We start from the raw sequence: 71648 nt of genomic DNA, 5'->3' as shown, positions 1-71648 counted from the left end.
TTGGAAAAACAATGCAGGAGCTGGGGCTGGGGTTCTGAAACCACTTTATTGATTGATTGATTGACTGATTTCCAGTATAATTAACATATGTGTTATACTAGTTTCGGGTGTACAATATAGTGATTCCACAATCCCATTCATTACTTATCATGATAAGTGTACTTCTAATTTCATTCATTACTTAAGTGCTCATCATGATCAGTGTACTCTTAATTCGCTCTTTACCTATTATATCCATTCCCCCACCAACGTTGCCGTGAGTAACCATCAGTTTGTTCTCTGTAGTTTGACTTTTGGTTTGTCTTTTTTTCCCCTTTGTTTGTTTTGTTTCTTAAATTCCACATATGAGTAAAATCATAGAGTATTTGTCTTTCTCTGACTCATTTTGCTTGGCTTAATGCTCTCTAGGTCCATCCACATTGTTGCAAATGGCAAGATTTCATTCTTTTTTATGACTGAATAGTATTCCATTATATGTATATAACACATCTTCTTTATCCATTCATCTATCCATGGACACTTTGGCTGCTTCCATAACTTGGCTATTGTGTTTATCATGCTGCAATAAAAATATGGGTCCAAATAAACATATGGGTCCATGTATCCCCTTGAGTTAGTGTTTTTGTATTCTTCAGGTAAATACCTAGCGGTGCGATTACTGGATCATAGGGTCATTCTATTTTTAACTTTTTGAGGAAAAAAGTTCTACAGTGGAAACACCATTTCCACAGTGGCTACACCAGTCTGCATTCCTATCAACAGTGCATGAGGGTTCTTCTCTCCACATCCTCACCAACACCTGTTGTTTCTTGTGTTTTTGATTTTAGCCATTCTGACAGGTATGAGGTGTTACCTCATTGTAGTCTTAATTTGTATTTCCCTGATGATGAGTGATGTTGAGCATCTTTTCATGTGTCTGTTGGCCATCTGGATGTATTCTTTGGAAAACGTTCATGTCGTCTGCCCATTTTTTATTGGATTATGTGTTTTGGGAGTGTTCATTTGTATAAATTCTTTATACTTTGGATACTAACCCTTTATTGTATATGTCATTTGCAAATATCTTCTCCCATTCAGCAGCTTGTCTTTTAATTTTGTTGGCTGTTTCCTTTGCTGTTCAGATGCTTTTTATTTTGATGTAGTCCCAATAGCTTATTTTTGCTTTTATTTCCATTGCCTTGGGAGACATACCTAGAAAAATGTTTCTATGGCTGATGTCAGAGAGATTTCTGCCTGTGCTCTTCTAGAATTTTTATGGTGTCAGATGTCACATTCAGATCTTCAATCCATTTTGAGTTTATTTTTGTGTATGTGTATGAAAGTGGTTCAGTTTCATTCTTCCGCATGTTGCTGTCCAGTTTTCCCAACACCGTTTGTTGAAGAGTCAGTCTTTTTCCCATTGTCCATTCTTGCCTCTTTTGCCGAAGATTAATTGACCACGTAATTGTGGGTTTCTGGGCTTTCTATCCTGTTCCATTGATCCATGTGTCTGTTTTTGTGCCAGTACCACCATATTGTTTTGAATACTACAGCTCTGTAATATAACTTGAAATCTGGGATTTTGATACCTCCAGCTTTGTTTTTCTTTTTCAACAAAATCGCTACGTGAAAATTATATCTGATTACATTCGTAAACTTATGCTTATGGAGTATTTTTCCCATAAATACTGTAGAGTGACTCCTGACATGAGCTTTCATAGTAAACGGCATTATCATAGTGACCACCACTACTGTCTCTCCAAGTCCTAACTAACAACCACGTAGGGAAAGGGGAGTCCAACACAGAAGCCACAGTGAAAGTCCAGAAGGACGGCTGTACAGCATCCTTAGCTCCCAGTCCAGATAACAGCAGGAGGATAGGAAGATCACAGGGAAGAAAATTTAATATGTTTGAACACATGGACTCTGTTGTTGATAGACAAAGATGTTGGGATTTGGAAAGAAGTAATGACAGGGTGCCTTAGGGGGTTAAGCATCCAACTCTTAATTTCAGCTCAGGCCGTGATCTCACAGTTGGTGAGATCGAGCCCCGAGTCAGGCTCTGCACTGACATTATGGAGCCTGCTTGGGACTCTCTCTCTTGCTCTCTCTCTGCCCCTCCCCTGCTCACGCTCTCTCTTTATATCTCTATCAAATAAATAAACTTAAAAAATAATAATGACAGATTGCTGGGAAACCAGGATAATGGGGGCAAAAGGCAATTATTCAACGTTTATTTATTTTTGGGACAGAGAGAGACAGAGCATGAACGGGGGAGGGGCAGAGAGAGAGGGAGACACAGAATCGCAAACAGGCTCCAGGCTCTGAGCCAATCAGCCCAGAGCCCCACGCAGGGCTCGAACTCACGGAGCGTGAGATCGTGACCTGGCTGAAGTCGGACGCTTAACCGACTGCGCCACCCAGGCGCCCCAAAAGGCAATTATTAACTCCACAAAAAACGAAGGGGGTTGTCGAAGAAAGGAACTGTGGTTCTCATGTACTTCCTAGTTCAGCAGTGAGCGATATTTGTGTTGTGCTAGCACTTTACACAGCGACTGCTGATTTAATCAAGAATTGTGGTACGGATAGTTTTGTTGAATAAAGGGAGAGAAGTGGGGGAGGGAGTATAGGAGAGCCAAGACCTTACTTATCAGGGCAAGGAGTGAAGAAATAATATGTGATACTGACAAATCAGCATATTAGCTATCATTTGGGATTACAAAGATAATAACAGAAGAAACAGAAGCGTTGAGAGTGTTTGCTTCTTAGAGCGGGTTTGGGGCTGGGAAGAAGTAGGGCAGGGACTGCTGTTCTTTTATGATTTTTCAAATCGTGTGTGCACATGAAATACTTCCTTTCAGTGAGGTAGCTAAGTAAGAGTTTGCTAGATGGAGTAGTTCATTTTACAAGTGGAAAACAGGTATATAGAGAGCTTTTTGCCTAATTTGGGAACCCTTGCTCTGCTCTTAGTAATTTTCTATGTTTCTCCTTTACCTGGTGTTTTCCATTAAAGCTTTGATTTCCTCAATTCACTAGCTCTTCAGTAAATACCAGCAAATTCAGTAGGAGACAGGGGTGCCTGGCTGGCTCAGTCGTTAGAGTTTGTGACTGTTGACTTGGGGTCATGAGTTCAAATCCCACATTGGGCCTAGAGCCATTTAAAAAAAAAATCAGGGCACTTGAGTGGCTCAGTCAGCTGGGCATCCAACTTCAGCTCAGGTCACGATCTCACACTCCATGAGTTCGAGCCCTGCATCGGGCTCTGTGCTGACAGTTCAGAGCCTGGAGCCTGCTTCTGATTCTGTGTCTGCTCATGCTCTGTCTCTCTCTGTCTCAAAAATAAATAAAAACATTAAAAAAAATCAATTTTATTAAGGTTAATCTATAGGTAATAATTCTCTTATTAGAAAATACCGTTTTTAGCTATACGGTGGTTTTTTTTAAGTTTATTTATTTTTTGAGAGAGAGAGAGAGAGACAGCACCAGCAGGGGAGGGGCAGAGGATCCTAAGCGGGCTGTGTGCTGAGAGCAGACAGCCCAATGCAGGGCTCGAACTCACGAGCCATGACATCATGACCTGAGCCAAAATTGGACTCTTAACCGACTGAGCTACTCAGGCACCCCTTGAACTGTACAGTTTGATAAATGTTGATAAATGTAATACCCATGTAACAATTGTCACAAGCAGGATACAGAGCATTCTCATCACTCCAAAGGGGTCCCTTGTACCATGTCCCAGTCAATTCCTATCTCCAGCCCCTGGCCTTGGGCAGCTACTGTCTGGCCTGTTATTGTAGATCTATGGTTTCATATAAATGAAATTATACTACAAGCATACAGTACTTGTGTCTGGCTTCTTTTGCTCAAGATGTTTTTGAGGTTAAAAAAAATTAATATTTATTCATTTTTGTGAGAGAGAGCGAGAGCATGCGAGTGGGAAAGAGACAGAGAGAGAGAGAGGGACAGGGGATCTGAAGTGGGCTCTGCGATGAGAGCAGAGAGTCCAATGTGGGGCTCAAACTCATGAACCGAGATCATGACTTGAGCTAAGGTTGGACACTTAACCAACTGAGCCACCCAGGAGCCCTGTTTTTTGAGATGTTAATGTATGTTATTACATGTACCCATAATTTGTTTCCTTTTTGTTTCTTCACTTACCTGTTTATGGGCATTTGAGTTGTTTCCACTTTGGGGCTATTAATAAAGCTGCTATGAATATTCATGTGCAAGTCTGTGTGGATATATTAACTTTTCCGGGGAATATCTTGGAGTGGAATTGCTGGAATATAAACTGAATGCATGACAAGGAGCCACCAAACTGTTTTCTAAAGTAGCTGCCCTGTTTAAGATTTTATTTTATTTTATTTTATTTTATTTTATTTTATTTTATTTTATTTTATTTTATTTTTATTTGAGAGAGGGAGCATGTGCCTGTGTGAGCAGAGGAGAGGGGCACAGGGAGAGAGAGAATCTCAAGCAGGCTCCATACTCAGCATGGAGCCTAACTCGGGGCTCGATCCCACAACACTGGGATCGTGACCTAAGCAGAAATCAAGGGTCAGATGCTCAACCGACTGAGCCCCTGAAGACTTTATTTTTAAGTAATCTCTCCACTCAACAGGGGGCTTAAACTCACAACCCCAAAATCAAGAGTTGCATACTCCTGTGACTGAGCCAGCCAGGCGCCCCAGTGGTTGTCCCTTTTATGTTCTCACCAGCAACATTTGAGAGTTCTGGTTGCCATACATCCACCAAAATGGCTCAAATGAGAAAGACTGGCAATCCTTGTTGGGGCAAAGATAGGGAACAATTGGTTCTGTTGATTTGTGATAAATAAGATGCCCTTAAGATGGTTCTCAGCACTCTGGGGCAGGATTGCCCATTTTTGTTTTGTTTTGTCTTGTTTTGAAGTAGACTTCATGCCCAGTGCAGGGCCCAGTGTGGGGCTTGAACTCATGACCCTGAGATCAAGACTGGAGCTAAGATCAAGAGTCAGATGGGCGGGGGCATCTGGGTAGCTAAGTTGGGTAAGCGGCTAACTCTTCATTTTGGCTCGGGTCACTATCTCATGATTGTCAGATCGAGCCCCTCGTTATGCTCTGTGCTGGATGTGAAGTCTGCTTAAGACTCTTTCTCCCTCTCTACTCTTCTCCTGCTCACTCTCTTGCTCTCAAAAAAAAAAAAAAAAAAAAAAAAAAGTCAGATGCTTAACCGACTGAGCCACGTAGGCTCCCCCGTAAACTTTTTATACTACTTGAGATGCATGAAATAGTTCTCAGTCATCTAAAAGAAAAAAAACAAAACAAAAACCTTACCTCCATTTTTATTGAAAACTGGATAAATTCTGATTTCCTTAAATGTTTGTTTGTTTGTTTATTTATTTATTTATTTATTTTGAGAGACAGAGCACGAGCATGATCAGGGGAAGGGCAGAGAGAGAGAGAGAGAGAGAGAGAGAGAGAGAGAGAGAATCCCAAGCAGGCCCCATGCCCAATGCAGGGCTTGATCTCACAACCATGAGATCATGACTGTGAGATCCCAACCTGAGTCCAAATTGAGAATCAGATGCTTAACTGACTGAACCACCCAGGCGCCCCAGATAAATCCTGATTTTGATCTGGCATGGAAGATCCAAAGGCAAAAATGTGTAATTGGTCATGGTTATTTTTTTTTTCATTCTTTAAAATGCTTATTTATTTTTGAGAGAGAGTGCGTGCACAAGCAGGGAAGGGGCAGAGAGAGGAAGACCATCTTTGAAGCAGGCTCCAAGCTGATAGCAGAGAGCCTGATGGTGGGGCTTGAACTTACGAATTGTGAGATCATGACCTGAGCTGAAGTTGGACGCTCAACGGACAGAGCCACCCAGGCGCCCTCACAGTTATTTTTTTTTTAAACCAAAATGATATTAGGTTAAAATAAATATGACAAGTACTTAAATACAGTAGTAATTATTGGATGTCCAATTAAAATCAAATGGGAATGTACCAGCTCTTTGCTCAAGAGCCAAAATACTACCTTCACTGAGTGGGGGTTCACTGAGACCAGAGCAAGGAGAATAAGAAACTAGGGAAGAAATGCTGTCCATCTGGAAACAAAATACTTGGCAGTATTAAATGGGTCTATTTAAGGAAAAAATTTTTTTAATGTTTATTTACTTTTGGAAGAGAGAGAGAGAGAGAGAGAACACAAGCTGGAGAGGGGCAGAGAGAGAGGGAGGCACAAAATCTGAAGCAGGCTCCAGGCTCTGAGCTGTCAGCACAGACCCCGACGCGGGGCTCGAACTCACGAACCACAAGATCATGACCTGAGCCAAAGTCTGATGCTTAACCGACTGAGCCACCCAGGTGCCCCTAGGGGAGAAAAAAATTAAATGGAAAGTTTTATAAGAGCTCTACAAATGTAAGATTGTTTTGCCATATGAAACTCTTGTGCTACAAATAACCTACAAACCACATCCAACAATATCCAGATTAATGACACTGACATTAACAATGAAGTATCAACTGCTGATCCAGACCCAAAAATCATGGCACGAGTCCTAAATCTTAGAGCAGAGTCTTCTGGGCACCAAGGGCAGCCACTGACCAGCCAATAGGTGAGTGTGGGGGTAATAGGATGGAAATGAGGGCCGCATTGAGGAGAGGAGAATTATACTCTATTTCCTTAAAAATTTTTTCAGGGTTAAAAAAAAATGTGCAATTACCACCTGCTCATTCTAGAAAGCCCAAAAAATAAAAAGGCCCAAAAATCAGAGTAAAAAAAAAAAAAATTATCTCTTAGGGGCACCTGGGTGGCTCATTCATTTGAGTACTCAACTCTTGATTTGGGCTCAGGTCATGATCTCAAGGTTTGTGAGATTGAGGAGTCCCAAGTCGGGCTCTGCACTGACAGCATAGAGTCTACTAAGGATTCTCTCTCTCTGCCCCACCCCCTGTATGTGCTCTCTCTCTCTCTCTAAAATAAATTTAAAAGAAAAAAGGAAAGAAAATGACCTTTAAAAAATAATTAAAAATTAAAAATTTCTCTTTGAATTCTACCCAGAGACAAATACAGGTGACACTTTGGTATGGATACTTTCTTTTCTTTTGTTTAAGTGTTTATTTATTTTTGAGGGAGAGAGGGCGTGAGCTGGGGAGGGGCAGAAAGAGAGGGAGACACAGAATTGGAAGCAGGCTCCAGGTTCTGAGCTGCCAGCACAGAGCCTGACTCAGGGCTCGAACCCATGAGCTGTGAGATCATGACCTGACCCGAAGTCGGACACTCAACCAACTCAGCCACCCAGGTGCCCCTGGTGTGGATACTTTCATAGATATTTCCTCTCTGTGCTTTTCCCCAAATGGGATTATATTATACATGCTGCCTTGTAACCTGCCTCTTTACTTCATAGTACCTGGTGAACACATTTTTTACCCTATGGATAAACAAAGGATGATTTTCAACAAGTTCAAAAATTGACTCATATAAATACATAGTAAGGATATGTCAGTTCCTTAATGAAGGAACCAGGAGAATGGCTAAGGTGGTTTAAAGGAGAAACAGAAATGTATATAGTCAGTGAGGAAACATATGCTTAACTAAGATTCCTAGGTTAGATACAAAATTGGTTATGTTCTCCAAGGCAATGGAATTGTATCCTTTGAAGTTATATTTTCTACTGGACAGAAATAATTTGTATCTCGAGTGGGCAAAGTTATTTGCAATTTATTAATCTAAAAATCAATATCAAATTTCAAAGAGTCTAGGCCCATAAATAGGCAGTCACTCAACAAAAGTACATTTCCCTAGCGCAATGATTGTCGACTGAGGGCAATTTTGCTTCCCAGGGGACATTTGGCAATGGGTAAAGCCGTGCTTGTTTGTCAGAACTAGGGGATACTACTGGCATCTAGTGGGTAGAAGTCAGAGTTGCTGCTCAACACCCTACAATGTACAGGACAGTCCCCACACTAGCCCAGATGGCAATAGCACCTACCTGTACCCATTAGATGCTAATAGCACCGCCATAGTGATGACCAAAATGCCTCCAAGACATTACCAAATGTCCTCTGAGGAGCAAAATCATCCCCAGTTCAGAACCACTGCTATAGAGTTGTGCTTCACAAAACAGTAGCCAATTAAAATGAGTTAAAATGGAAACTTCAGTTTCTCAGCTGCACTTACACTTGCATCCTTCAAGTGCTTATAACCATGTGTGGCTAGTGGCTCCTGTGCCAGACAGGACAGAGAACACTTTCATCATGGGAGAAAAGTCTACTGATACTGGGCTACTATGAAAAAATATTGAAAAACATTGAAAAAATACGTAGTCATTCACTTTCTTTCTTCCCAAGTTTTTGGATACGTTTTTTTTTAATTCATTAATTAACTTTTTATTAAAAACATGTTAAGTTTGGGGCGCCTGAGTGGCTTAGTTGGTTGAGCTTTCGACTTTGACTCAGGTCATGATCTCGTGGTTTGTGGGTTCGAGCCCTGTGTTGGGCTCTGCGCTGACAGCTCGGAGCATGGAGCCTGCTTTGGATTCTGTGTCTTCCTCTCTTTCTCTGCCCCTCCCCTGCTCACGCTCTGTCTCTATTTCAAAAATAAATAAACATTAAAAATTTTTACGCATGGTTGAGTGGGGGAGGGGTAGTGAGAGGGAGAGACAGAGGATCCCAAGTGGCCTCTGTACCAATGGCAGACATCCTGATTCAGGGCTCAAAATCATGAACCGTGAGATTATCACCTGAGCCGAGGTCAGATGCTCAAGGGACTGAGCCACCTAGGCTCCCTTCTACAGTAACTTTCTCAGAGGCAGCATAGAGCTCTAGTGTGGATGGAATGTAAACCCCACGACATCAGGGACAGATCTTAGTTATCACATTACCACTAGTACTGGTACAGTGCCTGACGGACAGTAAGGACCCAACAATAGATGTTTGTTGAGTGAGTGAATGAATGAATGAGTGAATGAAGTAGAATTTCTGACGGGCAGCAGATCCCTTTGCCGTGACTTTCTCAGGTTGGCTGTCAGCAGTTACACTCTGATAACACATAACTCAGGAAGATTTTGAGGACCAAATGAGAAATCAGCAGCCAGGGTGCCTCTCCCAGGATCTGACACCTGTTCATTCAGTTTTCCTTCCAGATCGCCTTTCCTGAACTAATCAATATGGTTCATAGCCCTCTGATATTTTGAAGACCCCTAAAGAGTCTTTGTAAATGGAGAAACTGAGGTCTAGGGAAGGGAAGCAAACTTCCCTTGATCATCTGGTCAGATAGAGGCAGATCTGGAGCTAGAGACCCATGTCTGGTTCTCTGCAGATGGTTTTACCAGCAGCCACATTCCTTGTCGATGACTACTGAGTCACTTTATGTAGGGCCAGCTGAGGCCGAGGGCAGTAACCACACACAGAGGGAGTGGACAGCTCAGGGACTTTAATTCAGCTGAGTGCCAGGCACAAGTAATGCAGAGACTGGCAGTGGCCCCTGCCCTCCAGGGAGGGGCACAGACTAGGGGCGGAAGCACACAGGCATACTTTTGATGGTATTTCATGGACAATCCTAAGAGAGAGATACAGGGCAATCAAAGAACACGTAGAGTGTGCTGGGGCGGGTGGGAGGATGAGGACAGTAGGCTAGGCCCCGCGGGACGGCCATCTTTTAGTGTACATCTCCTATCCCACCACGAGTTCCTAAAACTCAGAGGAACTATAAACAGATCTGAGACCATTTACCGGCAAAACTGAGGTGATTAATGCCAGGGCGTGCTATGGAAGCTTGCTAAGCTATACAGTCCCCCAGGCCCAGGTAAAGGAAAGTCCAAGGGAGTGTATGGGAATGACTGAGGAGGCTCCTGGGAAGACATGATGTGTCAGAAGCATGTGGCAGGGTGCTGTGGCCACATGGGATAGGTCATATAAAAGTCTGAACCTCATGCTACATAGTTCAGTTATGTATCCACCTGAGATTGTCAAAGATTTTAAAGGAATATAGATCAGAGTGTTTTCTTCAGGAAAATTATCTTACAAACATATGAATGGGGAGAAACAGGAAGAGCTAGCTCCTATTTAAAATGTGTGTGACCAGGGGCGCCTGGGTGGCTCAGTCAGTTAAGTATCTGACTCTTGACTTCAGCTCAGGTCATGATCTCACAGTTTGTGAGTTCAAGCCCCACATCGGGTTCTGTGCCAATGTGGAGCCTGCTTGGGATTCTCTCTCTCCCTCTCTCTCTGACCTTCCCCACCCCCCTCTCTCAAAAACAAACAAAAAACCAACCTTAAAATGTGTGTGACCAACAATTGATTACAAGCATTTTTATTGTCTCAAAGGAAGAAGCCTCTAAGCAGCCTAATTCAAAAATTCCTTCTTGACAACAATAACTTGTAGGAAGAAGAGACCTTAGATAATCGTGACTTGCCTGGATTTTTAAAAAGTGACTGGTTACGGATTATTAGACTAGTTAAAGGTCACCGGGCTCCTCCTAAAACTAATACCTTTGTGGTTCCCAGAAGGGATCTTAAGCTCATTAAATAAAGTTTATCATTCATTTGAACAGAAATGTTAATATCTCCCAGGAAAGAGTAACTAATGAAAACAGACCACAAAGTTTTCCCTTAGCTAAGGTTTTTGACCATTTTGTCTTGCTCATCCCCACAGTGAGAGAAACAGCAGGAACCTTTTTTTTTTTTTTTCAATCTCCTCCTGTTCTGTCTAGATGACATGACCTACCCTTTCCTCATTATGTGGTCTCTATTCATTCAAGAAACTGCATGCCTATTCTGTGCCAGGCAGGACTTGTTGGGCCAGTGTTGGGAATACAGTGATTTTGTGTAAACAGGCAGTCTTGTCCTCACAGGGTTTAGTGTCCAGCTGGAGAGAGCGTGTGTATGTGTCCAAGTATGTATTTAGGTATGTATTATCAGTATTCCCATTTTCACAAACAAGGAAACTGAGGCGGAAGATTAACTTTTTTTTTTTTAAGATAGGAATTTTATTTTATTTTATTAAAAAAATTTAAATATATATATTTTTTAATTTTTGAGAGAGAGAGAGAGAGAGAGAGAGAGAGAGAGAGAGAGGAGAAGCCATGTGCAAGCAAGGGAGGGGCGGAGAGAGACGGAGACAGAATCTGAAGCAGGCTCCAGGCCCCTAGAGCTGTCAGCACAGAGCCCTGGGTGAGTGGGGGGGTGGGGAGAGCTCGAACTCACGAGCTGCCAGATCACGACCCTAGCCGAAGTCCAAGGCTCAACCAACTGAGCCACCCAGGTGCCCCTAAAAATGTTCTTTAAATGTTTATTTTTGAGAGAGAGAGAGAGAGAGAGAGAGAGAGAGAGAGAGAGAGAGAGAGGGAGGCGCGCAGAGTGTGAGTGGGGAAGGGGCAGAGAGACCTGGAGACACAGAATCCAAAGCTGGCTCCAGGCTCTGAGCTGTCCGCTTTCCAAGCCCTGAGATCAGGATCTGAGCCAAAGTCAGACAGTAACGGACTGAGCCACCCAGGTGCCCCCAGTAAGATTAATTTAAGGGAATCCGTCTGATCAAACATAGATGTACATTCATTCTAAAACATCTAAAACAAATACTGGGTTGTTTACTTGACGGGAGCTGTGCTATGCCCTGGGGGACACAAAAAGTCGTGGTTAATAATTTTGAGCACCTAAAATAAATATGTCAGGTTTGGTGTTAGGCGCCTTACACAATTTTATGTAAGCCTCACAATAACCTTGCAAGTTAGGTATCCTTAATCGCATTTTGGTTATTATGGAAATAAGAGTGTGGCGACGTTCAGTAACAATAAACGTCACTAGGCTCGTGGGAGGCTGTAATCCCATTAAAGCCCAGCCTCCTTCTTCCCCGGGGGGGAAAAACCCCTGACTCCGCTACTAACCCAGGTCTGGCCCCACCCCCACCATTACGCCTGCGCGCTCCCGGAGCCAGCCTCCTCCCCGCCGACACGCGGCGCGCTTGCGCACTGCTTCTCCATGTGGGCTCCGGCAGTCAGCGGGCCCGGCAGAGCAGTGGCGCCGAGAACCCCTCGGCAGCAGGACCCTGACACCAGCTCAGCAGCCTCTGCCGTCCTGCTGTTGCCCTCCTCTCTCGGTCTTTTCTCCCAGCGCACATCGGCATGGGCAAGAGCCGGACGAAGCGCTTCAAGCGGCCTCAGTTCTCTCCTACGGGCGACTGTCAGGCCGAGGCGGCGGCGAACGGGACTGAGGGAGAGGAGGACGACGGGCCGGCGGCGGAGCTGCTAGAAAAGGTGAAGCCGGGGCGCGCGGGGCTGCGAGGGTCGGGCTTCGCGCGGAGTCCTGGCGCAGCGCGGCGCGCCCCTGCCGCGGCCCCCGCGTCTGCGCTCTGCGCTGCGTCTGACACTTGCTCCTGTCCCGCAGCTCCAGCACCCGAGCGCCGAGGTCCGCGAGTGCGCCTGCGCGGGGTTGGCCCGGCTGGTGCAGCAGCGGCCTGCGTTGCCGGGCCTGGCGCGTCGGGACGCCGTGCGCCGCCTCGGGCCGCTGCTGCTGGACCCCAGCCTGGCTGTGAGGGAGACGGCGGCCGGCGCGCTGAGGTGAGCCGGGAGAGAGAGGGGTCGCGGCGGCCGGCCAGCACTGTGTGCTTGCCACGCACCGTCGATTATCTCCATGCCCTTGCCTTCGGCACCTCGGGAGACCCAGAACTGCCCAGGGTCTCCCATTTGCAGAGGGGGGATTTGAACTCAGTCTGCAGACCCCTGAGGAGCGCACCCCTCTCCCCCAATCGCATTCCATCTGTCCAGCTGGCTGCTCCAGCTGCAAGCAGCCAACTGCCACGTATCCTCCTCCCCGCAAGGCCTAACATACATCGCTCCCTCTCCAGGAACCCCCAGAGTCCCGAGGTTCTGTGAGCTCTTCCAGTGCATGTGGCACGTGTTCTGGGTGCAGGGAGTTTGAGCAGGCAGAACATTGAGCAAGAGAGCTGAGATCCCTGCCTTCACAGAACCCGTGTTGATGAGACAAGAGACTAGTAAACAGGTAAAACAGGAAATACTAGATAGTGAGAAGTGCTATGGAGAGAAACAAGAGGATAATGAGTTGGAGGTGGGAAGTTACTTTAAGTTCTGATCTGTAGATGACACTTGATCTGATGCATCCGAGCCAGACATGAAAATCCAGGGCAAAAGCATTCCCGAAGGAGGGAAACAGCAAAGAAGTGAGGCAGCAAAGGACTTGGCCTGGTTGAAGAACAGGAAGTTTAGTGTGGCTTTGCAGGGCAGGGGTGGGTATTACAGATGAGGTTGGAGAAATGGACAGGGACTCGGTGGTGTAGGGCTAAAGGGCCTATGGTGAGCAGGAGTGGCCTGATCTAATTTACCTTTTGAAAAGGCTACTCTGGTGTCTGTGCAGAGAATGGACTGTAGAGGGGGCAAGAGTAGAAGGTAGTGTTTGCGATTCTTGCAGCTCTGTCTATATCATGTTGCATTTGGTGCTTTAGCAGGTATATTTTGTGTATCCACTGTGCTCCAAGCAGTGGGCTAGGCTGTGGGCATGTGTTAGTGAACAAGACAGATATGACTTCTGTCTTACAGCTTTGAGGCAGGCATTAGCCAAATAATGATTTGGTTATAAATCATTATATATGATAGATAGATAGATAGATAGATAGATAGATAGATAAATAGATAGGTAACTGGGGGGTTCAGAAAAGAAAGCCCTAAGGGAGGGGTGTTTGAGGTGAGCTCTAAGGGATGGATGGGGATTAGCCACATACTGGAGGAAACCACATGGAGGAAGCCCTACTCTTTCCCTGCAGCATATGTACACTGGGAGCTCCTGGAAGGTTGTGGGGGCGTTTTCTGCACACTGAGAGCTCCTGGAAGGTTGTGGGGGCGTCTTCTGATTCATCTCCGTCTTCAGTGCCTGGCACAGTGCTGTGCACTCAGAAGGCAAGCAAGCAGTGGCTTCCCAATTAAAATTCAGTTTAGCCTGGGTTGCTTCAGGGGCTGTCCTTCAGCCTCACCCTTGCTGCCCTTGGAAGTCTTGATCCCAAGAAAAGTTCCTTTCATGTAAGATCATGCTGTGATTTGTTCACATTAAATAGGAAAAGTCTTCTCTCTCTTACTGCCCCTGTAGCCATGTACCTGTGTATTGTTTCAGACTTGAAAATTAAGTTGTCACATGACAAAGTCATTTGTTTACATCATGTGAAACAAGGATCAGAACAGATGAAATCTTTGGATTGATTCTGTGGCATCTTTTTTTTTTTCCTAATGTTTGTTTATTTTTAAGAGAGAGAGAGAGAGAGACTGAGTGTGTGCGGGAAAGGGATAGAGAGAGCCAGAGGGAAACAAAGAATCCGAAGCAGGCTCCAGGCTCTGAGCTGTCAGCACAGAGCCTGAAGAGAGACTCGAACCCACGGACAGTGAGACCATGACCTGAGCTGAAGTCGGATGCTTAACCAACTGAGCCACCCAGGCACCCCTGGTTCTGTAGCATCTTACAGAAATCATATGCAGTGTCATCTGGAAAACCTTAAGTATGGGTAGAAATTACATTTGAGAACTTAAAAGTGTTTTTGTGATGTGTGCTCTGAGAAAGTAAAACCTATTTTAAACTTTTTGTGTAGAAATCTCAGTGCTTGTGGAGGTTTTGAAGTTTGTGATGACATGGTGACTAAGGATATCATGACTCCTCTGGTCGCACTGCTGAAAGAGGTAGGTGGTTTAAAAAGTATCTTTATGGCAATTTTTAATTGTAGCTTTTAGTATACGCACTTAGCATTTTATTTCTTTTCCTAGAAACACAGATTTCTTCTCATTATACCAGTCTCCATTATTTTGTCCCCACTATTTTTTATTTATATGCTAGTTGGAAAAGCCCTTTCTTTTTTTATTTATTTATTTTTTATTTTTTTATTATTATTTTTTAAATTTTTTTTAAAGACTTTTAATGTTTTTTACTTTTTTTTTAAATTTTTTCTTTTTTTAACGTTTATTTTTGAGACAGAGAGAGACAGAGCATGAGCGGGGGAGGGTCAGAGAGAGAGGGAGACACAGAATCTGAAACAGGCTCCAGGCTCTGAGCGGTCAGCACAGAGCCTGACGCGGGGCTCGAACTCACGGACCGTGAGATCATGACCTGAGCCGAAGTCGGATGCTCAACCGACTGAGCCACCCAGGCGCCCCGAAAAGCCCTTTCTAAAACTATAGACTGACTCCTTTAGACCTTAAATTTTGTAAATAAAAGTAGTTTTTTACATTTTTGTGTCAGGTGGTGTTTTATGTGTTATTTAATCCTTCCAGCAGTCCTATTTGGAAGGTGTTACTCCTGTTTTACAGATGAGAAAGCTGAGGCACGGACTAGGAATTTGCCATGAAGACTACATTAAGTTTTCAAATTTAACATCACGCCAACCTTAGTGCATGACGTAGTTGAAGGGAATAAGGCGCGCTCTCTCTCTAGGCTGCTTCTAGTCCGCTATTCTGTATTGATACATAACTTTTATTTAAGGCTTTATAAAGAATATCCAATTTTGATGAGAGGCATCTCATCTTATTCTGTTCAGAGCATTGGTTCTGAACTGGTGGTGATTTTCCCCACGGGGACATTTGTCAGCGTCTGGAGACACTTTTGAGGTGTTGGCTAGTGGGTAGAGGCCAAGGATGCTGCTAACATCCTGCAGTGCACATGTGAACCCCACAACAAACAATCATCCAGTCCAAAATGTCAGCGGTACTGAGACCGAGAAGCTCTGCTTTAGAGGGGGCCATGGGCTGTGCTACAGGGCAGTCCTACCCCGACTTCGGAGCCAGAATACACGGATCTGAATCCCAGCTTTGCTGTGTATTAAGCTACGCTTTCTGCAATCTCGTACCTCAGTTTTCCTTTTGTAGCAGAAGATTGGGGATAGTAGATCCTCTGCCTCACAGGTTATGGTCAGGATTAAATAACCTAATGTAAAAGTGGTTAGAGTAGTGCCTTGTGCATAGAAGGTCCTGTGTAGATGTTAGCTCCTATTGTGTGTTACCTTTCTGTGCCTGATTTACTGTCTTCATTGCATTAGATAAAATACTTTGTATTGATGCTACATTTTAAAGTGTTAAATGCTTTGTGTCCAGTTTGCACAATGAATCGTGAACTTTTCTCGTCTGTATTTCTTGCCAGAAGGGAACAGGACTATGGGAAGGGTACTGCTTATGAGAATTTGATGAGCTCGTTAACCACTATAATTTCTGATGTTTAGTTTTTGTGGTTCTTCACTATCATTAGCCTTTTTGTTTAATTATTCTTTTGAACCAGGGTACTAATCATGATATTTGGTTGCAGTGTAGTGCCGGACTGGATTCAAATGAGATGTCTCCACAGGAAAAAAAAGATCAGAACAGAAATTCTATTGAGAACATAGCCAATGAGGCCATGAATGTGCTGTGGAATATATGGTAAGGTGCTTTCCGAACACAGCCTCCTGCTTCAGCACTGCTCAGGCTGCTGCTCATTCTGCAAAACTGTAGAGAGAGCTCTGTTCTCCTTGGTGGGCCTGTGATCTTAGGCGATCTAAGATCAGCCCTGCCTCCCAAGCCCTTTTCCTCATAGCATCGCTGTCTCTGTTTTTGCTTTATGACTTCTCTCCAATCATTGCTGCTGACAGAAATAAGAGGAATCGTGGCCATTACCATGTACTCTACCCCAGTTACCCTCCACTGCCCGCATACCCTTGAGTGGTCATTGTCTTCAAGCTAGTCAAGCCCCTGTGCAGCAGCTGCTTCGGTCTAGCACCTGGAACGAGACGGAGCCACAGACCTTGGCTGGTGCGTTATTCCTCCACCCTAGCAGTTGCCATTTGACAGGACCGCCGACGCCTGAGAAGAGCTCCCTGGGCCCCAGTAGGAAGAAGGCCATGCTCTCCATGATTGCAGCAGTGGCGGGGTGGTGTGGACTTGCTTTTAGGAATGGAAATGGCTAGAAACACTACCTGGACTTATTTTTTCCTACCCTAGTTTATGTCCCACCTTTCTAACCCGATTGTGTCGTAGTTCCTTATTTTCTTTTTTTTTAATTTATTTTTTTATTTTTTATTTTTTATTTTTTTTTATTTAAAAAAAAATTTTTTTTTCCCAACGTTTATTTATTTTTGGGACAGAGAGAGACAGAGCATGAACGGGGGAGGGGCAGAGAGAGAGGGAGACACAGAGTCGGAAACAGGCTCCAGGCTCCGAGCCATCAGCCCAGAGCCTGACGCGGGGCTCGAGCTCACGGAGCGCGAGATCGTGACCTGGCTGAAGTCGGACGCTTAACCGACTGCGCCACCCAGGCGCCCCGCATAGTTCCTTATTTTCTAGTCAGCAGCAATGATACCTTCTGACCTAAAAGCACAGATGTATCTCAGAAAACAGGATTAAGTTGGATCCTGAAAAGCTGCCCACACAGCAGTCTGAACGTGCCGATGATTTCATTTCAAACTAGTGGATGCGTTCCACCAGAAAATTGGAGAGATCAGATTTGAGGAAATGAGCAAGTGGGTGGTTACAATTTCCTGTACCCAGGAACTTTAGCTTATTTAATTGTTAGAAGTTTTAAAAATTTTTCTTTGGAAAGAGCCTGAAAAAGTAGTCTCCACAGTGTCTCTTTCCTGAATGCCTGTGAGCCCTAACAGTACCGTTTCCAGTTGTTATAGCTTTTCACAGTTTTGTCTTATGCTTCATGATTTTAAATCCTATATGTTTAAGTTGTATACGTGTGTATATATTTACAATTATCTTAATGCATGTATGCCTTATATTCCTGACTATATCTGATTCTGCTGTGGCCATCTTGAGGGTAGGCTCATAGCAGTGCTGTAGTAACTAGGTGGGGTAGGTAGGTAGACAGATGGACAGAGAGTCAGGCAGAAAATAGTTTATCTTTAGATAACAAGATTGAATTTCGTAATTTAGTCACCTCTGTTTAACCTCTGATCCGCTGTTTTATTGTATCATGTGTATATGTGGTATGAACAGAGGGATACTTTTCTCTAGAAACAGGGATAAAATTATTAAAATTACCTTTCTTTTATACCCTTTTAAAATTACCTTTCTTTTATACTTATTATATTTAGTTATATTTATTAATAACATTCTTAACATTAATTCTGATTTTTTTATTAAAAGATAGTATAGCTTCAACTATATTTATGATAGCAATTTCTCTTCTGCAGATTGCAAATTCTGCTTGCTGATTATAATAGTCTAGAAGGAGTGAATAAAATTAATTTTATTTTCTTTTAAATTTGTGCTTTTTGTTTTATAAGCATAGAGACCTTTTATCCTCACTTTATCTTACTATTACTGTTACACAGTGGAAGGAACAGTAGGCTGGACCCAAGGAACCACCACAAATAAAATGTGTGATCTTTGAATAGATCACTCCATCTTTTGGGGCCTAGGTTTCCTCCTGTATGAAATGAGGATTAGAAGTAAATGGTAGTGATTTCTAAGATCTTTTCCAGCTCTAGCCTCCTATAAGGAAACTGGCATGCAGGTAAAGAGATTGGTTAAAATGTCCTAGTGTGTTAGACATAAAAATACGGATGGCCAGTTTTGTTTATGTACAGTGTATATGAATGGGCATTGGTTTCTTCATCTATAAAAATGGTGGGTGCTTGACTCCAGTTCTTTAGTTCGTTTATAAAGCCTAATTTATCTTTTCATGAATTTCTGTGGTTGATTTCTTAATGTTAAAATGTGAATAGTAAAACTTTTTTTTCCCCCTTCAATTTAGTGAATGCAGTAGTAGAGCAGTATCTATATTCAACAAAGAAGGGTGTTTGGAGATTGTATTAAAGTATTTAAGTAGGTTTTCCACCAATGTTGACCTGGCTATTTCAGTAGGTAAGTGAAGAAAAGGTGATGATTTATTAAGTATGTATGGCCTTATTCAAAAATTTTTATTCCAACATAGCATGTTTATTCTACAGGAGTGATTTTTTTTCTCATTATATATAAATGTGTAACTGAGTTCTGTTTGTTTTGGATCTTTTAAAATCTATGATTAATACTTTACTTACTCATACAGTTTTCCTGCTCTTCACTCTGAAAGGGAGGAAGGCAATTATGTGAGCAGGTGCGGTTTCTAGTGTATTACCATTCTTAGAAGGCTTTATTAAGTCTTGAAGCTTTTATGTCCCATTTACTGAGAAGTAGTAACCCACAACTACCAGGCCTTTGAACCAAAGTTAATTGGAATCTAGACTTATTTAAATGTCTTGTACCACTATCTCATACTCCCAGCAGAACACTGATAACCTGTGCTTTTTTTGAGAGAGGAAAGTGAGTGATTGAAATTTCACATAGGTCTGCTTCCCTTCTGTGGGACAGAGAAAGCCCAGGCTGGCAGCTTCAGCTGCCTTGGCTCCCTCACTCTCTCTCTGGGGGGTGAGAGAGCCAAAGTGAGGATCCCTTATTCATTTCAGGAGACAGATTGGAGGGTGGGTGGCTCAACAGAACTCTGGGGACAGTGGAGAAATAATTGATGCAAAGCATTTCTTTTCTACCCATTATAATGACCAGGTATCCAGCTGTCCTTTTATTTAATTATGCATTTCTCCTGGCGTGGACTAAGTGTGTTTCCTCTTAGTGATGCTTCTTTTGTCTCTACTGGATACTTTTAAGAGAACAGAAAAAAAAAAATAGTGGAATCAATAATACTGGGAAAAATTTTTAAATCAGTTTCTCAAAATGGAATCTTTGGTGGAAGGGTGATTTATGAGTAAATGTGGATCTTAAAAACAGTTGAACTAGGAAATTTGTAGGTGGCTTTTCATTTCAGAAGACAGTTTTTCTTACAATGAGGGAAATTGACAAAAGGTAGCTAATAGCTTTTATTTATGTTTTTAATTTTTTTAATATTTATTTATTTTTGAGAGACAGAGTGAGACAAAGTGAGACTGGGGGAGGGGCAGAGAGAGAGGGAGACACAGGAGTGGAAACAGGTTCCAGGCTCTGAGCTGTCAGCACAGAGCCTGACGTGGGGCTCGAACCCACAGACTGTGAGAGACCTGAGCTGAAGTCGGACGCTCAACCGACTGAGCCACCCAGGCACCCCTAGTTAATAGCTTTTAAAAGAAAAACTTCACTTCTGTTTTTGTATCTTTTGTAGATTTAGTTATTTAAAAATTTTTTTCTCTAATAAACTTCTAAAAGATGGATCAGAATAAAATAATTTTGAATTGTATAATAGTGTTTTATTTCCGCATTTAGCTAGATTCGTGATTTTTTAAACAAATGTCAAGTAACTTTGGTTTGAAAATCAAGCAACGTTCACATAAAAGTAAAGTGAACTTCTGAGACACTTCTTTATGTTAATATGGCTTTCTTTGCTCTTGTATTGTCTTTATGGTAGCAGCCATAGTTTCTCTAGGCTTTTGCTAAAGTGAATTTAGTTAGTCTCTTAGTGAAAAAAATTACATTTGGGCATATGTGTATATATATATATATATATATATACGCACACACACACATGCATATTTATGGATTCGTATACAAATGTGTTTTGGGAACCAAACTAGATCACAGAAGTAGCATATATTTTGACTAATTTGGATGGGTATGGTCAGCTTTGAAATTTTGAGACCTGAAAGAAATGGATTTGTTTGGAACACACTAAGAAAAACAAACTTGGGCTTGCTTCATCTTTGTGCTTCAGAGGTCTCTTCTGCCAAACCCGTCAGGCAATCCCAGTTGCTTTGGTACTTGCAGTTAATTATTTCTAATTTGCAAGTTGTAATCCATTATCTTGTTTTAGTACAAGGTAGGAAGTAAGTGCTAAATGACCATATGTCTATGAATACTGTAGCCATCTCTCAGTTTACTCATATTTTTATGTAAAATATTTTTTAAGTCTTTTTTAATGTTTGTTTATTTTTGATAGAGAGCGAGCAGGGGGAGGGGCAAAGAGAGAGGGGGACAGAGGATCTGAGGCAGGCTCCAGGCTCTATGCTGACAGTCGAAAGCCTGATTGATGCAGGGCTCAAACTCACAACCTGTGAGATCCTGACCTGAGCCACAGTCAGACGCTCAACCGACTCAACTCAACCCAGGTGCCCCTAAGATGCTTTTTTTCTTAAAGAAATATTGCTTTGCTAGAAATAAGTGCCCTAAGTTTTAAGGTCATGCTAAATTTAAAGGAAGCCAGAATGACCCCAAACCTGGGGCTTGTTCTTGACAGTGGAGCTGCTAAGAGTGTTGTCTGTGTACTGGTGTTTGGTCCACAGGCTGTTTACTACCAGTCCACTGTAAGTACAGAAATTGAGGAGAAACTTTTGTAAATGTTCATAGCAATTCCATGTTGTCACAACATTTAAGAGCCTTTAAAATTGTATTTTGTGAAAGTATATTGTATAAAGAATTAGAAATTAAGAAAAAGAAAAAAGTCTTTCACTGATCTTCGAGGAGCCTCATTTGCATGTATCATGCTTGAAGTAAAGCGTATCTATCTTACAAAAGCTACCTGTGTTTGAAGAAGTTGTAAAGATGCAGATATTTTCTGATGAGTTAGATTGGTATAAATTACCCTAGCAGAATTCATTTGTTTCTTAATTTTTATCTTTATAGCATATTGTTTGCAGACAGTGACTGAAGATAACCCAGAGCTACTGAACTCTTTCACTGCCCCAGCATTGCATGTACTGGAGTCAGCAATGCTTTCTCCTGTCAGTTCCATGGACTACATTCTGTTAAAGACATTGGTGGCAGGTAAAATTTAGCCGTTTTGCGACAGTGTCCTTTTTTGGTAATATGTAATGGGTAGAGATGGGGGCCAAAATTCAATCATTCGTTCATTTCACCACATCAGGACTTTCCGGTATATGTCTGTTCTGAAAATTTAATATTTAAGTGGAGATTCAAGAGGTTATGCATAGGGGTGCCTGGGTGGCTCAGTTGGTTGAACATCTGATTCTTGGTTTCAGCTCAGGTCATAATCTCATGGTTCATGGGCTCCTGATAGCATGGAGCCTGCTTGGAATTCTTTCTCTCTCTCTCTCTCTCTCTCTCTCTCTCTCTCTTTGTTCCTCTCCTGCTCATGCACTCTCTTTCTTTTTCTCTCTCTCAAAATAAATAAATAAACATTAAAAAAAATCACATGTAAGGTAGAATTTACCATCTTGACCATTTTTAAGTGTGCAGTTTAGTAGTGTTAAGTACATTCAACATTGTTGTGCAACCAATCTCCAGGACTTTTCATCTTGCAGAAGTGAGGCTCTGTACACATTGGACAACTCCCCATCTCCCCCTCCTCCTGGCCCCCAGCAACCACCCGTCTACTTTCTGTTTCTATGAATTTGACTTCTTTAGGTGCCTCATATAAGTAGAATTATACAGTATTTTTCTTTCTGAAGCTGGCTAATTTATTATTTTATTAAAAAAAATTTTTTTTAATGTTTATTTTTGAGAGATAGAGAGAGCATGAACACAGGAGGAGCAGAGAGATAGGGAGATGCAGAATTAGAAGCAGGCTCCAGGCTCCGAGCTGTCAGCACAGAGCCTGACACGGGGCTCAAACCCACGAACTGCGAGATCATGACCTGAGCCCAAGTCGGATGCTTAACCGACTGAGCCACCCAGGCCCCCTGTTTTATTATTTTAAAAAAATTAAAAAAAATTTTTTTTTTAAATTTTTTTTTCAACGTTTATTTATTTTTGGGACAGAGAGAGACAGAGCATGAACGGGGGAGGGGCAGAGAGAGAGGGAGACACAGAATCTGAAACAGGCTCCAGGCTCTGAGCCATCAGCCCAGAGCCCGACGTGGTGCTCGAACTCACGGACCGCGAGATCGTGACCTGGCTGAAGTCGGACGCTTAACCGACTGCGCCACCCAGGCCCCCTGTTTTATTATTTTAAAAAAATTAAAAATATTTTTTTAAAGTGAGCTCTCCACCCAACATGGGACTTAAACTCATGACTCCAAGATCAAAAGTCACAAGCTGTACCAACTGTGACTAATTTCATTTAGTATAACGCCCTCTGAGTTCATCGATGTTGTAACATGTGTCAGAATTTCCTTCCTTTTTAAGGCTGACTACTATTCCACTATATGTATTTATCACATTTTGTTTAACCATTCATCCATGGTTGGGCACTTGGGTTTGTGGCTGTTGAGTAATGGGTATATACATATCTGTTCGAGTCCCTGCTTTCACTTCTTTTGGGTAGGTACCAGGAAGTATTTTTATTTTAACTGACTAACGAGTAACAGGTGGCTCCTGTTCTGTAGAACCTGCTCTCTGGTTTGTCCATGAGACCTTGGAATTTTAGTACATTTAATTCTACTCCTGGAGTATAAGAAGCTGCCTAGGAGGGCAGCTCAGGTTAAGGTGAAAGAGAGTGGGCAACTTAATTTGTCATTTCAAGTGAAACCTGATCAGCCTTCTCTTGGTCTGTTGCTGTGTGGTGTATCAGAGAAAGGCATTGAGTGCCAAGGAAGGGAGATGATTGTGGAGGATGGTAACAAAGAGAGCTGCCTCTGTGCAAAGCTTTTTTTTGTGTGTGTGGACATTTAATAAAAACTAAACAGAGGTGGAGGAGGGTTTGACATTTTTTGAAATCCCATCTGAGCTTAAAGAACCAATCTCATGGAAACTGGATTTAATAAAAGCTTTCACAGGGGATTCCTTATGTGCATTTCTCCCCCTCCCCTCCCCCCAGGAACAGTTTGGAACCTAAAAGACATTATTCCATCCAAGAGTCAGGCAGAAATCATAAATGCCATACTGAAGATCTTATCGGAAGTGTTGGAAGTGGATGCTGGTGAAATAGTTATTCAAATGAAGGAGGCCGAAACTCAAAGGTTAAAAGCAGCAGCAGAGACGGAGGAGATACGAGAGAATGCCAATGGTGACCATCTGATTGAAGACGATGAAATGGAAGAAATTCCTCATAAAGGAAAAGTCAGAAGGAAAACTTTCTTTTCAGATTTACTTCCAGTAAGTCAGATTGATGCTTGCAATCCTGGATTAATACAGCTGTTTTCTTTTAATAGGTCGCCAAAGCTTTGCAGAAAAATGTTACAGCAAAATTAAATATGAAGTGAACTCCAGTAAAAATCAGTCCTTTTTCCCCATCGACTCTCATGGTCACATTATAAATCTACTCCCAAAGGGGGAAAAGAAATCTCCTATCTAAAATTAAACTTTTATATACAGAATATTTCAAAGAGGGGATAGACCCGTCCTTTTAGAACACTTTAAATAGCATGCAGACACCTTCCTAACTCCTGTGTCTCCCCTCTTTGTTACATATTCTGCAAGACTGTCTTCAAACTAAAGGAATTTTTACTTTGCTTGGCTCGTCCCCTTGCATTCTTGTCTCTTTTTTAGTATTTATCCTTAAAAATAGCAAGCCCTTGTTTGCCCGCTGCTGCTGGGCAGAGAAGGCTGGGTGCTTATGAGAATTGATGGGTTTTAGGGTTTGCCGAATGGGTGGTTGTGACATGCTTGTGTCGGAGTAAAGTTGAGCAAACTCAGGTGCAGGGAGCATGTCAGCGGAGCCGGTCAGCAGAGATGGAGCCATACCTTGGAAAAACATTTCCCCCAAGGAGGAGAGCGGGGTGGACAGCAGGTTGGCTTTCTTCATTCAGGTGCACATTTTCTGTGCTCCTGCAGTGTGCCAGGCACTGTGCCAGATGCTGATGCTAGAAAGACGAGACATTTTCATCTTAAGGGACCTTCTCCATCTTGGGAGGACAGACCCATAATTAGGATGTATTATAATATGCCGTGCCAGGAGCAGTGATAGGGCTGTGCACAGATTTCTGAGGGAGTAGTGTTTTATAGAGAGGCACACCAGATCTATGGCCCTGATGGGAGAGGAGAGGAAGAAGTAGTCAGAGCAGGCTTTTTGGACAAAACACCTCACTATCTAGGATGGGGTAGGAACAGCATGACGAAAGCAGGTTGGTGTCGTTAGGGGGCCTGGAGGCAGGGGAGATCAGTGAGGCTGCTGGCTTTCTTCATTCCGAAGGAGGATGATGAAGCCTGTGCCGGGAGAGTGCTATTTCCATTCCCTCACACTTTCTGCAGTTCTGCATGTGGCTTGTCCCGATTTGTATAAAGTGAACTGAAACTGAGATCTGTCTTTAGTCAGTGTCTTAGAGTTTTGAGAAGTTGGTGCCCAATAAAAATTCTCTAAATGGAATATACCTGAAAAGAAATATAACAGTATCTTACTTTCCTGGGTTCACAAAGTCTTGTAAAGCACAGATCGGTGCTATTTTAGCGAAGTCAAAATGTTGTAGCTGGAGCTACTCTCCCGCCCCCGTGGCTAGCCCTTAGGTACACAGCAGCGTGGTGAGTTGTGGGGCCAATATGAAAGTGAGAAGCCTGGAGCTGCTTGCAAATTATAAAGTCGCTTCAAAATCATGGCACCCCTTTTGGTGCAGGCAGGCACATATTTGAACCCCAGATTTCTTTTTTGTCTGTAGTCTGAGTACAATTTAAAGCCAGTAAAACAAGATAGACAAAGGCATAGCTGTGTGCCTTATCCTCGCAAAGGGGTATTTATAAAGAACCCTAGGAACATTTTTCTGTTCAGTTGTCACGGGAAGGGTCAGTCCTGGATCTGGGACATATGTGGCTTCCATCTGGGGAAAGTGACAGATCAGGGCTTGGAGGCTCTTATGCAGCCGTGGTATTGCGCTGACCTTATCCCAACTGGTGCACACAGACCATGTTTTACCACGACAAATGCCCATCAGCAGAAGCCGAGATTACAGGTGGGCTGTCGGAACCCTGAAATACCTGAAACCCCTCCCGGGGAGCGGGAGAACAGCAACCTGGAGTTCTGCACCCTCAGCCTTGCTTCCAAGGGACTCCTAGGGGGAGAAGGTGGGGACTGAGATCCATGTCTACCAAGACGAAAGTGCCATGGTGTAAAAAATGTTGATATTTAACTGTTATTTAGGCACTTACTCTCCCAGCTATTATTTAAAAATAGAACATTGGTGCTTATAAAATGCAGTGTTTTCTCATAACAAAACTTGTTTTTTAAAGTCTATTAACATAACCGAGTAGACAGGATGGTTAACACGCTGGTCAGCCAGCCAGTGTTTAAGTGCCAGTAGGGTGCTGGGCATCATGCTGGTATGTGCCAGGAATATAAAGTGTAATGCTTGTCGGCTCTGGTCTTTCTCACTGCCCGGTGGCTGGTGCGGGAGTCCTTCGGGATCAAAACCTTTAATCACATCATTTAACTTAAGAAGGTATGGCCACAAATATGTAGAGAAGGAACCAGCCCAAGTTGTTGTTTTAGCATAGGCAGAAATAGAGGAGTCCCTCGCCCAGCTTCCACAGTTATCAGTGATCAAATCATAGTCTGTTTTATTTCATCTATTTCCCCACCTTCTCTCCCATCTCAGTGCTGAACATTTTGAAGCAAATCTCAGATGTCATAACATTTCATCTAGATTGGCTCTTTATGTTAGTTTGATGACAGTAAGAAGCAGGGAACTGTTCTGAGCAAGAGAATTACATAAAGAAGTAGAACTTAATTTCAGGATTCTTCTGAGTCAGATCTTCATACATCTCAAGGGAATGGGAGCTCAGCAACAACATATCTTACTTAACTTTGAGTCTACTCTAATAAATGTTTACTTGAACATCATATGCACAGCAGATAGGAATAGTTTTTATGTACATTCTTGCCAGTGATAAAAGGAATACAAATGGAGGGATTCCTAAGCTACATGTTTTAAATTAACACATTGCTTTTAAAATAATTATTAATAAATGTATTATCTTTTATTTTAAATTTATTACTATTTTGTTTTTGTTGTAGATACTTATTTTTAAAATTTTTTTTATTTTGAGAGAGAGAGCACAAGTTGGGGAGAGGGGCAGAGAGAGAGGGAGACAGAATCCCAAGCAGGCTCTGCACCATCAGTCTGATGCAGGGTCTCAAACCCATGAACCGTGAGGTCATGACCTGAGCCAGAGCTATGAGTTGGATGTCTAACTGACTGGGTCACCCAGGTGCCCCAGATTTCACTTTAAGGAACCTCTGCATCCAGTGTGGGGCTTGAACTTACAACCCTGAGATCAAGAGCTGTATGCCGTACCGACTGTGCTGGCCAGACACCCCTATTTATTATTCTTTAATAATAATTTTGAACATTGGCTGGCTCAGTCAGAGGAGCATGTGACTCTTGATCTCGGGGTTGTGGGTTTGAGCCCCACATCAGGTGTAAAGATTACATAAATAAAACTTTAAAAAAATAAAAATAAATAATTTTGAACATGGTTCAAAATTACAGTCAAATCACTGTACAAGAAGTCGGTGGAAGATTGTAAATCAGTATGAACCTTTTTGAGGGAAAATGGGAACATGTCACAGGATCTGTAGATGTCCCTTTTGACCCAGTAAATCTGAGGAAATGTCATATCCCAGTAACCTGTAATATTCCAAATTAGTGGAATCCTTAATAAATGATAGTGTATCTGTTAAATAGAATACTGTAGAGGCATTGAGAAGGCAGTTAGAAACCTGTTCAATTTGGGAAGCATTCAGACAATGAAATACACGTTATTTTTAGCTTACGCACTCCTCTGGAATATCAGTGTAGCTATTTCACTTTTCATAGGTAACTTGAGAATTAAGGTCATGTAAATTTATACAGCCCATTTTAAGAATAGTAATTGATAAGTTCATGTTAATTATTTCCAGAGGAAAAAAGTTCTCCCCTTTTTTCAGTCTTAAAGAAATGCTTTATTGCGGTCTTCAAAGAAAGCCAGGAAGCAAGCCTGTCTGCGTATACGGGCTTGTTAGTAATTCTTGTTAATGCAGTCTTTTCCAAGAGGACATGTAAGCATCTAAAAGCAGGTTTGTTGTGGATAAGTGCCTGGTCTCTGAAATGAGCTCTTGTTTTAATCTTAGTGGGCTGAGCTCCTTCTTAACACATTAGATTAAGTTTCAGGGTGAATTCAGTTCAGAATTCCTGAATATTTACCTCTTCTCTGCAGCTAACTAAGCAACACTTAGAGAACAGCCATCCAGAGAGATGGAAGCACAGTTATCAGTGGCCTGCTGCACAGTGCCAAGAGGAATCATAATGCTTATTTGTACTTGAGCACGTTAGGACTTTTCTTCTGGCTGCCCCATCCCCTAAGCGCTCTAGTCCAAGGGTAGAAATCATGTAGTAGGCTTTAACTAAGGACATCCATGTGAAAATATTTTCCCAAACATTGAGAATTGGTTGGTTGATTTTTTTTTTTTTTTTTTTTTTTTAAAGCCCACTGACAAGGAACTGAGAGAGGCCATAGCATTGTTGACAGCTCAGCAGACTGCTCTGGAAATTATCGTCAACATGTGCTGCAGTGAAGGTTTGTCACCAGTTTAAATTTTTTTTTTTTTCAACATTTATTTATTTTTGGGACAGAGAGAGACAGAGCATGAACGGGGGAGGGGCAGAGAGAGAGGGAGACACAGAATCGGAAACAGGCTCCAGGCTCTGAGCCATCAGCCCAGAGCCTGACGCGGGGCTCGAACTCACGGACCGCGAGATCGTGACCTGGCTGAAGTCGGACGCTTAACCGACTGCGCCACCCAGGCGCCCCTGTCACCAGTTTACACTGAGACATTCTCCCCCTGGACTGAAAGGGCAGCTTCCATGAGGATTTTCTTAAATATTCCAATTATGTGTGGTTCGCACTCTTCCCAGATCCCTCCGACGATGAGTGGGAAGAGCTTTCTAGCAGCGATGAGAGTGATGCATTTATGGAGAATTCCTTCAGCGAGTGTGGTGGCCAGTTGCTCTCTCCCCTCTGCCTCTCCCATGAGGTTCACACCGCTTTCACCAACTACCTCATCCCAAAGAAGGTAGTCTGTTTTAAGTCTAGCCTCATCCTGGAGCATGGGGAGGGCTAACTATTCACTGTGTATGGGAAAGAGGTTTGCTCACACTGTAGGTAACTGGCAGGAAGCAAGCTAGGACTAACGGTACCGGGAGTACGAGGAACAGTAAGTAGGTCCTCACCATGTCTGACCATTTCACGTAGAGGTAACATGTTGGGATTTGAAAAAGGGATCTTGTGTAAAATGACACTACTCTTTAACCTTTGCTTTACTGCCTTCTTTTAAATCTAGATTTTTGAGAAAACTGCCTTTCCAAACAGCATTGCAGTCGATCTATGTTCTAGAAGTCCCACTTGGAAATCTTTGGTTAGAAAGTAAGAACTTTTCTATTTTCAAAACTATTTGTTATTATGTGATTATGTGAAACGATGGGCCTTTAAATAGAAGATGCTGACTCCCCCCAGATTCAAGAGTTCTATTCTTATGTGTATTCCCTAGAAAAAGGGGTGCATATGTGCACTAAGCCATGAGAATGTACATGGAAGTGTGGTTTGTAGTTGCCCCAACCTGCCAACAACCTCAGTGTCTATCAGCAGCAGAATGGATAAATAAATTTTGACATAATCATGCAGCAGAATATGTACAGCACTAAAAAAAAAAAAAAAAAAAAAAAAAGCCGAACTGGAACATTGAGCAAGAAGGCAAGGCACAAAAGAATAATCACACTGTGATTCCACTTTTACAAAGTTCAAAACCTGGTAACACTTAACTGTTTTGTCTCAGGAGACATACGTAGGTGGTAAACCTATAAAGAAGAGCAAGGAAATGTTTACCATAAAAGTCTGGATAGTGGTGACCTTTAGGGGTCAGAGAGGTGGGGCGTGATAGGGAAGGGGTAGATGGGCTGTGGGGGTGCTGGCGGTGTTTATTATCTGGGTGCGCAGTGTTTGCTTTATAAAATATGAATAAACTATTAAACTCTATATGTGTGTTGAACACTTTATGTATGTCATATTTCACAATTAAAAATAGTTCAGATGCTGCTGTGCATAAAAATTTTTCTAAAGCAGATTCCCTGTGACTCATAAGTGAGTAATTGTGCCGCGAGCCCTGAGTGCTCAAGCAATTTGATTAGGTAGATAAACAGTTCACCTTAAGATTCTTTGTTAATAGCCATATACCTTCTGCTTGCAGATATTCCCAGCCAGAGCCTGAAGCTTAGGTGGAAAGTTAATACTGGATTCTGTTGGATAACAGACCGCATTAGGGAAACAGACCGCATTTTTTTCGCTTCCTTTCCAGGATGAACACTATTCAGTGCAGAGCCCTCGTGTGTCTCCAGAGTCTCGTATCCCTCCTGGATGTGGACCATCTGGGGGGAGCCGCAGCTCTTCAGACACTTGCACAACATCTGTCACAGCTGCTTTTTTCGCAGCCAGGTAAATATTTAGGCCTCATTGCAAAAGACTGTTTGGATCAAGCAGAATTTTGAAGGGCCAGGAACTTGGACTTTGGCATTGTACTGTGTTTGTCATCCAACCTGAAGAAACCTTTCCCAAGCACTAAGAGTCATATTTATAGTTGCCAGAGGTATAGGGTCCAGCCCATATGCTGGTCTATGGGTTGTATTTGTTTTATTATTAAGATTTCTTGCATCCAGTTATGTCAGGCCAATAAGGGTGAATCACAAATACCGTAAATACTAAGCCCCATTAAGATATTCAGGTAATTCTCTAGTCTTTCTTTTTCTTTCTTTTTTTAAGCATTCTTTTTTTTTCTTTTTTAGATTTTTTTTTCTTTTTTTATTTTTATTTGAGAGAGAAAGAGCAAGAGGGAGAGAGGGGCAGGGAGAGAGAGAGCGAGAGTGAGTGAGAGAGAACACTCGGGTCCATATTGTCTGCGCAGAGCCCGACCCAGGGCTTGATCCCACAATCCTGGGATCATGACCTGAGCCAAAATCAGGAGTCGGACGCTTAACTGAGTGAGCCACCTAGCCACCCTATTTAGTCTTTATTTTTCTTCATTTTTCTTCTTAAACATAAAATCATTGATTTATATTTGATTGGGTAATCTATACATGTATCACAGAATTCACAAGTTACTACAGGACATAAAGCAGAGAGCCTCCCTCCTTTTCCTCACACCACCCAGTTCCTCTCCCAGAGTCCATCACTGTTACCAGTTTCTTGTGTGTTCTTCCAGAGAAATTCTCAATATCAAATATGTATATGATTTGAAAAAAAAGTATATACATGTGTTCTTAAGGCAAATGGTAGACTACCAGATAACAATACTGTACCCTGCTTTTTTCTAACACATTTCTATTTTCAAATACCTTTGCATGGTAAGAGGTATTACCAAGGTCTCTAATATGGATCAATTTCATTTGTACATAGAGACCTAGGGAGATGCCATATGTAGTTAACTATTTAGCTGTATACGGGTTAATGCATGTTCTTCTAACAGATTTTCATAGTTTGTGGTAGTAGAATCTCATTTGACTTGGTCACATGACAGTATAGCAGCTCAAGCCAAACAAACAATGAGAGACTGAGAGGGAGGGAAAAATAGTACTTTATGTAGCAAAGGAAAATTCTCCACATTGCCCTACTTAACATGTATGTCTATAGTGAGAGTAATTTGGGAGATAAGAATCTGCTGCTCTCAGATCCTCAATTTCAGAGTGTCTTTAGGGAGTTTTTGAGGGTAAACTTGAAGATATATAATATTTGCTTTCTGTACTAACCTTAGAATTTAACCACCAAATAAGATGTAACCTCGCTGTGTTACCATTGGTGTATTACTCACAAATCTCATTGTAAAGTATTTATTTGATGTATCTCTCCTCTTCTTAGACACATCATTAAGTCAAGAGCTGAAACTCTTAGGGGAACCAGGCTGGCTCAGAGGAGCATGTGTCTCTTGATTTGGGGTCATGAGTTTGAGCCCCATGTTGGGGGTAGAGATCACTTATATAAATAAGACTTCAAAAAAAAAAGTTGAAACTCTTAAAAGATCAAAACATGGTCAATTTTGACTAAATGCAAGTGTCTGTATAAACATTCATTCGAGAGTTGCTCCCCAGTTCTTTGTTTTAAAGATTTTTAAATTATCATTATTTTTAAATATTTTATTTTTAAGTAATCTCTCCATCCAACATAGGGCTCAAACTCAACCCCGAGATAAGAGTCATTTGCAACTCTGATTGAGCCAGCCAGGCACCCGATTCCCAGTTCTTTTAGACATCTATTTTGCACTCCATCAAGTTAATATGAGGTGCTGTGCTTTTAATAGTGCATGTTTCAGAAGTTCTGCGTCATTTTTTTTTTTTTTTAATTTTTTTTTTTCCACGTTTATTTATTTTTGGGACAGAGAGAGACAGAGCATGAACGGGGGAGGGGCAGAGAGAGAGGGAGACACAGAATCAGAAACAGGCTCCAGGCTCCGAGCCATCAGCCCAGAGCCTGACGCGGGGCTCGAACTCCCGGACCGCGAGATCGTGACCTGGCTGAAGTCGGACGCTTAACCGACTGCGCCACCCAGGCGCCCCATTTTTAAAAATTGAGTAAATGTTCAGAAACCCGTATATAGTTATTCTGTCTCTCCTGACCTTCCAACATTTGCTAGTCAGCAGATGTAATTTTCCAGTGATCTCAGGCTGTGCATTCTTTCACCGGTGCGATCATGTGAAAACTGTGCCCAGCCACACCTAACACACGATATGGACAGGACTGGGCAAGCTCTGGCTACAGAAGTGACTTGTCAGCGTGAGGTGGCCAGATAACTGTAGCTTTTTTTTTTTTTTTTCCCCCAATGTTTGTTTATTTTTGAGAGACAGACACTGAAAATCCTGAGCAGGCTCCATGCTGTCAGTGCAGAGCCTAATGTGGGGCTCGAACTCACGAGCCGTGAGAGTCATGACCTGAGCCAAAATCAGGAGTGGGAAGCTTAACCGAATGAGCCACCCAGGCGCCCCCGCTGTAGCTTTGTGTTTGTCTCCCAGTCTTATGAACCAGGCGGAGATTTGGATGGTGTTGGGGGGGGTGGTCACTGGAGAGGGGGATATTTTATCTGACTTTTGCTGACATTGCGGCTCCTGTCAGCCCAGCTGAATGTCCCATGGTAGGGGAGGGAGGGGGCTACTGTTGCTCAGGCCCTCTCCCATCCACCCATTTACATGGGTGCCCTGTAGGGAGCTGGGCCAAATGGGATTGTACACAGCCATGCTCCCAGGGGAGCATGACCTATCCAAGCCTATCACTGCTTCTAAGACCTGCCTAACCGGAGGGGATCCTGTCTGCCTCACTGGCAGAACAAACTGTCATGTGTTGCCTCTGAGCCATTTTTTCGGTGAGAGTCCAGTCAAGGTACTGGAAGCCCCATCTCCAACTAGCAGAAAGAGTTTGTTTCACTTGAGTAAGTGCACATATGCTGTGCCTCTGCTGTGCAGAAAACAGGTATGCTTCTCCCAGTTCAGCTGGCTATTTGTGGTCCCTGATGCTTGCACATTTATTACCTGGAAGATCACAGGAAAATGAGACTAAGTTCAGCCTTGGAAAAATAATGGGAAGTTTCTGAACTGTAGGAAACTAGAATTAAACGCTTTAAGTAAATTCCAAGTTCAGGGGTATTGTTGACATAACCTTTTCTTATCAGAATGAAATTTTTGATAAAGGATAATTGCTTATATTTAGAGATGGTATTCTAAAATTCCTTTTAAACAGAGATTTATTAAGTTACATAACCTTGTGGGTTTTAGGTGGGTGGTTTAAACTGTTATTGGAGAATTTTGTGGAGGATGGGGCTAAATGTCTCTAACTTCTTGTGTTATTATCTCTGAACATTAAATATATGAGGATCATACAACTCTGCCTAACTTATTTTACTTTTTTAAAAATTTTAAATGTTTTTACTTATTTTTGAGAGAGAGTGTGTGCAAGCGGGGGAAGGGCAGAGAGAGAGGGAGACACAGAATCCAAAGTAGGTCTCAAGCTCTGAGCTGTCAGTACAGAGCCTGATGTGGGGCTTGAACTCATGAACCGCAAGATTGTGACCTGGGCCGAAGTCACTCACTCAACTGACTGAGTCACCCAGGTGCCCTTAACTTACTTTACTTTTAATGCTGAACTACGGTTCTGGGGGGTGCCTGGGTGGCTTAGTCAGTTAAGCGTCCAACTTCAGCTCTGGTCATGATTTCACGGTTCATGAGTTCAAGCCCCACATGAGGCTGTGTGCTGACAGCACAGGGCCTGCTTGGGATTCTCTCTCCCTCTCTTTCTGCCCCTCCCCCGCACTCTCTCAAATAAACTTTCAAGGAAGGAAGACAGGGAGGGAGGGAAAGAAGGCAATTGAAAATCAGTCTGAACAATTCACCTAAATAAAATTTGCTGCTTAATTACTTGTGAGTTGATTATTTACCTGCATTAAGATGTGCTATAAATTCTTACATGCCGAACAAAGTTGAGGGGAAAGACATTTTAGTCACCTCTTTTGTTTAACTTCTATTGACCTTTACTTAATTTCTTCAACAATACCATATGTGTTGACCTTTTACTGGGAATTTCTCAGAAAGACAGGGTAGTTTGAAATTCCTTTCCCAAAATGGATAAATGACCAGAAATGTGAATTAAATAAAAGTCATCCAAATAATAATCCTTAATTTAGGGAAAGTATAAATTGCACATAATGTAAAATAGTAGTGTGGTTTAGATTAGTGTTTTGAATCTAAAGTAATGGTTATTTTTCTTAGAATGGAAGATAGAAAAAAATTGTTTCGAGTGTGTTCTAGTTTGTATTGAGTTATTTCTTCATAATGTTGTTTAATTGTTTTATGTGCAGTTCATGAGTGTCTAGGGCTACACTTAATAGCTGTAATCAAATATAAATATAACTTACTTTTCAGAGCCAGTATGGCAACTTTTTGAATTTTATTAGTAACGACCTTACACCGATTTTTGAGTGCCTTTTAGGTGCTAGGCTGTATGAGCGAGGCCTTATTACCCCACCCTCCTGATAAGGAAGCTGAGATTTAGAGAGGTTGAGGAACTCCTTCTGGGGCATTCATTTCTTTAGCTATATTTATTGAACGCTTTATGCCATGTTCCACTCTCCAGGTCTGAGGGATCCAGGCGTGGATGAGATAAGCAAGACCACTGTGCTCACAGAACTTACAATCTCAGAGATTTAATGTAATTTTATCTAGGAAGAAAAAATGACAGCATAATTGGTTCAGGTGCCATATTAGATGGGTTTACGTTGAAAGGCCTCTCCGAGGAGGTAACATTTGACCAGAGGCCAACATGAGAGGTCATATAAAGTCAAAGGCAGGATTCCATCCCAGGTCTGTCTGATCCTAAAGCTTAGTGTATGTTCTGTGAAACTTACAGGAACTCCCTACTTCAGTACGTAATATATATCTGAAAAGGATGGTCAAAAAAATAAAATACGCAGATTTGATTCAAATCTGTGCAGAAGCTGGCACGTTCTCATGCAGGCAGTCCAGAAAAGGGCATTGGAACCTTTCTAGGGCCCCAGGCAGCAGGAGGCAGAAAGCCAAGGTATCTGTTACCATATAACAAAGCACCCCAAAACTTTGTGGCTTAAAACAATACTCATGAGTTTTTCTCAGGGTTTCTATAGGTCAGAGATGGTTTGTCTCTACTCCACAATGTCTAGGCCAGGGGTTCTCAACTAGGGGCAGTTTTTCCCCACAGGGAACATTTGGCAATGTCTGGAGGTATTTTTTGTTCTTATAACTTGGGGGTTGCTGCTGTTATCTAGAGGGGAGAAGCCAGGGATGCTGCTCTTATACCCTACAGTGTAGAAGGGACCCCAAAGAATTGTTTGGTCCAAAATGTCCATGGTGCTAGGGTTGAGAAACTCTAGGGTTTCTGCCAGAAAACTGGAAGGCAGAACTTCTGAAGTCTTGTTCACTCATACGTTGATAGTTGGCTCAGGGGCTGTCAGCCGGAACACCCATAGGTGACCTCTTCATATGACCTAGGCTTCCTTATAACATAGTGGCTGGGTTCCAAGGGTAAGAGTTGAAAGAGAAAAAAGAGCAAACACATGTGAGTCAGGTGCAAGCCGTGGTGCCTTTCACGACCTAGCCTGTCGTGTTCATGTGTCCTGTTGCTTATAGAAGTCACAAAGTCCCCCCCAGATTCAAGGGGAGGGGAAATAGATTTTACATCTTTATGGGATGTGGCAAGGCTTGGGAAGATCATGCAGAAATGGAAGTACCATTGTGGCTATTTAATATATAATCTACCACAGCAGGGGCTCCTGGGTGGCTCAGTCGGTTGAGCGTCCGACTTCAGCTCAGGTCATGATCTTGCGGTTTGTGGGTTTGAGCCCCGCGTCAGGCTCTGTGCTGACAGCTCAGAGCCTAGAGCCTGCTTCGGATTCTGTGTCTCCTCTCTCTGTCCCTCCCCCATTTGTGCTCTGTCTCTCTCTGTCTCTCAAAAATAAATAAATGTAAAAAAAAAAATGTATAATCTACCACAGCAAATCCATCACTTTCCCTTCCCACCTAAGACGTTAGAGAGCTAGCCTGCCTGGGTGACCCACACCCTTCTGTATAACTGTAAACATAATTGTTTGTTGCTGTTGTTCCATTTGTCCTGTGTCGGAAGAAGGGACAGTAAGAAAAGAGTAAAAGTGAGCAGGAATGGGAAGGGGAAGTTGGGTCAGTCAAAACCATAGAAACCATTGAAGCCGTGGAGGTGTAGTGGCCTAGCCCTGTGCAAACGAACAGTTGTTGACTACGTAGTGGACTTAGGTCGGTGAGGAAGTACTCTGATTTGGGAGACATCTCCATGCTAGTTCTGCCTAGCACCGTGATGGCAACCTGTGAAAGGCTGAATTCCGTCTACGAAGGCTAGCTCAGGCTTAGCACGTGCTAAAGAAGGAGATCAAATGAAAATCCAGTGTCTGGAAGGCAAGGACTATCCGTAGAATGCTCCCTTGTTATGATTATTTCAGTTGTGGACGTCTTTTCAAACTCAAGTATGTAGCTCACAAGGAACTGTGGAAATTCAGGCTCAATATCAAAAGTGTTAATTATAATAGCATATATTAAGATTTAACATGCGGTGTTTTGATTGTTTCTTTTCCTACAAAGTAACTTGTCTTAGAGAAAGACAAATGTGTATTTCACTTTTGTGTTTTAGATTTTGCTAAGCATGTTGACTTTCTAGAAGCCATAAGTAGTGCCTTGAGGGCCCTTTTGCAAACAATGGCCTCCAAGAACATTTCTCAGGTAAGAGTCTTAAAAATTTTTATATGAAACCAGCAAAGATTCTGCATTATGGAGGCAAAGTTAATAACTTTTTTTTTTTTAAGTATTTATTTTGGGGGGGCGCCTAGGTGGCTCAGTTGGTTAAGCGTCTGACTTCGGCTCAGCTCATGGTCTCACGGTTCATGAGTTCAAGCTCCATGTCGGGTTTTCTGCTGTCAGCGCAGAGCCCACTTTGGATCCTCTATCTCTCTCTCTCTGCCCCTTCCCCACTTGCGCCCACTCTTTCTCTCAAAAAAAAAAAAAAAACATTAAAAAAACATATTAAAAGTATTTGTTTGAAGAGTAATGTATGATCCTTGTAAAGAGAAATCATATGTGCTTAAAATAAAAAGTAAAATATTTTCCTTCTTCCCGCCAGTGCCACCAACACACACAATCTTTTTTATCGATGTAACTTGGTTGACGTACAGGTCACAAATATGTTCTCTGAAAGCCATCAGTCTTCTGTAACAGTTTACAGAAATTTTCAAGCATGCCTCCTGACCCTCCACAGTGATCCACAGGCATCTCTGTGATAGGTGCTTTCTCACTTTTATTTTTTGCTTTTTATTAAGGAAATTTTCAAACATCTCTAAAAGCAAAGATAATAGTATCACCAACCACAGGTGTCACTGAGTTGGCAACATCCTGGCCTTCTTGTTCTCTTTATCTCCCTTACGCTTTGTTTTTGTTACCTGGACTGCTTTAAAGCAAATTGTGTTTATTTCACCCATAAGTATTTTATTATGTGCTTCATTACGTGTCTGTGACAGAAAATGGACTTTTAAAAAACATGACCACAGTACCATTACCCCCAAGTTAACAGACATTGCTTTATCATCATTTGATATATGCAGTCTGAGTTCAGTGTTTTCTGATTGCCATGAAAATGTCTTTTTCAGTTGCTTTTGTTTAGATCAGAACCCAAACAAGATCTACACATTGCTTTTGGTTGATACTTCCGTTTCAATTTTTTTTTTTAACGGCTTTAGTGAGATTTAATTCACATACCATACGATTCACCCATTTGAAGTGTACCATTCAGTGGTTTTTAGTATATTCACAGGTTCTTAAATCTCTTTATTTATTTATTTATTTTTTTTTTTAAATTTTTTTTTTTCAACGTTTATTTATTTTTGGGACAGAGAGAGACAGAGTATGAACGGGTGAGGGGCAGAGAGAGAGGGAGACACAGAATCGGAAACAGGCTCCAGGCTCTGAGCCATCAGCCCAGAGCCCGACGCGGGGCTCGAACTCACGGACCGTGAGATCGTGACCTGGCTGAAGTCGGACGCTTAACCGACTGCGCCACCCAGGTGCCCCAATCTCTTAATTTAAAACATTTCCCCTACCAACCCCCCTCTCCCTTTTCTATTTATTGATTGAAGAACCTGTTATTTGTCTTGAAGAATTTTTCTCATTCTGAGATTTGGCTGGTTGCTAACAATGGTAATGTTAATGTGTCCCTCTGGGGTCCATATATCCTAGGAAGCTAGGTTTAGAGCCTTAATTAGATTTGGGATCAAATTTTTTGGCAAGAATAATTCATAGTGTTGTCTGTATTTTCTACTTTCCTATCACAAATTATGTATTTTCATAAATAGTGATGTTAAGATTAATCAGTGGATTCCTTAGTGGTTGTAGCCAGCAGGGATTACTGTTGTCTAGATCCGTTATTTTATCAGTGGTTGCAAAATGGACACATTCTAATCTTGTCATTTTTTTTACATTTATTAGCTGTGATTCTACTATAGAGAAACTTTCTGTCTCCTCCGTTATTTGGTAACTTTGAAATAAAGTCCATACCAGAAAGATGGGATAAGTGTATATGATCCTGCACCCCTACACTTTTCTCCAGAATAATATGTTAGTGCCCTCAGCAATCTCAGAAAGTGATCAGTGAGGTGTTTTTTTGTTTTGTTTTTAAATTTTTTTACATTTATTTATTTTTGAGAGAGAGACAGAGAGACAGAGAGAGACAGAGCACAAGTGGGGGAGGGCAGGGAGAGAGGGAGACAGAATCCAAAGCAGGCTCCAGGCTTTCAGCTGTCAGCACAGAGCCCGATGCGGGGCTTGAACTCAAAAACTGTGAGATCATGACCTGAGCCGAAGTCGGATGCTTAACCGACTGAGCCACCCAGGCGCCCCCAGTGAGGTTTTTTAAATATCATTATGAACTCGTGGTTTTTAATAGATTTGTATTTCATTCCAGTATAAGCTTTTTTTCTTTGATGCAGAAACTGTCCCATCTGTCGGGACACTTGAGTGGCTTAGTCGATTAAGTGTCTGATTATTGATTTCGAGTCAGGTCATGATCCCAGGGTCATGGGATTAAGCCCCATGTGCTGAGTGTGAAGCCTGCTTAGGATTCTGTCTCCTTCTGTCCCTCTTGCTTGCCCACACTCACTCACTCTCTCTCTCTCTCTCTCTCTCTCTCTCTCTCTCCCCCCCTCCCTCTCTCCCTCTAAAAAAAAAAAAAGAAAGAAAAGAAATCCCATCTGTCGGTAGTAGAAGTCTCTTCTCTGTGGCTCCTGAGCCCACTAGATTTGAGAGCTTCTTGGGTACAAGCAGCTGTCCCAGACTCATCTTGTACTTTTCCTGCTTGAAACCTGGAGTCATTTTCCCCAGCAGCCCTAATATCTTTAGTGGGAAATTAAGTTTTGGAATACTTTTGCTATGTTGTTGTTGCTTCTGGACTTTTTTTAGTGGAAATAGCTAGGAAATAAGAATTTCATGGGAAGAGAAAAAATAAATCACAATGTCATGCTGATATTTCCAGTTTAAGTAAAAAGGCTAAAGTATTTTTACTTAACTTTAGATATATATTTGTATCTTTTTTGTACTGCAAATCTTGCTTCTTAGTGATGTTGAAATTATTTGCTTTATCCTACAGAATGTATTTAATAGTTTCAAGATAACAATGCTGTTATTACTAACAGTAACACAACTGAATGTAGTTTAAGATTTCTTTGTGATTCTTCTTGTCCTTAGGAAAAATTCCTCCAAGACTGTACAAATTGCTGTGTTTTAAAGTTGCTTGAAAAAATTCTCTTTGTGGCTTGTTATAAAGTTAGTTTCAATTGTTTTAGCTTTCCTTTTTTTAAGAGTCCTTTTCTCATTTTGCTTTAATTTTTATTTTACACAGTTTCAGTAACAAAACTGAAACAGGTTGGAGCGGCTGGTTCAGTCGGTAGAGCATGAGACTCTTAATCTCAGGGTTGTGAGTTGAGGCCCATGTTGGGCATGGAGCCTAGTTCAAAAAAAAAAAAAAAAAACACACACACACACACACAAACTGAAACAAGATATATTCAGAGGAAAATATAATACATACATACGATGGGATATTTTTCAGCTTTAAAAAGGAACGCAATTGTAATACTATCACCTAGGTGAACCTTGAAGACATTACATTAAGTGAAATAAACCAAACACAAAGGACAAATATTGTATGATTCCATTTATGAAGCACCTAGAACAGTTAAATTCATAAGGACAGAATGTAGAACAATGGCTGTCAGGGGCTAGGGGAAGGAGAGAGTAGGGGCGTCCTGTTTAAGGGGATGGAGTTCTGGGGGTGGATGGGTGATGGCTGGTTGCACAGCAGTGTGAAAGTACTTCCTGCCACTGAGCTGTACACTTCAAAGTGTATCCCTTTGGCCCTGTTCTTCCCTTTCTGGTAACCATCCATTTTGGTTTTTGATTTATCATTCTATCGTTCTTATTTTAAAAACATAAGCAAATATGTAGGCATTTGTATTTCAGCCCTTTCTTCAAAGTAGTGCTTCTGCCCCTTGCTGTTTTTCCCTCCTTTATTAATCATCATAGTACATAGGTATCTTTCTCATTTCTTTTTTTTTTTTTTTAAATTTACTATTTCTTTTGAGAGAGAGATTGTGCGCAAGAGAGAGCATGTGCGCAAGTTGGGAAGGATTGGAGGGAGAGGGGGAGAGAGAATCCCAAGCAGGCTCTAGGCTGTCAGCACAGAGCTTGACACAGGGCTCGATCCCACAAACCATGAGACCATGACCTGAGCTGAAATCAAGAGTCAGATGCTTAACAAACTGAGCCACCCAGGCTCCCCTCTTACATCTTTTTTTACAGCTTCATATTATTTACTCCGTCGTGTAGGTGTTCCTTATTCATTCAACCTGTCTGCTATTGGTGGGTATTTTACTTTCCAGTCAGTCTTTGCTATTATAAATAGAACCGCAGCAAATAACTTTTTTACAGATGTTATTTTGTGTTTTTGCCATTGAGTCTTGGGGATAGATGCCTAGAAGTGGGCTTGCTGGGTCAGAGAAGAGATGGAGTTCTAATTTTGCTAATTACTGCTGTAGTCCCCTCCTTAGACTTTGAGTCATCTTGAATCTCCACCAGCAGTGAGAGTGCCTATTTTGCTGTAGCCACACCAGCAGAGTACATTGTCAGAATGTTGGATTTTAACCAGTTTGATAGCTGAGAAGTTATATCTCATTCTAATTTGCATTTCTCTTCTTCTGGGGAGATTGGATGTCTCTTTATGTATTTTCAGGGCCTTTGGTTTTATTTTGTTTTGTTTTTCTGTAACTGTTCCTGTGTTTTCTCAGTTTTGCTATTTTGGTGGTGGTCTTTTTCTTCTTCATATATAAGGCCAAATCTTAGGGCCTCGCCCCCAGTCGACTTAAGCAGAAACTTTGGGGAGGGGCCCAGTAGTCTATATTTGAAGAAGTTCTCCAGCGGATTGGCATGCACACTAAGTTTGGGTGTGCTGTAGTAAGTGTGCTATACCATCCTTGCTCCTTCCTTTCTAAAATCTTCCAGTTTTGATTAATATGTCATTAGACCATACCACCCACTTCTCTTGGTTATAGCCATCCATAGGGTGCCCAAGGCACCCTTTGTTCCTTAAAGATTCCTGCTGTTGGGCTTTATTACTCTTCAGTAGTCCTGTCATGATTCTAGGTGACTTCAGGATCCACATAGATGCTCCCCCAAGTGACCTGGCTTTGAAGTTCCTGGACCTCCCTTTCTCTGGCCATCTTGTCTTCCTTCCTACTTCTACTCCATGGCCACACCCTAGAGCAGTGCTTCCCACACTTTATCTTGGTCCACAGCATAGTGAGAATGTCTCTGGTGCTTTTCTGTCAAATACAGTATGCGCTGTTGGTCTTTAATATATAAACCTTAAATTTTTTTTCTTTGTATATTTGAGAATTTTCTTTCAAGAACATAACTTTTGACCCTTAGTTTCTTTGAAATGGGAATGGTAATAATGGAGAGAGGATTAGAAGACCCTATACTGTAGGGCCTATAGAAATATAAAGTATTTTTATTGATTTTGCATGATCTTCAGCAGTAGCTTACTGGGTCAGTCTGATGTTTAAAGAGAATTACTCCCAGCTCATGCCCAGTTAATGTCTAGGCATTCATATATATTCAGGCCATAGATTTTCAGATTGGCTATGTATTGGGCATGAGCATGGAATTTGAGAACTAGAAGGACCCTGGCTCTCTAATGCTTTACAAAAAAAGGAAACCAGGGACTAGAGGTGCTGAATGACGGCACTAAGACTGGAGTGCGACTGTCCTGCTCCCCTGTCTAGTTCTCTACCTTGTAGGTTTGTGCACACTGGGCAACTTAACGTTTGTGAGTCATGCTGGTAGTAAAGCAGCCTGCCTTCATCATTCATAGCAGCCTTGTTCTGGCTGTGAACAATCCTGTGGTTGGTGGGATTGTTTCCAGTAGAGTGTTTTCTAAGAAACCTGAGCCTATTAGCTATTTTCCTTTAGATTTGGCAGAAGCAGTGCAGATGATTCAGATATGAGCTTGTTTAGAATTGTTGAGTATCTTGGGGCACTTGGGTCAGTCAGTTGGGCATTTTACTCTTCATTTCAGCTCAAGTCATGATGTCACAGTTTGTGAGGTCAGGACCCATGTCAGGCTCTGCACTGACAAGGCAGAGCCTGGTTGGGATTCTCTCTGGATTCTCTCTCTTCCCCTCCAACTCTCAAAATAAATAAATAAACATTAAAAAAACTGTTGAGTATTTTATATGTGTGTGTGTATATATATATATGTGCATTTTTGTGTGCATTACTTAATCCTCTTAGCCCCTCTGCATGGTGATCACTGTCCCTGCATTACTCATGGAGAAATGGAGAACTTAGTGGGGTCAAGTATTTTGCACAGGATTGCTAAGTGGTAAGGAGTAGAGCCAGGTTGTGAATTCAGGATGTCAGATTCCAAATCCAAAGCCCTTAGTTACCATGCTGGGCTGCTCCTCACAGGTGATAGCCTGGCAACATGATATTCGAATTCTCTTGTGATACCTGCGTCCACATATGTGTTCAGATTATCTTAAAATGAAAATTATCACTACACGGCAGAAGCACTATATAATTTCGTGGTTTTTACAATCTCTAATAATTTACCATACCACACACATCTCAGGGTAAGTTCTTGCATAGATTCAGCCAATTTTTATTAAAGCTACAGGATTTTATTTACATTTTCAAAACGTTCTTATGATTAATGTTAAAAGAAATTTGAATCTCTTTAGTCTGCGTACATCTGACCAAAAGTCTTCTTCAAATGAAACTAATAGGAAATGAAGCCCCTCTTACAGGCCTACAGCTATGGTAGATTGTGTAATAACAGTGACATGAACAGGCCTCATCTTAGTTCAAGAATACCAGCTGTATTTAGGAGCAATTAGAGTAAGTAATAACTTTTCTTAGTGACATTCCTGTCAGTCCTGTTGTGCGTACTATTGGAACTGGTCGAGTTTAACACCGTAAATACTCTCTTCTTCCTTTTCAACAGTGCATGACTCCCGATCAGTTGATGACATTGTGCACAGCCGGCATTCATAGTAGTAATACAGGGGTGAGAGTAAACGTTGTTAGTATTTTAGGAATCACTGGCAGCGTCCTTGCCAAAGAAGATGGAACACTGGAAACTCTTAAGGTAAAACAATATGCTTCTAATGTAAAATGTTAAATCATTAGAAACAGGGTAATTGTTGGTGTGGGATTTTTTTTTTATTTTTCTGAGAGAGGGGGAGGGAGGGAAGGAGGGAACATGAGTGAGCGAGGGATAGGCAAAGGGAGAGGGAGAGAGAATCCCAAGCAGGCTTCATGCCCAGTGCAGAGCCTGACGAGTGGCTCAATCTCATGAGGGTAAGATCATGACCTGAGCCAAAGTCAAGAGTCGGACACTCAACCAACTAAGCCACTCAAGCACCCCAGTGTGGGATTTTTAAAAACTTCTGTGGACATCATGAGAAGAAATCCTATCAAGAATTTGCTTACTAAAGTACATTATTAAAATATGCCCTTTGAATTTGGCTTGATCTGCCTACATGAATTAGATAGGTACTTGAAAAGTTGAGTTGCATTTTGCCGTTTAACTTTATTCCAGAGATACTTTTTCAAAAATGAACTTGTCTGCAGTGAAAGACGAGTTCAGCATTGTCTCAGGTACCTCTGCTTTTGCTGTTACATAAAATATGAGCATGTTCCATTCTCCTAGTGATGAAGGAACCGCTCACCAGTTCTCTTAGCACGCCCGGCCAACGTGCATTCTGAAAAGTACCACACAGTCCCCTCTGAGGCCACTTCGTAAATTTGAAGCCGCAAGCTTCAACATAACTTGCTTCCAGCACTTCATCAAGGCACAGTCGCTCAGGAACTAATCTGCTCGAGACACAGCATCACTAGTAACTAAAAGGACAGTGATAGTAAAGTTACCTTTCATTGTGGTAATAATTGCTGAAGTATTAATTACTAATTCATGGGTAGTAAACCATTTGTTAGGAAGTACTTAAGTTGCTAACAACTTTACAACAATGACTCATTTTTTTTAACGTTTATTTATTTTGAGAGAGAGAGACAAAGCATGAATGGGTGAGGTGCAGAGAGAAAGGGAGACACAGAATCCGAAGCAGTCTCCAGGTTCTGAGCTGTCAGCACAGAGCCTGATATGGGGCTTGGACTCACCAACCATGAGGTCATGACCTGAGCCGAAGTTGGACGTTCAACCAACTGAGCCACCCAGGCACCCGAACCATGACTCATTTTTAAGAACCTTATTTTGAAAAGATACCTGCACGTAACAAAACAGACAAGTAAAAAGAATATTAATGAAAAAACTCCTCTCCCTTTATAACTTTCCCCCAGTTTAACTGTAGAGAGGCAGCCACTGTTACCCCTTTCTTCTGTGTTATTCTAGATATATAGACACATAAACGAGAGAGAATGTAGCTGTGTGGTTGTGTGTGTACAGCCATGTACATGTTTAATCACTTCCTGCCCCTTAACACTGTAATTCCCAAGGTCCACTTGAGCGGAGCAACAAGTTTTTCTCAGCTATAACATGAGATTTTTTTGAATGTTTGTATTTAGTCACATTTCCAAACATGAAGCAAAGCAGAGGGGCACCTGAGTGGCTCAATCGGTTAAGCGTCCGACTTCGGCTCAGGTCATGATCTCATGGTTCGTGGGTTCAAGCCCTACATCGGGCTCTGTGCTGACAGCTCGGAGCCTGGAGCCTGCTTCCGATTCTGTGTCTCTCCCTCTGTCTGCCCCTCCCCCACTCACACTCTGTCTCTCTCTCTCTCTCTCTCAAAAATAAATAAACATTAAACATTTTTTTAAAAAATGTTTTAAAGCTTGGTATTAAAGGCATCATGGTATTTTGCCCCTGTTGGTTCAGTATGCATGTCTTAAAAATAGGGACAGTTTGTGACATAACCACCATTATCACACCTTACACAGTCAGCAATCACGTCTCATACATGGTCCATATTCAGATGTTTTCAGTTTCAAAAACATTTATTTATGGATAGTTCGTTTAAACCAGGATTTAAGTCAAGTCTATGTGTTGTGTTTGGTTTTGGATCTTCTAAGCCTCTCTCAATCTGGAAACTTCTCCCTGGCAGTGCCTACTACTACCTGTTTGTTTGTTTGTTTCTTCCTTTCTTTTTGAGTAAGCTCTATGCCCATCGTGGGGCTTGAACTCAAAACCCTGAGATCACGAGTCACACCAGCTGAGTCAGCCAAGCACCCCTACCACCACCTGTTTTTTTCCTCAATTTCTAGGGTTGTCTCATAGTGTCCAACCTTCTGGATTTGTCTGATTGCTTCCTTGTGTTGTTAAGCTTGTTCTTTTATTGTCTGTATTTTCTGCAAACTGGAGGTTAGATCTAAAGGCTAGGTTAGATTCAGATTCAGGCTAATCTTTTTAATAAGACTACTTCCTATGTGATACTGTGTGTTTCATATTTTATTATAGAATATTGAATCTAAACACTATCCTAGAGGTTGTCTGTATTACTTAAATTTAGATAAGGAAATTGGAGCCCAGAGTGGGTAATGAACTGTCCAAGAGTCAGGCTGTTATTTACGTCACAGCTGGAGCTTGGACTCGCTATTCTTAGCATTTCCACTCTCCCACTGATAGTACCAGATGTGCACATCACCCTTAAGACATAAAGGATGAAGGAGAACAGCCAAAACAAAGTAAGTTTACTTTTGAACAATTCTTCGCAGATTGGGAATGGCCTGTTCATTAGCCAGCTAATTGTCAAAGTATGGATGGGTGTTAAAGGTCATTACAGGGAAGCACTTTTTTTTAACATATATTTATTTGCATCTTGACATGACAGGGAAAGACTTTTTGAGGGAGATGGGAAAAATTTAATTTCCAAAGTCAATCTCTCATAGATCATTTATGGATTTTAATTTAGTTTATTTAGGAATGTAAACTTAATTTATCTAGTTTATATTATACATGGTGTATTTATAAATACATGTGAAGTCTTTAATTTTTAGTTTTTCAAAGTTTAAAAAAAATTTTTTTTAAGTGTATTTATTTTGAGAGAGACAGAGCATGAGCAGGGGAGGGGCAGAGAGAGAGAGAAAGAGAGAGAGAGAGAATCCCAAGCAGGCTCTGCACTGTCAGCACAGAGCCCATCATGGGGCTCAAACTCACAAAACCATGAGATCATGATTAGAGCTGAAATCAAGAGTTGGGCGCTCAACTGACTAAGCCACCCAGGTGCCTCAGTTCTTTCAAAAAAATTTGTCTCTGGCATTTCTAAGTTTTAAAAGACCATGTGTGAATTGTTGCCACATTCAAAGTTAGTATGGATTTTGGAAACTGAGGTTAGAATATTGGACAATAACAGTGTGTTTTGCTGTCTCCAGACCATCGGGTGCTTTCTGCTTGAGGTTGCCACTAAAGATCCCTCCCTCGTGGTGGCAGGGGAAGCCTTGGATGCCCTCTTCGATGTTTTTGCAGACGGGAAAGAAGCTGAAAGGGCCTCAGTTCAAATTAAACTGTTGTCTGCTCTGAAAGAATTCCAGCCAGTCTTCAAAACGAAGGTATGTAGCTGTTCTGTTTAGAAATGCTTAGGTCTCAGGGAGCCTGGGTGGCTCAGTCAGTTGGGTGTCTGACTTCAGCTCGGGTCACGATCTCACACTTCGTGAGTTCGAGCACCACATCGGGCTCTGTGCTGACAGCTCAGAGCCTGGAGCCTGCTTCGGATTCTGCCTCTCCCTCTCCCTCTGTCTCTGCCCCTCTCCTGCTCACTCTCTGTCACTCTCTCTCTCTCTCTCTCTCAAGAATAAATAAACATTAAAAAATATTAAAAAAAAAAAAAAGAAATGCTTAGGTCTCAACGTCCTACGAGAAGGGGGTGTGTGTAGTTCCCTTCATGCAATTGCAGTGATTCACAGAGCTCTTCATCCCCAGAACTGAAGAATGCTTGTTGGCTGAGTCAGAGCTCTGTCCTTTCTGTTGAATCACTGTGATGTGGGCCGAAAAGGGGTAGACGAGGTCCCCCCCTTGCCACAACAGTTCAGTCGTGCTAACAGTGCTCCTGTAGAAGCACTGAAGTCTGTTGCCTACAAAGCACTTTCGTATACATTGTAAACTTATTTTATATCATTAGAGGTAATTTATTACAGCTGGATTTCCACATTATGAGTATTTCCCTTTGATGCTCTGAAAAAAGGGCAAAGTCCAGGCTGATCTCTGTTGGAGAATGTAGCTACCTTCATTGGCCCATTTATTTACTTATTAGTTTGTTTATGTTTATTTATTTATTTTGAGATAAAGACAGAGCACATGAGCAGGGGAGGGGCAGAGAGAGAGGGAGAGAGAGAATCCCAAGCAGGCTCTGCACTGTCAGCACAGAGCCCGACGCAGAGCTCGAACCCACAAACTGTGAGATCATGACTTGAGCCGGATGCTTAACTGACTGAGCCACCCAGGCTTCCCCTTTTTATTTATTTTTTGTTTCAATAGAAACACCAAAACTAACTTTCAGTTAAAAAGTAATTTTCAAATACTTGGTGGCTGGGGGAAAGCAACCAGTAATTTAAAAAAAATTTTTTTTAAGTTTTATTTGTGTGAGAGAGAGGGCAGGGAAGGGGCAGAGAGAGAGAATCCCAAGCATGCTCTGCGCTTACAATGAACTGTGAGATCATGACCTGAGCTGAAATGAAGAATTGGATGCTCAACCTACTGAGCCACCCAGGCGCCCTGCAACCAGGAATTTTAAAAACAGCCTTGAATCACATGTCTACAAGTTTAAGTTTACCATTCTCCACTTACCTAAGTCTCCATTTCTGGGAGTGCCCAGCTATCTCAGTCTGTGGAGCATGCAACTCTTGATCTCAGGGTTGTGGGTTCAAGCCCCATGTCAGGTACAGGGTTACTTAAAAATAAATAAATAATAATGATAATAAAAATAAATAAATACAAAATCTCCATTTCTAAATTATGTCATTTTGAGAAATAAAAATACTTGTATTTTTTGCTTTTAGATTTTAAATTAAACAGTTGCTTTAAAATCTTTGTCAAAAGAATAGAGGTTTTGGTGAAAAATTAGCCTACTTCTGTTGTTTTCCAGTATATTTCTTTTATCTAACAGGCTTTTAATGCAGATTTCAGTTCTCGAGGAGAGAACTCTGTGATAACTTTTTAGGAGAATGTGACTGTATGTCTAATAATTTAATAACTGTGAAGTAACTGCTTGAGCTAAAGCCAACCTTATATGTCTAATACCTTAAATTTTCTTAAGTTCTTTTGAGGCATAAAGAGTTTTCCAGAAGAAAAGAAAAACAGCAATGCACACCATGCACATTCTATGTCATAGTTACATCTGGAGTCAGTGTTGGTTTAAGAACGTCAGTATTGGGGGGTGCCTGGGTGGCTCAGTTGGTTAAGTGACCAACTTCGGCTCAGGTCATGCTCTCACGGTTCGTTTATTCAAGCCCCAGCTGTGCTGACAGCTCAGAGCCTGCAGCCTGCTTTGGATTCTCTTTCTCCCTCTCTCTCTGCCCCTTCCCTGCTCACACTCTGTCTCTCTCTCTCAAAAATAAATAAGCATTAAAAAAAAAATTAAAAAAAAAAAAGAACATCAGTATTGGTTTGTTTTTAACATTTTTATGTTTCAGCATCATGTATTTAAAAACGTAGTAATAGTGGCTGACATTTATTAAGATTCACCAGTGTGTAATTTAAGTTGAACGGTTTATCCCTAGTTGAGGCCTGTAGGCTTTTTTGTTTCCTGGGTTGTTGGGGTTTTTTTTAATTGAGATACATTTGACCTATAGCTTTGTATTAGATTTAGGTGTTCAGCATAATGATTTGATATGTGTACATATAGGGAAATAATTACTACAATAAGTTTGGTTAACATCCATCACCACACACAATTGCAATTTTTTTTTTCTTGTGATGAGAACTTTTAAGAACTTTTAAGCTTCTATGCTCATAGTAACTTCCAAATGTATGATCAGAGCTGCCAACTACAGTCACCATGCTGAACATGACATCTCCATGACTTATTTATCTTGTAACTGCAAGTTTGTGCCTTTTGACCCACTTTGCCCATGTTTGTCTGTTTTTTAAGCAGTGATGTTTTATTCTCCCCTGTTTTCTGCCTCACTGGTAACCACATTGAATGATGTTTCTCCACATAAAGACGGATGTGCATTAGCGTTTCCCCCTTTGTTATCCAAACCGTAGACTAACATATTCCCAATCCAGTACTCTGTGTGTTTTCACGTAACACTGTCTCCTAGAGATATTTCCATACCAATATTAGTGGGTGTGTCCAATTGTTCTTAGAGGGTACGGGGCCTTGAAACTTCTGAAAGAGGAGTCTGCAAGGCAAGGAGAAAATATCCCCTGTTTCCCTGCAGCTGCAAGGAAAGCAGATGTGGTTGAGCCTTCAAACTACAGAAACCAGTGTGTAGGGAGGAGTTATGTAAACTATGAACCAGCAAAATAACCCCTAACCTCTGTTCCGATTGATTTTCCTACTTAATATGCATTGCTCTGGTAATGATGTTTAATTGTTTTTCTTTTCTCAAAGGTATAAAGCCCTAGTGAAGTTTCTTTGTTAGCCAGAAAGGCAGCCTGTAGTTTTTCATATGAAGCTCCTCTGTGAATGAAGCCACAATTGCATTAAAGACTGTTTGGTATATATTTAGCCCCGAGTTGCATTTAAACACTATATAAGGGGTGCCTGGGTGGCTCTGTTGGTTGAACATTCGACTCTTTTCAAGTATATATATATTTTAAGTTTATTTTGGGGGGGGAGGGGCAGAGAGAGAGAGAGAGAGAGAAAGAGAGAGAATCCCAAGTAGGCTCACCACTCGGCACAGAGCCTGATGTGGGGCTTGAACTCCCAAATCATGAGGTCGTGACCTGAGCCAACGTCAGATGCTTAACCCAGTGAGCCGCCCAGCCTCCCCTAAAGATATTTTCTTTATTTTTTTATTTTTATTTTGAGAGAGAGGGGGTGCGCCAGCATGGGGAGAGGCAGAGAGAGAAGAGAGACAGAGAATTCCAAGCAGGCTCTGTGCTGTCAGCTCAGAACCCAGTGCAGCTTGGTGTCAGGAACCAGGAGATCACGACCTGAGGCAAAATCAAGAATTGAATGCTCAGGGGTGCCTGGGTGGCTCCTTCAGTTAAGTGCATCTGACTTGAATTTTGGCTCAGGTCACGATCTCACATGGGATCATGGGATCGATCTCTGCATTGGGCTGTGTGCTGACAGTGTAGAGTCCGCTTGGGATTCTCTGTTTACCTCTCTCTCTGCCCCTCTCCTGTGCATCTGCACGTGTTCTCTCTCTCTCTCTCTCCCTCCCTCTCTCTCTCTCTCTCTCTCTCTCTCTCTCAAGTAAACATTAAAAAAAGAAGAACCCACTTATACAATGCATTTTAACTAAAGAACTTCTCTAGAGCGGTGCCTCTCGAAATTGCCCTGTGATCAGCAGCATCGTAATCACCTGGTGTTTTGTTACAAATGCAAATTTCCAGACCCAAGTCCAGACATGCTGAAAATCAGAAACTGTGGATGGGCCCACCCATCTGTTTTTGTTTTTGTTTTTGTTTTTATGTATGTATGTATGTATTTGTAGAGAATGCGCCTGAGTTGGGGAGGAGCAGAAAGAATCCCAAGCAGACCCCAGTGTGGGGCTTGAACTCTTGAACCATGAGATTACGACCTGAGCCTAAGTCAAACGTTTAACCGACTGAGCCACCCAGGTGCCCTATGTTTTTTTAACAAGCTTCCAGATGATACTGTTGCATGCTAAAATTTCAGAACCACTGCTCTAGACTGGAGGCGAGGTCTAGTTTATATACCATAAACCTTATTCTTTGGAACGCTACAATTCAGTCGTTCTTGTAACTGTTGTTTACAAGGTGCATAATCTTACTTTATCTTTATGGGTCACATACTATATTCTTTTACCTTGGAAAGTGAGAATCTTTCACCATATTCTAGCAGCTCTTTTTTTCTGAAAATAAATACACCCAAAATCAAATGCTATCTTATCTAAAGGAATTAGTAATATATGTCAAATCACATATGATTTTTTGGCAGATACGAAAAGAAGGGAGAGGTAAATACAGTCCAGATCAGCTGTGTGTTCTCGACAATGTGAAGATGAATTTGAGAAGGTTTGTCGCTTACCAAGAAACTGTTGAGAAAAGACTGACTACTTGAACTACTGAAAGACGAGTTCTTGCCCCAAGTGTTCAATGCTAAAAAGTACCGAAGGGTTTCCTTTGAGTGTATGTGTTTCTAAAAGTCATTTTTTACATCCCCATATCCTGTACATTAATTTGAAGTTTGCAAAAACTTCAAAACCTGTTGGAAACTCTCTTTTGAGCTCTGGGATCTCTGTGGCATTTCTAGTTTCTGTAAGTGATGTTTCCTGCATGTTTTAATCACTGGAAACACGAAGAGGAGAAGAGTAGAAACACAAAGGAATCTCAGGTGGCTCTTCATCAGCAGCAAAGAAACTTTCAAACAATCATGTTTTCCTTGAATTTTGCAGGAAGAGAAAATCCAAAGCATTGCTTGGATGCTCTTTAAAGCAAGTATCATTTTATATGTGCTGCCAGAGTGAGCAAGCCAAGTATCATTTTATATTAGAGGAATCTTTAACTAAATATGAAGACAAGCTTTTAAAAAGGATTTTGGTATGAAGTAAAGCAATTACATTTACCTTTTCTGAAGAAGTGAGTGGATTGAGTTTGTATTCCAGCTATTTAGTAGAATATACTAATGAATTAATGAGACCATTGTCATCCTCTACAAATGGAGCTGATCAGTTACTGCTGTGTAACATCACTCCTTGTTTAATTTGATATGGAATCAATTAGGAGAGAATATTTTTCAATAAATAACTTGGTAATTGAAAACTTTGTGTCTTACAAAGTCTTTTTTAAGATACCAGATAATCCTGTTCCTGGGTTGTTTGCTTGCTAATGGATATTGCTTTGACTCTATGTGAGACATTAAAAAGACTTAGAGCAGGAATCCCCAGCATTACTCTTCAGTGTCCTTGCATTAATAGGGTGACAGCTGGAGCAGGGGATGGGGGAGTTTCAGTGACATCATTGTCTGAGGGCGGAGGGGGGTGGGGGGGTGGTGGTTCTGGACCAGCTCCATTGTCCATTCATTTGCCTGATCAGAAGAGTTGTTGATGAAGATTTGGAAATTTCCCCACAGTTGATCTCAGTTGTCCTGTTAAAAGGCCCAGTACCTAGTGTAGGGCTTACCTTTCTCATCTAGGTAACATCTGTCACTTCACACACTTCAATTTTTTTCCTTGTGATGAGAACCTTTAAGATTTACTCTCTTAGTAACTTTCTAATACACAATACAGTGTAGCTATTGTCACCGTCACATTACATCCCCATGACTTATAACTGAAAGTTTGTACCTTTTGTCTCCCTTCACCCATATTGCCATTCCCCCCCCCCCCCCCACACACACACTTCAGGCAACCACCAATATGTTCTCTGTATCTATGAGCTTAGGTTTTTTTGTTGATTTCTCATATATGTGAGATCATACACTAATTTTCTCTAACTTAATTTCACTTAGCATAATGTCCTCAAGGTCCATACATATTGTTGCAAATGACAGGATTGCTTTCCTTGTGGCTGAGTAGTATTCCATTGTGTGTGTGTCAGGGGGTGAACACACACACACACATGCACACACTTTTTCTTTATTCATTGATGGACACTTAGCTTGTTTCTATGTCTTGGCTATCATAAATTATGCTGCAGTGAACATGAGATGTACAGATATATTTTTGAGGTAGTGTTTTAGTTTCCTTTGGATATATACTCAGAAGCAGAATTGCTGGGTCATATGGTAGTTTGTTTTCAGTTTTTTGAGGAATGTCTGTACCTTTCCACAGTGGTTGTACCAACTTACATTCCCACCAACAGTGCATAAGGGTTTCCTTTTCTGCACATCCTCACCAACACTTGTTTTCTTTTGGATACTAGTCGTTCTCACAGTTGTGAAGTGGTATCTCATTGTGGTTTTGAGAGGATTCTTTCAATGAAGAACAGCCTCAGACTTCTCTCTGCTTCAGATATTTACAGACTATAATTATTTTCAAGGAAAATAAAATGTCTAATTCTAGCACAGGCCCTAATACCTAGTAGGGTCTTGATGAATATTTGTTGAATGAATAAATGTTAGTGAGTTTCTGTTTTATTAAGCAACCTCTAAAGTAGTCGTCCCGTAGAATACTAGAAGGGGAGGTCTTACATAGAAAACATGCCATCCAGAAATTTCAGAGTCTAAGGCATTGGTAGTTTGGCTTGTATCGTTACATTTAATTTTGCTATTTGAACAACAGGGAAAGATGGGAAAAGATTAAATATACTTTGTGGCTCTGTTTACATAATAGCTCAGTAGAGCATGCAAAATTATTCACGGCACAGTATAATAGAAACTATCGTTTTCTCCTGTATGACTATAGGGAAAAAAATCTTTATTTTTATTTTTAATATTTGTTTCGAGAGAGAGAGAGGAGAGAGAGTGCACATGCACACACACACAAGCAGGGGAGGGGAAAATAGAGAATCCCAAACAGGCCCCGTGCTGTCAGCGCAGAGTCCAACGTGGGGCTCCATCCCACGACTGTGAGATCACAACCTGAGCCAAAATCAAGACTCAGATGCTTAACTGACTGAGCCACCCAGCCACCTCAAACAATCTACTTCAAACTATATTTATTTGTAAATCATCCAGAATAGTCCAGTAGAAATGAGCACTATTTTAAGTGTTGAAGTACAAACTCAGGTGAGATCCGTTGTTGTAGGAGATATTTTTAAGTGTTCAACCTACCATGGCATGTTTTCCCAAAGGAAATGAAAATCACTGCTTTACTTCTCATTTTTTTAACTTTTTTTTGGGGGGGGGGACCTTTAAGATGGAAATTATTTTATTTTATTTTATTTTAACTTTTTTAATGTTTTTATTTATTTTTAAAGGAGAGAGAGAGACAGGGCATGATCAGGGGAGGAGCAGAGAGAGAGGGAGACATAGAATCTGAAGCAGGCTCCAGGCTCTAAGCCGTCAGCACAGAGCCCGATGCAGGGCTTAAACTCACGAACTGTGAGATCATGACCTGAGCCGAAGTCGGATGCTTAACTGACTGAGCCACCAGGCGCCCTATTTTATTTTATTTTATTTTTTTTTAAATTTTTTTTTTTTCAACGTTTATTTATTTTTGGGACAGAGAGAGACAGAGCATGAACGGGGGAGGGGCAGAGAGAGAGGGAGACACAGAATCGGAAACAGGCTCCAGGCTCTGAGCCATCAGCCCAGAGCCCGACGCGGGGCTGGAACTCACGGACCGCGAGATCGTGACCTGGCTGAAGTCGGACGCTTAACCGACTGCGCCACCCAGGCGCCCCGCCCTATTTTATTTTAAAATAGAATTGATTTTGAAATAACAGTCCTTTAATTACATTTCTTTATTTGCAATTTTATCTCTTGCTTTTATTTAGCCTTTTGAAGAAGTACCTTTGAGTTGTCAGGATAGGGAAGGGCCCTTATCTTTTCGGCATTCCTGTTCACCCAGTTCTGCTGGAGGCTTCCTGCCTTTTCGAAATTGCATGGACCAATATTTGATTGTATTTAGCCAATAGATAGGACATGAGCAATTTTACAACTCACTTCACAATATCCAGAAATTCTTTATTTTCAGGAACAATAATAAAATCATACTATAGTATTTTAAAATACCCACTTTGAGCAGAAGACTCCTTGTCTGTGCCATTTGATTTTTGTGAAGTATGGATTTCTAGTACATGTATAGCCCATACATCTGTCCCCTCAAAAGAAAGTTTTTCATTGTTTCTGTCCTATTAATGCTTTAAGTCTTCTAAATAGACCATGATACTCATAGATTGTCTGTTACCAAAGAAATTCTTGGCCTCTTGGATGATTCCACCATAGGACTTGGAAAGTTGTGAAGCCTGTGGACAAATGGTGTCTTCTTTTCTGGGGCAGCTTATTAGACCATCCTTATGACTGTACTGGGTCCATTGTGCCCTGTGCCTGTATTTACTGTCCACTTATAGACCCTGATCCGCCTCCCCTCTTGTCAATTTTGTGACCTACCCTAGAATTTTATAATAAACTTTATTTTTTTGATAGCCACCATGAATTTTTGCTGCGTATAGCCGGAAAATGCCTGTAATTTTCTAGAACTTTTTCTGGACATATCCATCTATACATCCATCGAATAATACATTGTTTCTGTAATGGGAACATACTGTTCTATAACTTGGCTTTTTTCTTTAACAGTAATTTATGAATGTATTGTTATGTCAGAATCATCGTTAGGTCTAATGGTAGCCTTTTCTTTTTGAAAATGAAAACTACTTCATTTCTATTAGATGTTCTGTTAGATCTTAGTTTGATAGGTTGGGGTAAGGTTTGCTTTTCTCTGCCTGTTCTTGAGACAGCATTTTTAAACATTCTTTTGAGTCTTCCGGTGGTTTGGAGAGTTTAATCTTCTCATTTGTTGAACCTAATCCCAAATTGTATACAAAATAAACTCATAGGAAAATAAATAAATACATACATAAGCCCATAGAAACTCTGGGATGAGGACCAAAGACTTAGAAATCTAGTACTGGTTTTACAGTAGTAATTCTCACCCTTTTTCAGGTCATTAATTTCACTTAGAATCTGATGAAAATCATAGACTCCTCAACTAGATGCACTGCATTAATTATCTTTTGTGTAACAAGTTACCCTGAAATTGGTAGCTTAAAATAATGAAATTTATTATCTCTTAGTTTCTGTGGGCCAGGAATTCAGGAGCCACTTAGCTGGGTGTTTCTTCCTCAGGGTCTCACGAGCTTGCAGCAAAGATGCTGGCCATGGCTGCAGTCAACTGAAGTCTTGACCGGTGCTGGGAGATTTCTTCCAAGGTGGCTCACTCACATGGCTGTTGGCAGGAGGCCTCATTCTTCACTGTGAGTGTCATCATGACATAGCACCTGGCTGCCCCCAGTGTCAGTGTTCCAAGAGAGAGGAGGAGAAAGCTAGTCTCACAAGTGACATCGTCTCTTTTGCCACATTTTTATTTGTTAAGTCACTAAGTCCAATCCATACTCATGTAGAGGAAAATTAAGTTGCGCTTTAAAAAAAAATTTTTTTTTAATGTTTATTGATTTTTGAGACAGAGAGAGAGAGACAGAGCTGGTGCGCCATCGGGGGAGGGGCAGAGAGAGAGGGAGACAGAATCCCAAGCAGGCTCTGCCCTGTCAGCACGGAGCCCGATGCGGGGCTTGAATGCACAGACCATGAGATCATGACCTGAGCCAAAATCAAGAGTCAGATGCTTAACCAGCTGAGCCACCCAGGCACCCCTAAGTTGCACTTCTTGAAGTGAGATGTATTAAAGAATTGTTAGATGTAGACATATTTTTTTTTCAAAGTTTTTTATTTGTACGTATTCAAAGTATTTTATTTTTAAGTAATCTCTACCCCTGATGTGGAGCTTGGACCTACAACCCCAAGATCGAGTCACATGGTCTACCGACTGAGCCGGCTGGCTGCCCCAGTAGACATATTTTGAAATCACCACCTGCACATACCTTTATATTTTGCTTAGGGGTTCAGAGTGTTTTTGGATTTATTTGATTTATTTGATTTATTTACCTGATTTATGGGCATCAGGTTGAGAATTGCAATTTTGTACTGCAGTTGGTTACTCTTCAAGGTTTAAGTTAGAAGGTGTTCTGAGCAACTCTAGATGCAATTGTTTCTTAATAAATATTACACAGATATTTACCACCGTTTTAGTTTTTCTTCCCAATGAATGAAGTGAAAGTAGTTGAAACATGAAGTAACTCTTTTTTTTTTTTTAAATTTTTTTTTTCACGTTTATTTATTTTTGGGACAGAGAGAGACAGAGCATGAACGGGGGAGGGGCAGAGAGAGAGGGAGACACAGAATCAGAAACAGGCTCCAGGCTCTGAGCCGTCAGCCCAGAGCCCGACGCGGGGCTCGAACTCACGGACCGTGAGATCGTGACCTGGCTGAAGTCGGACGCTTAACCTACTGCGCCACCCAGGCGCCCCAGAAACATGAAGTAACTCAAGTTTCTAACTTGCTTTTATGTGCAATCATTTCAATGGTTTCCGTTACTCACAAGATACAAAGATGTGGGGTTCGAACCCACGAACCGCAAGACCATGACCTGAGCTGAAGTCAGATGTTTAACCGACTGAGCCACCCAGGCGTCCCCCAGCATAATTATTGATGGCACTGTATTTGACTGCCAAAACGGCCCTGGATGAAGATTAAAATAAATTGATGAGACACTGTGAGATCTAGAATTGGGGATGGGACCAGGATAGAAAGAGCTACAATGGACTGAGACAACTGACCATGTCCAACTTGCGATGTGGAGTAGATGATAGCGTTTTATCAGCGTTAGATTCCCTGTTTCTATCACTGTAGTCATGAAAGAGAATGTCCTTGTAAAGGGGCAGGATGTCCCTTGACTTACTCTCCAGTGATCCCGAAAAATAATCATTTATATATAAATGTAGAGAGAATCACGAAGCAAATGGACAAAAGGTAAACAAACAGTAAATCGGGAAAGGGTACATGGACTTCTCTGAACTATCCTTGCAACTTCTCATTGTTTGAAATTATATTAAAATAAAAACTTAGAAAATGAATATTTAAAAGGCTGAAAAGTACTCTAGTTTAGACATTAAATTATAGGATTATCCTACCCGTAATTCCTTGCATAGCCTGGTCCTGCTTGACCTTCTGGTCTCCTGTTCTGCTCTCTGCCTCACTCTAAGCTTCAGCCATTCTGTCCTTTACTCATTTGTGTGAGCATGTATATGCATACCCACTACCGGGCTTCTTCCTCCTTGCCCCAGGCCCCCTCCCCCTCTCCCCTTTCATCTAGTTATCTAATCGTCCTTCAGAACTCCCAGGGGTGCCTGGCTGGCCCAGTCAGTAGAACACTCGACTCTTGATCTCAGGCTTGTGAGTTGGAGCCCCACGTGGGGTGTAGAGATTACTTACAAATAAAATCTTAAAAACAAACAAACAAAAACTCAGTTCGATTAGCAATTCCATAGGGAAACTTTCTCTAACCCTTTAGACAAGATCAGGGGTCACTATTCTAGACACTAAGAGCGTTTACCCTTTCTTCATAAAGCACTTCATTCTTTTTTTAATTTCTTTTTAAATTTATTTTTTGGAAGAGTGCAGGCAGGGGAGGGGCAGAGAGGGGGACGAAGATCTGAAGCAGGCTCTGTGCTGACAGGCTGACAGCAGTGAGCCCGATGTGAGGCTTGAACTCATGAACCACGAGATCAGGACCTGAGCCAAGGTCGGATGCTCAACCGACTGAGCCAACTGAGCCACCCAGGTGCCCTAAGAGCATTTCATTCTTGTTCAGATTTATTGAAGCTCCTAACTGTGTGCTGGGCATTCTGCTAGATACTGAGGACACCAAGGTAAACAAATACAGCCCTTGTCTCGCAGAGGTTAAGGGCTAGTAGGAGACATACAATCTATGTAAAATTACAGATATGACAAATGCTACCAAGGGGGAGGGTACCTGATGCTACGAAGCTACATGGGAGACTAGGGAAGACTTTCCTGAGAAACGATAGAAGCAGTTAACTAAGGGAAAAAGCAGGGAGAATAGTTTCCAGGAAGAGAGAACAGCATGTACAAAGATCCTGGGGCTAGAGAGAGTGAGACAAGGATGAGGGGCCAGTAGAAGCTCCCCTGTGGTGGGTGTTCCTTGCTGGGTATGACCAGTGAGGCAGGTGGGGACCAGACTGCCAGGGTTTTTTAAGATGTCGCATCTTTATCTTACAAGCAAATGGGAAAATAAAGTCCTTCAAATACTTTTCAGCAGAAACGGATAGAGAAGAGGGATGATATGATCACACTACAATCTTGGAAACCTCTGCTCTGGCTACGAAGTGAAGAAAAGATTAGAGGTGAGCCAGAGAGAAACAGGTAGAACAGCCAGGAGGTTACTGGGGTGGTCTGGGAAATAGGTGGTGTTGGTTCTGATCAGGGTGGTGTTGATGAGGTAGAAAGTTACAACCGCAGGTGGTAATGGATTAGACACAAGGGGGAAAACAGCAAGATGGAGGAAGGCATCAAGGTTGACTCAAGTTTCTGGCTTGTCACCAAAATAGGAAACACCAGAAGAGGAGTAGGCTGGAGGAAAACTGATGAGTTTATTCTGTTATTGTATCAGATAAGATGTTTTTGAGTGTAAACAACAGAAAACATGGATCTACTGTCTTAAATTGTAATGAGCTTACTATCTCACTTAAAATCCAGTGAGGGCTGGTTGATTCAGAAGCTCATTGGCATCATCAGATCTCCAGTCTCTTTCCCCATTTTTTTCTTCCTTCTTCAGCATACAGGGTAGCTCCCTTTTGTGGTTGGAAGACGGCTGGAGACATCAGTGTCCAGAGCCAGGAAAGGGACTTTCTCCTTGTTTTGTCTCTTTAAGGGCTGAATACTTGTCCCAGAACCCCCCGCAGCAAACCTCCCCTCTGTATCAGCCATAGTACTTGATGTTATATGCTGTAACAAACAATCCCAATGACCATGTGGCTCAACACAATAAAAATTTATTTCCCACTCACATTCCAGTTCTGTGCAAGCTGGGTGGCTCTCTTGGGAATCTAGGATCCTTCTTTTACATGCTTCCACGATATTGGAGTCATTTTCTTTTAGCCTTATGGGTGACTAAGGAGAGAGTGACCTAAGGATCTCACTTGCATTTTAGGGCTAAGGCCCAAAGTGGCAACTATTATTTTTGCCCACATTGCATTGGCCAAAACCAGTTCCCCACCCTAACCTAACAGCATAGGAGGCTGAGAAATGGAGTCTTAGTCTGTGCCCCAAAAGAGGAGCCAGAATTGGTCAGCATGTAGCCAGTCTGTTGTATCCTCACATGTCAGCAGGCAGAATTGGGTCAAATACCTCTTTCTGCTTCTACCACTGATAAGGGGATGGAATTACTGTGGTTGGCTTATATTAATCATATCTCTGTGAGTCGAGATTTTCCTCCTATACTTCAATCAGAACAACATGTTGCAAACGATTGAACACAAAAGCAGCACTTACTGGGGCCATCTTTCAGCCACAGAAGGGAGTTAATCACCCCCTTCACTGGATTTTTTATAAGATAAAAAAGTCATTATGGTTTAAACCAGTTGATTCACATTTTCTGTTATTTGTACAGAATGGAAGTGGAAACCATATGACCCTCTTAATAGATGAAAAAAAAAATTTGAAAAAAAAAAATCTAACACTCTTAGCAAACTAGCAGTAGAAGACTTTCTTAACCATTTAAATAACATCTACAAAAACCCAACAGCTGATGTCATACTCAATGATGAAAGATTGAATCATTTTTGCCTAAGATCAGAAATGTGGCAAGGATTTTCATTCTGACCACTTATATCCAATATTATATTGGAAATCCTAATCAGTGTAATAAAGCAAAAAAAAAAAAAGTAAAAGGAATATGTATTAGGAAGAAGCAAGACTGACTTTATTTGCAGTTGTCATGTATTTAGAAAATTCTTAAGAACATACAAAAAAGCTACTAGAATTAGTAAACTTAGTAAGATCACAGGATACAGGATCAACATTAAAAAGTCCATTGTATTTCTATATACTAGCAATGAGGAATCCAAAAAGGAAATTCAGGTAATAATCGTATTTGTGTTAGCATCCAAAAATGTATGAAGGAATAAATTTATAGAAGATACATAATAGATGTGCATTGAAAACTACAAAACATGGTTGAGAGATGTTAAAGAAAACCTACATGAATGGAAAAAGTGCATGGATTGGAAGATGACATCTCTCCCCAAACTGCTGTATAGCTTCAAGGCAATCCCAATCAATGTCTCAGCAAGCTTTTCTGTAGAAATTGACAACCTGACTCTAAAATTTATGTGGAGGGGCACCTGGGTGGCTCGGTCAGTTGAGCATCTGACTTCAGTTTAGGTCATGATCTCATGGCTCATGAGTTCAAGTCCTGCATTGGGCTCTGTGTTGACAGCTCAGAGCCTGGAGCCTGCTTCGGATTCTGTGTCTCCCCCTCTCTCTCTGCCCCTCCCCCACTTGATATCTCTCTCTCCCTCCCTCCCTCCCTACCTCTCTCTCTGTCTCTCTCTCTCTCTCAAAAATAAACATTAAAAAAACTTAAATTAAAAAAATAAAATTTATGTGGAAATGCAAAGGACTTAGAATATCCAAAACAACATTTTAAAAGGTGAACAAATTTGGAGAACTTCTACTACCTGATTTTAAAACTTATTGTAAAGCTATAGTGATTGAGACAGTACCATATTGTCAGAAGGAAAGACATAAAGATCATTGGAATAAAATTGAAAGTCCAGAAACAGACCGATAATTATATGGCCAAATGCTTTTCCACTAAGGTGCCAGATTAATTCAATAGAGAAATAATAGTCCTTTTAGTAAAAGTGCTAGAAAAACTGAAATCTATATGGAAAGAGATGTATTCAAGAGTCAAAGCTTAATAAAATTTAATACTTTTTACTAATTCATTAAGCACATTTTTAAAAATTTCAGTCTACTGCAGTGCCTGGGTGGCTCAGTCAGCTGAGCGTCCAACTCACGATTTTGGCTTGAGTCAATCTTATGGTTCATTGGGATCAAGCTGAGCATTGGGCTGTGTGCTGACATTGTGGAGCCTGCTTGGGATTCTCTCTCCCTCTCTCTCTGCCCCTCCCCTGCTCTGGCATGCACACTCTCACTCTCTCTCAAAATAAATAAATAAACATTAAAAATAAATAAAATTTCAGTATGCTTAACATACAGCATCAAGCACATTCTTAAGTACAGCTGCCTCTTTTTTCTGTAAGTGCATGATAGGGAAGAATACAATTACTATTAGTAGAGTTGGTGCCAATGCCTTGATTCATAGTAGTCATAAGCAGTTTTATGAGCCCTTGCTTTTGTGTCTACAGATCAATATGTCAACACAGCAAAAAAGGCAAGTCATGGGGCCCTTGGCTGGTTCAGTCAGTGGAGCATGCGACTCTAGACCTCAGGGTTGTAAGTTCAAGCCCCACATTGAGTATAGAGATTACTTAAAAATCTTTAAAAATTGGGGTGCCTGGGTGGTTCGGTTGGCGGAGCGTCTGACTTCAGCTCAGGTCATGATCTCACGGTTCATGGGTTTGAGCCCCGTGTCGGGCTTTGTGCTAATGGCTCAGAGCCTGGAGCCTGCTTTGGGTTCTGTGACTCCCTCTTTCTCTGCCCCTCCCCCACTCACACTCTCTCTGTCTCTCAGAATAAACATTAAAAAAAATTTTTTTAAAGGGCAGTTACATTTTTATATTTTTGCAAAAATAGTTATGACCTTGTGGGACCCTTAAAAGGATCTGTGGAACACACTTTGAGAACTGCTAGTCTAGAAAGAGGTAAAAAGAGAAAAGGAGGACTGAGACCAAGACTTGAAGATGTCCTGGTTGGAGGATGAACCTGAAGAGAAACGCAGAAGGAATAACTTAAGAGGTAGGAGAAAATCCAGAAGAGTGAAAAGGCAGGGAAGCCACAAGATTGCTTTTGGAACATGGACAGAGCCAATCATGTGGAATATGGATTAAGGTCCACTGAGAGGAGAGATGAAGAAGGTCCCACTGTTGAGGCACATGGATGTCACTGGTGATATTAGCAACAGCTGTCTCTACAAAGTGATTCCAGGTCTGAAGTCAGATTTGAGGAAGGTGGGGAAGTGAAGCTGGTGCGGGGGGGAGTCTTCAGGGGGATTTGTCAAGGGCAAAAAGAGACCAGCCGGCAGCTGAGGGTTGGAGTCACCATTGCTCATTTACTCTCAGTGAATGAAAGAATGAATGAATTGGTGATGCATTGGATGTGGACGATAGAGCAAAAGAAAATCCTGTGGCTGGGTGGCTCAGTCAGTTAAGGGTCCAACTCTTGATTTCACCTCAGGACATGACCTCGCTATTCATAGGTTCAAGCCCCACATTGGGCTCTGCGCTGAGAGTGTGGAGCCTGCTTGGGATTCTCTCTCTTTCCCTCTCTTTCTGCCCCTCCCCTTCTCTCTGCCTCTACTTCCCCTACCCTCGCCACGTGAGCACGTGTTTCTCTCTCAAAAATAAATACACTTAAAAAAAAAAATCCCAAGGGGACACCTGGTTTCTAGCTTCTGGAACTAATCATATAATGGTCTATTTCTTGAGATGGGAAACTAAGGCCCAAGTGTGGTAGAACATACCTGTAGTTTGAGTTGAGAAAGAATTTGCCTAGAAAATTTTAATTTCCTTTTTAAGGATGTTGTTTTTTTCCCCCCCATCCTCATAACCCATTTACTACTTCTGTTGGTAAGAAGCATTGAGAGTTTCCAGGTCTTGGGTTATATGCTTTTTCTAGTTAAAAGTTCCCTTAGTTAAGAAAAAAAAAAAAGTTCACCTTAGTTTTACTATCTAACCAAAAAAATGTTATGTCTTTATATAGTAGAAGATTCTCAAATTTTGCCCTATTAGAGAAATTTGTATCTTTTTTTTTTTTTAATTTTTTTTTCAACGTTTTATTTTATTTTTGGGACAGAGAGAGACAGAGCATGAACGGGGGAGGGGCAGAGAGAGAGGGAGACACAGAATCAGAAACAGGCTCCAGGCTCTGAGCCATCAGCCCAGAGCCTGACGCGGGGCTCGAACTCACGGACCGCGAGATCGTGACCTGGCTGAAGTCGGACGCTTAACCGACTGCGCCACCCAGGCGCCCCGAGAAATTTGTATCTTTAATTGAAACTATTTTGGCTCACTTAATTGATCATTTTCTTAATTTAATGAACAGAATTAAATTGAGTTATGCTTTTTCTATGCAGAGTGAGAAATTATAAGCAAGTGGTTTCCAGTATTTGCTTAAATGTATTTTTATCCTCCCTAATCTTATATAGGGATCCTAATTTTGAGAACACAGCTGCCCTAAAATTTTAACATTTTCAGCGATATATGCCTGTCCATGAAAAGAACAAATTCTTTTGAATAAAGGAGCTTCTTTAATTACTTCCATTTAGTATGAAATCAGGAAAAACACTTTGCTACTCTCATTTATAGGGACCAATTTCTGGAGTTTATTTAACATAAAAGACAAAGTTATTCAAGTAAAATCAAAAGAAATTAAGAATTTTTTTAATGAATGCTATTGAACTAATTGGAATAGTGGATCGTTTTTAGGGCCACCAGATTTTAAATTACAGACAGCAGAACAGGTACAGGACACAGAGCTGAAATGATTTTACAAAACTGTTTGAAATCATTGCCTGACTTTTTTCCTTTTTTATTTCTTTAAAAAAATTTTTTTTTAATGTGTATTCATTTTTGAGAGACAGAGACAGAGCATGAGCAGGGAAGGGGCAGAGAAAGAGGAGGAGACACAGAATCTGAAGCAGGCTCCAGGCTCTGAGCTGTCAGCACAGAGCTGGATGCGGGGCTCGAACTCACAAACTATGAGATCATGACCTGAGCCAAAGTCAGACACTCAACCGACTGAGCCACCCAGGCACCCCTTTCCTTTTTTATTACAAACATCAGTGTACAAAGTCAGAAAATGTTTAAAATTGTCTCAGTGTTTAAAACATTACACACTCTAATAACAAAATCAACTATATTATGCAATTATTTTCACTAAAATTTGCACATGAATTTAATGCATCTCACAGTTCGATAAAATATCCTGATAAACCATCCCCTTCCTCCAAAATTTAAAGCCATATGAACGATATGGAAGTTTTCACTTTTGGTCTTTCACGTTGAATTATAAGGTAGAATAAGTTCTGGAAAATTCAAAACATGACCTTTTCCCATTGCTCTATTGAAAGAAGTTATAATTCCTTTAAATTTTTTAAAATAAGTTTTATTTTTTTATTATGCTTTTAAAGTTTATTTATTTATTTTGAGAGAGAAAGAGAGCAATAGTGGGAGAGGGGCAGAGAGAGAGAGGGAGAAAGAGAGAATCCCAAGCAGGCTCTGTGCTGACAACATGGAGCCCCATGCAGGGCTTGATCCCAGGAACAGTGAGATCATGACCTAACTAAGAGTCGGATGCTTAACTGACTGAGCTACCCAGGTGCCCCTCCTTTAATTTTTTAACGTTATATTTAACATACATATCATAAAACAGGTTTACATGTATCTGATAAATAATTAATGCCAGAAAAGTCCGTGAAACATTTTTGTGTCTTCCATTTCCTCCCCCAAAGGTACCCCTACTGGTTTTGCATTCAGCCTTCCAGAAATTCTCTTCACATAACAAAGGACATATATTTGTTCTTCTCTTGTTTTGGAATGCGAATGGTAGCTTACTCTTCACACTGTTCAATACCTTGATGCTGTTAGTTAATATCTTAGAGATCTTTCTGTATCAACATGTACAGAACTGCCCTCATTCTTTTTGGCAGCTCTATAGAATTCCATTGAAGGGTTGGAACCACAATTTAGTCTTGTCTTAGAGAGGAAGCCAGCCCTGATCTCTAATCTAAACGATTAGACTCTGGAGCCAGACAGTGTGGGCTCCAATCCTGACTCTACCCCCTTCTCACTGTGTAAACTTGGACAAATGACTTAATTTCTGCACCTCAGTTCTCTCATCTGAAAAAGGTAATAATGAATAATGACAGTGCCACTGAACAGGTTTGTTGTTGAGGGTTGAGTGACTGAATATTTGTAAGACACAGAACAGTGCCTAACATGTTAAATGCTATACAAATGTTCTTAAGTAGATGGATATGTAGATTGTTTCTAGTCTTTTGCTACTACAGATAATGCTGCAGTGAATATTCTATTACTTGTATGACTGGGCACAAGATCCTAGAGTTTGAATTGCTAAAGGGTAAAAAGAAAAATAATATATATATATACACCTTTTCTCTGATGTATTTTTCTTCTTTAGTACTTAAAACCATTTGACATATACATTAATTTTTTTATGTGTTTACTTATTTATTTCAAGAGCATGCATGAGCAGGGGAGGGGCAGAGAGAAAGAGAGTCTGAAGGAGGCTGTACGCTGATAGAACAGAGCCCGACTCAGGGCTCCATCCCATGACGTGAGATCATGACCTGAGCCGAAATCAAGAGTTGGACACATAACCGACTGAGCCACCCAGGCGCCCCTGACATATATAAATTTAGAACTTTGTATTTTTAAAAATTTTTAAAATATTTATGTATTAGTTTTGAAAGACAGAGAGACAGAGCGTGAGCGGGGGAGGGGCAGAGAGAGAGGGAGACCCAGAATCTGAAGCAGGCTCCAGGCTCCGAGCTGTCAGCACAGAACCTGACGCGGGGCTTGAACCCACGAGCCGTGAGATCATGACCTAGGCTGAAGTCGGACGTTCATCTGACTGAGCCAGCCAGGCACCCCAAGAACTTTGTATTTTTAATTGCCCAAATTGGCCCAAATTTCTTCTTTTAACATTTGGAAAGAAAAATGACAACCAGCAACCTGAGAAAACTTCCTGTGTTCTAGATTTTTAAAGACGGCTTTAGAAAGCACCAGGCATCTGGAAGCCACGTGTCCTGTAGCTCTCACCACGCTCTTTCCTGCTAGAGATGAAGAGGTGAGCAAGTCCCTGTTCCTCCCTGTCTGTGCGAGGGGGGTGCTTGCAGAGTCCCCGTAGAGAATGAAAGACCTGTGAGTCTCTGTGATCTGTGTAATGACATGGACGGCGGAATAAATTCTGGGGGAAAAAGAAGAAAAGAGGCCATTAAGTTTACTTAGAAGTTTCAGGAAGAAAGGTGTGGCAATGCTGCTTTGCACACATCTACCCTCATCCTTACCCCTTTGGTGCACATTGGTCTGACTTCCAGCTGCCAGTCCCCTGCCACTTCCTTGCCTGAGGTCTTTCTTTGGCCCCTAGGTCCTCCTTGGCCCCAACATGACAGCTCAGAAGTGTAAGGAGTGGATGACTCACCCATCCCCTGACCCGCCACCCTGAGAAAATCCCTCCATCATTGACTGGCAGGAAGAAGTGTGTAAATAAATACCTAGCACTCTTGCCCCCTCTGTGGGGTGGCTCTGAGATCCCAGAGTTCTCCCGCAGGATTAAGTCTTAGTCGCTCACACTGGGACCCTGTTTGAAAACAAACCTTTATTGCTGCCTTCCCTTCGCTATCTGATTTCCCTTCTCCCACGCTGATGTCTCCTGGGATCACCTGCCACATAAATTGCTTGCACTTGACACATTAGCTCAGTGTCTGCTTCTGGGAGAACCCAAAGCAACACAAAGCATATATTAAAGTTGTGTTTTAGGGGAGAAAATTGTGCATGTGTGAGATTTATAAATTCATAAATTTACATTCAGGGTGTGTAATAGCTTTGTGCATTAGCCATTCATGGAATAGCGTTAGTCAATGTGCAAGGCGATTATCTTAGATTTCTCGCCTTAGGATAGAAGATAATTCTCATTTCCAGTTATCAAATTAATTTCCTTCTGCAGATATCAAAGATTACTTAAGTCAGTTTATATCTCTATTTAATAGAAATTAATTTGATTTGAGATTAAATTATATTTCGTCTACTTAGGATCAGAACAATATAGTTGTTTGAACTGGGAAGACAATGTATTTAAAAATTCTAGGGGTGCCTGCATGGCTCAGTCAGTTAAGTGTGGGACTCATGATATTGGCTCAGGTCATGATCTCACAGTTCATGGGTTTGAGCCCTGCATCGGGCTCCGTGGTGACAGTGCAGGGTCTGCTTGGGATTCTCTTTCTCTGCCCCTCCCCTGCTTGCACACACACTCTCTCTCAAAAAATAAACTTAAAAAATTAAAAATTAAAGAAAATTCTAGTGGGAAAATCTGACGACACGCCCCACATTTGTCATGTCACTGCCAGTTACAGGGGAGGCAAGTTCAAGAGGGAAATCTCTCACCCTCAAACTGAAAATTGCCAGTGGGTTCTCAGCTCCAAACAGTGAACTTCAAGGCTACGTTTTGAGATCTAATCTAGGAATGTGTGGATGGAAATTCTTGCTGAACTACGGGTGAAAGTACAGCTGAAAAGCCCATTGCTAAGTTCTTACACAGCAGGAATGAGATGAAGTGAGACCCTGGAAAATCAGAGCAATAATAAACCCTGGTTTGAAGAACAGTGTTTTCATTTAGGAGAGACAACAAGTATAAAAAAATTTATAAGAACTTGCTTATCTAAACCGAGCCTCCTTTTCTGCATCTGTCAAGGGGGATCACCTTGATGATTACTTGGATAGGTCTGGGTATTCATTTATTTAAAAAAAATTTTTTTTAATGTTTATTTATTTTTGAGAGAGAGAGAGAGAGAGAGAGAGAGAGAGAGAGAGAGAGAGAATCCGAAGCAGGCTCCAGGCTCTGAGCTGTCAGCACAGAGCCCGACGCGGGGCTCGAACTCACGATCTGTGAGATCATGACCTGAGTCGAAGTCAGATGCTCAACCGACTGAGCCACCTAGGCACCCCTGGGGATTCATTTAAACAATAAAAGTAAGTCACCCCTGGGTGACTCAGTCGGTGAAGTGTCCAACTTCGGCTTAGGTCGTAATATCGCGGTTCATGAGTTCGAGCCCTGAGTCAGGCTCTGTGCTGACTGCTCAGAGCCTGGAGCCTGTTTCAGATTCTGGATCTCCCGCTCTCTCTACCCACCCCCTCTCAAAAATAAACATTAAAGGGTCCCCTGGGTGGCTCAGTTGGTTGAGTGTCTGACTTTGGCTCAAGTCATGATCTCACAGTTCATGAGTTTGGGCCCGAGTCGGGCTCTGTGCTGACAGCTCAGAGCCTAGAGCCTGCTTTGGATTCTGTCTTCCTCTCTGTGAGTTCCTCCCCCTGCTCACGCTCTGTCTCTCTCTCTCTCTCAAAAATAAAGATAAGTGCTGTCTTTGGCAGCACATATACTAAAATTGGAACGATACAGAGAAGATTAGCATGGCCCCTGCACAAGGTTGACAGGCAAATTCGTGAAGTGTTCTATGTTTTTTTGATCTGTCTAATCTGATACTAATAAAATATTGTTTTAATTACTGTAACTTTATAATAAATCTTGATATCTAGTACAGCAAGTCTCCCCACCTTGTTTTGTCTATTTAAATTGTCTTTGCTATTCTTATATGTTGGCATTTCTATTTTGAAATCATATTGCAAAATTCCACAGAAAAAAATTGGGGATTGTTTTGAAAGCAGAAGCAATCTGGAGAGAATTGAACACTTTTGCAATAATGAGTCTTCTACTTTAGAATCAAGATATATCTCTGTCTCTTTAGGACTTTAAAAATTTTACCACTATATTCTATTATACTCTGTTAGGAAGTTTTTCACAGATTTTGTTAAACTAATTCCTAGGAATCTGATATTTTGAATCTGCTATGGATGGTTCCTGTTCATAAAATTTATTTGCAAACTGCCACTTGAATTTAGAAATGCAGTTGATTTTTGTATGTGTCACCTTTGTTAATGTTACTTTGCTTAGTCATTTCATTCAGATTATTTCCCATATTTAACACTTTAATTGCTCCTTGTTCCTCCCTGCACCTCACTTTCCTTCTGTCTTAAGGTCACCCTTTAGTATTTGCCTGTAGTGCAGATCCACTGGCAACAAATCCTATCACTTTTCATGGTCTGAAAATGACTGTATTTAATCTTTTTTTTTCCCAGTTTGCTTGTTTGAACTGGAATCCTAATAAAATCTATATACATGATAATAAATAAATAAATAAAAATAAATAAATAAATACAGAAAAAAGGTAAACATTAAAAAAATACAAATAGGGGCGCCTGGGTGGCGCAGTCGGTTAAGCGTCCGACTTCAGCCAGGTCACGATCTCACGGTCTGTGAGTTCGAGCCCCACGTCAGGCTCTGGGCTGATGGCTCGGAGCCTGGAGCCTGTTTCCGATTCTGTGTCTCCCTCTCTCTCTGCCCCTCCCCCGTTCATGCTCTGTCTCTGTCTGTCCCAAAAATAAATAAAAACGTTGAAAAAAAAATTTTTTTTAAATAAAATAAAAAAAAATACAAATAAAGTTGTTATTAAACGACCTGCTTTTTTTTTTTTTAAGCAATACATTTTAAAAATTTTTTTTGAACGTTCATTTATTTTTGAGACAGAGAGAGACAGAGCATGAACGGGGAAGGGGCAGAGAGAGAGGGACACGCAGAATCGGAAGCAGGCTCCAGGCTCCGAGCCATCAGCACAGAGCCCGACGCGGGGCTCAAACTCACGGACTGCGAGATCGTGACCTGAGCTGAAGTCGGATGCTTAACCGACTGAGCCACCCAGGCGCCCCTAAACGACCTTCTTTTAAGAGGTAGAATGACATGAGCTTCTAGGAAGATCTTCCTGAGAGCAGTGTTTATACCAGCAAAAGATGGCCAGCTACCTACATGTCACTTTCACAGGGGTATGGCTATATCACTACAGCCCTGTCTCCATGTGCAGTTCTGTGTGGAGTTAAAAAAGGAGGCAAGTAGTCACGTGGACTAACACTGAGAGATGTCTAAGACTGTGGAGAAAAGAACATTACAGAAAAAAATGCTCACCTGTATTTTAAAAATATACTATATGATTTTATAAAGATACACATGTATGTGGCTATAAGTGTGTGTGTGTGTGTGTTGATTTTTTTATTTATTATTTGTCTCCCCTACTCGATAGTAAGCTCTATAAAGGCAGGGACTGTGTTTTATATGTTTTGTTCACCACTAGACCCTCAGTGCCCTTAGTAGGGGCTCAGTAGTTATTTTTATTTACTTTTGTGTGTATGTGTA

General features: G+C 41.5%; 1 protein-coding gene and 1 non-coding gene across 4 annotated transcripts; both read left to right on the top strand.

Moving 5' to 3' along the window:
* The first annotated feature begins 11928 nt into the window (after nt 1–11928).
* HEATR3 (HEAT repeat containing 3) lies at nt 11929–52726 on the top strand. Of its 3 annotated transcripts, XM_030298138.1 has the most exons (15): nt 11930–12211; nt 12342–12514; nt 14548–14635; nt 16248–16360; nt 18678–18787; nt 21509–21649; nt 23601–23878; nt 28177–28267; nt 28606–28763; nt 29031–29113; nt 30042–30178; nt 36911–36999; nt 43823–43966; nt 47206–47382; nt 51903–52726. In XM_030298138.1, the coding sequence occupies exons 1-15, from the start codon at nt 12080–12082 to the stop codon at nt 52023–52025; spliced, it is 2037 nt and encodes a 678-aa protein (XP_030153998.1). In that variant the 5' UTR covers nt 11930–12079; the 3' UTR covers nt 52026–52726. The 3 variants fall into 3 exon arrangements, with proteins under 3 accessions (XP_030153999.1, XP_030153998.1, XP_030154000.1); XM_030298139.1 differs by lacking the exon at nt 43823–43966 and having other exon boundaries at nt 11929–12211; XM_030298140.1 differs by lacking the exons at nt 11930–12211; nt 12342–12514; nt 14548–14635; nt 18678–18787 and having other exon boundaries at nt 16257–16360.
* Nucleotides 52727–69759: 17033 nt separating this feature from the next.
* Nucleotides 69760–69866, top strand: LOC115503608. Its single transcript, XR_003965443.1, has one exon. It is a non-coding gene; the product is annotated as a U6 spliceosomal RNA (small nuclear RNA).
* Nucleotides 69867–71648: the final 1782 nt, after the last annotated feature.

The sequence above is a fragment of the Lynx canadensis genome, chromosome E2 (genome assembly GCF_007474595.2).
Source record: "Lynx canadensis isolate LIC74 chromosome E2, mLynCan4.pri.v2, whole genome shotgun sequence".
Classification (NCBI taxonomy): domain Eukaryota; kingdom Metazoa; phylum Chordata; class Mammalia; order Carnivora; family Felidae; genus Lynx; species Lynx canadensis.
Note: the sequence above shows the minus strand (reverse complement) of the source record. Positions and strands in the feature narration are given on the sequence as shown.

Coding starts and splice junctions, on each gene's coding strand:
- HEATR3 (XM_030298138.1), top strand. CDS start 12,080: ATGGGCAAGAGCCGGACGAAGCGCTTCAAGCGGCCTCAGTTCTCTCCT. Junction 16,361..18,677: donor AATGTGCTGTGGAATATATG/GTAAGGTGCTTT, acceptor CCTTCAATTTAG/TGAATGCAGTAGTAGAGCAG. Junction 21,650..23,600: donor GTTAAAGACATTGGTGGCAG/GTAAAATTTAGC, acceptor CCCTCCCCCCAG/GAACAGTTTGGAACCTAAAA.